This window comes from Lycorma delicatula, chromosome 2 (genome assembly GCF_047948215.1).
Source record: "Lycorma delicatula isolate Av1 chromosome 2, ASM4794821v1, whole genome shotgun sequence".
Taxonomy (NCBI): Eukaryota; Metazoa; Arthropoda; class Insecta; order Hemiptera; family Fulgoridae; genus Lycorma; species Lycorma delicatula.
Window position 1 is genome coordinate 64,707,214 of NC_134456.1, and position 72,089 is coordinate 64,779,302.

General features: G+C 30.3%; 1 protein-coding gene across 2 annotated transcripts; it reads right to left on the bottom strand.

Annotated features, from left to right (window-relative positions):
• Positions 1 to 5,860: 5,860 nt before the first annotated feature.
• On the bottom strand, positions 5,861 to 57,671 carry LOC142318872 (arylsulfatase B-like). 2 transcript variants are annotated; one of them, XM_075355456.1, is made up of 11 exons: positions 57,553 to 57,671; positions 44,444 to 44,646; positions 40,162 to 40,321; positions 36,734 to 36,960; positions 33,030 to 33,276; positions 31,051 to 31,208; positions 25,870 to 26,012; positions 22,478 to 22,635; positions 16,249 to 16,391; positions 13,782 to 13,921; positions 5,861 to 6,088 (listed from the first exon to the last, which is right to left on the bottom strand). In XM_075355456.1, exons 2-11 carry the CDS (start codon positions 44,591 to 44,593, stop codon positions 5,920 to 5,922), a joined length of 1,695 nt encoding a protein of 564 aa, XP_075211571.1. In that variant the 5' UTR covers positions 44,594 to 44,646; positions 57,553 to 57,671; the 3' UTR covers positions 5,861 to 5,919. The 2 variants fall into 2 exon arrangements, with proteins under 2 accessions (XP_075211571.1, XP_075211572.1); XM_075355457.1 differs by lacking the exon at positions 57,553 to 57,671 and adding an exon at positions 54,544 to 54,561.
• Positions 57,672 to 72,089: the final 14,418 nt, after the last annotated feature.

Consider the following 72,089-nt stretch of genomic DNA (forward strand, 5'->3'; position numbering starts at 1 on the left):
TATCTTAATATTCTTTTCCTTTCTGCTTTTCCTATGTCCATATTCACAACTATAAGTGCTACTACTTTCTACAATAATAAATTCAAGAATCTCTTTCTAATTCATAGATATATATTTGACTCGCAGGTTTTATTTTTTTCATAAAAGCTGCCTTTTCTTGTTCCAGTCTGCTTTTGATTTCTACTTCATTTTGGACTTCTTTTTAATTTTGCTTCATAAGTAGTAAGATTCTATGAGTTTGTTTATTATATTCTGTTTTAATGTTTAATTTATTATCCTCCTTTCTGTCATATTTCATTATTTTTATTTTACTCTTATTTATCCTTAGCTTGAATTTCTCCCCTAGCAGTAATAAATCCATGCCATTCAGGCTTTACTCACCTTGGTTTTTGCCCAAAAAAAATTGTGAATTTTAACATCATTTTTTCCTCCTCAATTTTCATCTTTAATTCCTGAATTGTGTCTTCTAATTTCCAGAGTTGTTTAGTCCCCCAGAACTTTACAAATTTTGTCCATTTCTTTGGCATGAATACTTTTCAAAACATGCTTACAATGTTAACCAATGTAACTTTATCGGTCATTCTACCAGAAGTGCTTGTTCACTCGCTCCTTTTTGAATCAGGACTCATCTGAGCCCTTTTTGAATCAGGAGCCTCATCTTCTATTCTTATAACACGCTACCTGATTTTTGCTTAGTTTATATATGTTTTATTTCCCTATATTTCAATCCAATTTTCTTAAAAATATTAAACATTTTGTTCAATTCTGTATTATCAAATGCCTTCTCAATCTCTAAATATAATGCAGATGGCATTTTTTATTTAAGCCTGTCTTCTAAAGTTAGCCTGATCGCCAGAATGGCCTCTCTTGAACCCATACTCTTTCTCAAAATGAACTGTCTTCAAGTACATTTTCTAACACACATTCTATTTACCTTAAACTACCCAAGTAAGCATTTTCAATGAATGACACGTTGAATTGATGGAACAATTCTGAAATCAATTTCTATGTAAGTTTACAGCAGGCATTCATCTGCAATCATAGCTTGATGAATTCATGAATTTGTTTCATACAAAAACTAACTATGTAAAGCTGACAGAAGAAAGTAATTTCATTAACAATAACCTTGATCAATGGACTGAATTAAAATAAAATAACAGTGAATCATTAGAAAGAGAGCTATGAAATTGGAATCATATTAAATTATTAAATAATGCACTGCTTTATATTACATAGCTAAATTCAATGTGAGCTGGCAGACACATTTGTGTTACTGAAAATTCAAACAAGATAAGAGAAAAATAAAATTATTGTTTTTTATGTACATGAAATTTGTTTCAGTCATCAGTATTGTAAAATTAGCTCCCAAATGTATCTTCAAGTTATATGTTTTAAAACTATTCGTTTTAACTTCGTATTTTCATTTTTTATATTCTCTCATACTTTTCAAAACATGGTCGTAGCATTAACCGAATAGGTTAGTCTATCGGTCATTCTGCCATTTTTATAGATCAATGAAACACTTTCTCATAAATGGAAGAACTAAAGATTTTTAAAATTATATTTATAAGTGGAAATTGAATTATTGTATTTTATCACTATTATAACCTCAAAAAATATGTTAACTAATAATGAGTAGTATTGTGTTACTAGTAATGGAAGTCAATGTTGAATTGAACAGTTGTAGCTTGAAGAATCTGTCCAGAATTGTTTTGTAGTTATTCTTTTCCTTTCTATAATAGTTACTTGATAACATTTGTTTCATCTGAACTGGTTTTAAATCCAGTGCATGGCTAGAAAATCATCATCTATTATTTAATTTAATCTTAATATATCAATGTATACCAAATGGTAGAAACGTTTTTGCTTACAAATTTGAAATTGGAACAGAGTTTAACTTCATTTTGAAGTTAAAAAAAAATATAAAACTAATTTTATAACATATTAATAATATTAATGAATTTCTACTCAACAACAACAGTAGTTTGATTTATGATACCTTTGTTGTCACACCTTCATTATTCTATAAAAATAAGTATAGTATGATAAAGTGTTATAATATCAAAAGAATGGGATGTAGATGCAATTTTCTGGGCTTCATAGTAAGATTCCTTGAGAACAATGTTTTTAACTTCAGAACCATTTACACTGGAAAATGTGCCTTAAAGTACTGATGTTCTATAATTTTATTTTCTGTGGCTGTAAACAACACTATAAAATTTATTAAAAACCACCTTCATGTGTTCATTATATGTAAATGATTTAACAGCCTACATCCATCGGCAGCTGCAAAACGTTTGCTTCAAAACTTCATTTATGACGAGTCATAAGGTGAAATTATCTAAATTAACAAAAAAATCTCAGTGTCACTCTACATAAATGTAGGTCTGCTTTATGAATGCATTGCCTGAATTAAACGTTCTTAACTTAAGAACTTACTTCCTTTAACTTACTTCCTCTTAACTGGTCCTGAGCTAGGCTTACTAAAAAAATTGAAGAGTGAAATTAGTTCTTGATGTCTCCTTCACTTGTGAAATATACAATTCCAAATCAGCATGCTAAATCCTTCAGAATGTAAATGATAAATTATTGGATCTCTACAAGTGACTCCATCATATTCTTTACCATAAGGACTGTATAGTGAATATTACTTTCAGAGAAGGTGTCTTTGACTTGTGCATTTTATACAACAGGTGCTTTATGTATATCCCAGTCATAAGAAACACTGGGACAAGCAATGTAAAACATCAGCTCAAGGGGATATTTTCTATCGAGAAACAGTACAATACATACTGCCTTTTTTCAGTAGGGAAATACTAAAAAAACAAACTGTAACTGTGATTCTTTTTTTCTTTGATAAATTACAAACTAAATAATTAATAATGTGATAAATTGCATACTAAAATTTTAGGTTAAACAATTATTTTTTTTATTTTTTGACAATAAGAATATTTTAATACTTTTTATTTCTTTTTGGAAAATTACTGAGATTTATTTCTATTATATCAAACAAATTACACACTATAATTGTTTTTACCTCATAATTTGTTTACTTCAGTTTAATAATAATTATACCTAGTATAGAATATTGGAATAAGTCGTATCTTACTTTAATTTTATATGAAGTATTATCATGGGATCCCGCATCCTTATTCATGATTGAAATAATTTCATTTTTCTGTACAGGTAGTTTATTAATTAGAATTTAAATATAACAACTGTACAAAGGGATAATATGAATCTTAAAAAGTTAAATTTCAGTAAAATAATATATATATATATAGTCTAGTGCAGGGTGCAATCCTATGTAATTGAAAATATTTTCAAAATACTAGTTTTTAGCTATGTTAAGTTAATATAATTTTTACTTTCTCTTCTTTTAATTCTAAGAACTTTACCAGAGATCTCTGTTTCATGAATAAATATGACATTTTTATATCAGTGACTGAGAGGGTAAAACATACCTCTATATTTGTATTTTTTAAATATGCTTTTAATTCATCATATTTAATTTCATACAGTCTGATGAAGCAGATACCTCTACAGAAGCACTTAAGTAAAAATTTACAGAAGAAAAAGTAAAAATAATATTAACCAATAAATAGGTGCAAAGCAGAAGTTTTTTATGAATTTCAAAACATAAAAAATTCCATTAATTCAACCATTGACACAGGACTGAATAATTAAAACTTTGTTTCCTTTTTAAAATAGATTAAATGTTAAAGGAGTAATTTTTTTTTTTAATTTTTAAAACTTACATGTCACATAATTGAATAATCCAGAAAGGGTTGCATTCTGTTCCACTTTTCCATATCTTCCTCTAACATTTATTCTTATTTATTTATATATACCAGGTTACAGAATAATACGGTGACATGATGTCAACAGTATTCTGCAGAGATGCCAAGGTATCTGTATGAAGTCTGGCGTGTAATTGTAAATGTAGTGATAAATGTGTAGTCTTGAACAGACTCAGGCCGACCACTCTTGAGGTGTATGATTAATTGAAACCCAACCACCAAAGAACACCGGTATTCACAATCTAGCATTCAAATCAATATAAAAGTAACTGCCTTTACAAGAACTTGAACTTTAGAACTCTTGACTTCAAAAATCAGCTGATTTTGAGATGATGAGTTTAACCACTAGACTAACCCAGCGGATTTAATATAATCTGTCATATACCTTAATGAAGTCTGCAAAAACACATTAGCATGTTTTACTGTACTCCTATTTCATAATAAAAGTAAATATTTAAATCAGGTCTGTCATTGATCTTCCTTTTTTGAAAACCCACCCATACGTGCAAATCAAATAATTGGTGTAAGTGGGGTTAATTTCAACTCAGTTATGAAAGCACCAAATAACTTTGTCCATCTTATCCATTTTTGAGTAATAGCAAGTAATGTATTAGCATCTGCTCTGTCGTTCTTACTTGCATTTTTTAAAATGCTGCATATAATTACTCACCACATAATTTGTGACCTTGTTATTAATCCTAATTACAGTATAGAAAGTGGTATAAGATTAATCTGGTGCAAATCCCATATCAGTAGCACAATTTAATGGGAAGTTATACATTTTTATTCTTTATGGAATTATAAATATATATAATCAACTTTATCAAAATTGTTAATCTTTATTATTAATAGTTTAATTTTATGTTTTTTATTATTACACTTCTAACCATCCAAAATATCATCAGTAGGATTATAATGAACAATATGCCTTATTCTGTTTCACTTTCTAGCGAATGTCCAGGATAACTCTTAAAAGAACTAATTCTTATTTTAAAAAAGAAAAAACAATCAATTGGGAATTTAAGGTATGCTGACAGATTAAATTTCATGTGCAAAATTCTTACATACTCAGGAAAGCAAAAATATTTTCTACAAGCCTAAAAACTTTTGGAATATAACTCCTTGTGCATCTCAAATTTTGAGTTCATGCTTGCTCCAATTTTTTGATGGAAAATCTTTTACAGAACTAGGATAAGTTTGCAATTAAAGACTTGGATGCTATAGTAAGTTATAGCAAACAAAGTTAATATGATGATTCACACTGCTAGTTTGTTCAGTCTTTTGTGATTAATTTTCTATTAACAATGAATGACCACTAAATATTGAAAAAAGGTTTTGTTAATAGTAACTAGAGGAAGTCGTAGTAGTAGATATAAAAAGGTAATATCAATAGTAACAGAAAAGGTAATAATGCATGACATACCATTTAGAGACTCTCAATAACAGAAGAAAGGTAAAAAAAATTAATTTTATTTTTTTTAATGTAGTTTACGACAAACATAAAATAAAAATGGTAAAATGGAAAATGATATTTTCTTTTCTTTCCATCCATCTGTAATATCTTCTTTTTCTCACATTTCCATACCCAATCTGAAAACTTGTTCGGTAACAATCACCTATACTGATTTTAGAGCCTCTGCTATTAAATCAGAGAGCTTTTTGTATTTTTCATTTGTTACTTCCTTTAGTGTTGGTCTTGAAAGTAGTAGTTTATGATTTGTAGTTTGCATACTTTTCCTAATGTTTTAATACTCCATTAGAAAAGTTAAAAAAATAATGTTCGTACCATTCTTATTGATATTGTTCCACAGAACAATAGCCACACCACTCATCAACGCCTCTGTTCTGTCCTTCATACAATACATGTGTATGCAAGGTTAAGAAGATTAAAATCATGAATGGATACCTTTTTAATGAAGCAGATTTTCAGCATACTAACAAAACAACACTAAATAGTTACTAAATTTTTAACTTCTTACCATAAACAAATTCTAAGTAATGATATTACATCAAGAAAGTAATGGAAATGAAAACAGGAATAGATAGGAATAACAAAATAATCATGCTGCATTAATAATATTTGTACTTTGTTAATAAATATAAACTATCAATGTTTTTGTTACACTGAAACATCATTATTCACCACACCATAATCTCCAAAATTAGTCCAAAGATAGTCCCAGAATTTAGGATCCCCTCTACTATCAACAGGCATATTTCCTGGAGGTACTGCCGTTTTATTAAATTTCTTTACTATACTTGAAAGATGAGATAATATGTTTGGAAATCTGTGAACCAACACCATAGCATATAAATTGTGCACTGTAGTACACATAAGTTTTCTTATATTTCAAAATTAGAATGAAGAGATTAAAATAAGTTTATATCCAAATTATATTTTATCAGTCGAAATTATGAATATTAATTGCAGTGATGCTTTCCAAAGTATCTTAATATATAAATCAGAATGGCCACTGTTTGAATATGTGTACTGACTTTCATTTAAAAGACAGCAACCAGTAGACTAATGAAACAAATTTTTTAACCATTTCATTTACTGAACTCCGAGAAAGATTTAAAGAAAAAATTTATGAAGACAACTTTATCATTGGAAAAGCAGAATGGCCTAAACAGAGAAATCATGTAATATTTTTTAGTTTAATTTTCACAAAGTAATAGTTTGAGTCAATGGCTAAATGATGCTCTATACCTCATACAAAGTGTGGGTTATCTTCTGAATGCATCTATCAATAGCCATCTAAAGAATTATAATTCTCTATACCTTACACACATACTCATAGTTCCCATAAATGAAACTTATAAAAAAGACTGAAATTTTTTCTATTTTTCCATTCATCAAAAACAGTTAAAACTGTTCCTGAGATATGAACAATTTAGTAGAAAATATTTTATTACATATTTGTTGGTAAATGAGAACTTAATATCTTAATAAATCTTAAAAAGACTTAATAAAGTCACAGATATAACAAATTAAATTATATAAACCTTAATAGATGTACTTCAAAAGAGGACCTCTTTTTTCATGTCAAATAAAGAATATTTTTAGATTATATGAGAAAGATTTAGGGTTAATTTATTAATAAAATTTCTTCTTACACAAATTTGAATCAATATAATTTATAGATGAACATAAATTATTCTGTGCATTTTTAGGAGTTAATAAAAAGTGAGCAAAGTAATGCAATGTAGTGTGTGTTGATTTTTTTCAAACATTAGTGTCAGTACTAGAATTACTGATGACCTTTTATGAACATGCTGACACAATATAACAATAGGAGGGATCGTCAGTTGAGCAATGGCTACCATGCAGGAAAAAGCAAAGTGCATAGTATGGTTTCATGAAAGCACATCTGTTATTACTGTTCATAGAAATTTTCATTTACAGTCCAGCCATGTTCCTTCTAATAAAGACTCAAATAAACTTTTGGTATCAACAATTTAAGGACAGAGGGAGTGTATTACACAAAAAAGGTGCTGGGAGACCTCCTGTCTCTGAGGAAGTCATGAATCAAGAAAGACAAACCTTTCAGAGAAGCCCAGGCAAATCAACTCTTTGTGTTAGAACTGGGAATACCACAATCGACAATTGTGAAGGTTCTACATTAGCACCTAAAACTTTATGCATATAAAATTCAGTTGGTGATGCATTTGAATAATAAACCATGCTGTTACAATTTTACTGTGGATATTCTTGATAAAATAAATGAAGATAATGTATTTGTAGAAAAAGTAATCTTCTCAGATGAAGCTTCCATGTTTCTGGTCACTTTAACCATCATAATTATCAGACTTGAGGTAGCGAGAATCCTAATGCCGTTCAACAAATACAATGTGATAGCCTGAAGATTAACATTTGACGTGCATTGACTGCTTATGAAGTGATCAGACATTTTTCTTCACCAAGCCAACAGTTTACTGAACGCTAGTTGTTTAGAAATGTTACAAGAGTAAACAGTACCACAAATTGAACATCGATCAGCAACCCAACATTGTTGGAAATAAATATTGGTTGTAAGTAAGATGGTGCACCACCACACTGCAATTTAGGGATATCTCTAAAGTAAAGACTCCTGGGAAATTTCTCTCCTTAAGGTAGGCGAACCTGTGTCATTCATGGCCACGCTAGAAATCTACACACTGCATTGTTGTCTGTAAGTTGTCGTGTTGTAGTATCTTTGATTACGTGCGAGTTATTACGTTATAAAATGAATAGGGAAATCGATTTTGCCGCCGACTGTGAAATACGTGGAGTCATACGTTTTTTAAACCATCAAAGCATTAAGCCGTTATAGTCATAGGCAGTTGGTTGCTTGTGTATAGTGATAATATAATGAATGAAAGGAACGTCCGGAAAATGGTGTGAAAGATTTAGAAACAACAAAATTAATGTGCATGATGAAGAACGTTCGGGGAGGCCGTCGATAATCACTGAGGACTTGTTGAAACGCGTCAATGATGAAATCAGGAAAGATCGTCGCTCAACGATTTCTGACCTGGCCCTTCTTTTTCCTGAGTTTTCAAGAGCTGTTGTTGGTCACATTGTTCATGACCATTTAGGCTTCAGAAAAGTTTGTGCACGTTGGGTGCCGCACGTCTTAACGGAACGTCACAAAAAAAATCCGAATGGGATCTGCTTTCGAATTTTTGATGCGTTACACAAAAAAAAGGTGATGAGTGCCTTAATTCAATTGCTACCGACGATGAAACATGGATTTCGTATTACACGCCACAGAGAAAACGGCAGTCAAGAGAATGATGTCATCCTCAATCACCAACCATACCGACAAAGGTCAAGCCACAGCCATTTGGACGCAAACTGATGGCCACAGTCTTTTGAGATTGGTTTGGCATACTGCTGATTGATTTCATGCCACGTGGAACGACTATAAATGCAGAAGCCTACTGCGAAACTCCACCTAAGTTACGGCCATTCAAAATCGGCGACGTGGGCGGCTGACCGACGGCGTCATCCTGCTGCACGATAATGCACGTCTACATGTTGTGGGTCTGACACATGATTTACTGAGAACATTTAGATGGGAAATTTACGATCACCCACCATATAGTCCGAACTTAGCTCCTTCTGATTATCATTTTTTTGGGAAATTGAAAGAATTTTTGAATGGTAAGCAATTTGCGCTTGAGCATGAACTTAAAATGCTGTTAATCAGTGGCTAAGTGGACTGGCAGCAGAAGAGTACGACGAGGGTATATTGAAACAGGTGTATCGCCATGATAAATGTCTTAATTCATGTGGTGATTATAAAGAGAAGTAGTATAAGGTATGCAGTTTAAGAGAAATAAAAAATATTTATAAGGTTTTCAGAATAAATTTTTTTACAAAAAAATGGTCTTTACTTTAGAGATAACCTCTCATACATGTTAGGGAGTACCTACATGAGCAATTTGCTCAACGTTGAATTGGCCGTGATGAACCAATTTCTTGGCCATCTCGATCCCCCGATGTTACACTACTAGATTTCTTTCTTTGGGGGTTTGTAAAAGATAGGATATACACAACAAAGGTTGTCAACATCAATGAATTAAAAAGAATGGAATGTGTAATTAATGGAATAATTCCAGATATTCTTCGTAATGTATGGTATGAAATCGCATATCATCTAGACATTTTATGTGTCACAGAATGTTTGATGTTTGTAAGTAACAATTTGAAGTCTGCAAGAAAAACATACACTTCATGCTAGCCATTTCTTTCATGGCTGTCTTTAGAAAATATTTACGTAAGTCACATCAACAAATAAATATTTAGGTCACACCTTTTTAAGTGATCAATGGATTCACAGAGGTTGTATTTCTTAAATAACCTCAGGGACTTTCCATGCCATGCTTCTTTCTTCATTAGATCTGTTTTTTATAATACTTAATGGTATTTACACCACACATATATTCATATACATTTTATAATCATGTTATACTTTTAAAACATTTCTTTTTTTTCAGCTGATTATTATTTTCATACAAACATAATAAACAATAATATTTGTTTATTTTAAATTAAACTGTTAATTTTATAAGAACAGTTTTTTTATGCAGTTCAGGCTTTATTTTTAGACTAACCGTATTTTTTTGGGTCCAACCCAGGACATATTTCTGAAATTACTTAATAGTCATAACAGTTTACGGAAACATGAAACTTTATTTATTCAGTTGTAGTTTTCACTAGACATGACTTTTTCAGAAATGGTTTGTTTGTTTTAATTACATCATAAAATTCACAAAAAGAAAGTTCTGAATTACTTTTAACATTTAGCAGATGTTTAACAGTAGATACTGAAAGTCTACCCCTTTCTGCAGACCAAATGCTCCCCGTAATTGAAAAAACTCTCTCAACTGGAGTAGATGTCCCTAGCAAAGACATTGCAAAATCAACCATTTTAGAAATATTGCAACATAAAATATCAATCTTCTGAAACATCTTAAAAATTACTTTCCACACTTCTCTTCAATAGTATCTGGTACTTTTTCAGAACTTGAACAACAACCTACCGTTTGGTTTTGAATTACCTGGTTTAAAAATGTACGTTCATCAATATTTATGGAATCTTTTATAATTTCATTAACAACATATACACTCTCTTCTAAATCAGACCAGACAATTTCAGTTCATAAATTTATCCACTGAAACTTACTAACTTTATTAAAACTACTTTCTTTTTCCTGTTTAGCCTCCGGTAACTACCGTTTAGATAATTTTTCAGAGGATGAATGAGGATGATATGTATGAGTGTAAATGAAGTGTAGTCTTGTACATTCTCAGTTCGACCATTCTTGAGATGTGTGGTTAATTGAAACCCAACCACCAAAGAACACCGGTATCCACGATCTAGTATTCAAATCCGTGTAAAAATAACTGGCTTTACTAGGACTTGAACGCTGTAACTCTCGACTCCCAAATCAGCTGATTTGGGAAGACGCGTTAACCACTAGACCAACCCGGTGGGTTAACTTTATTAAAACTGGTTCTTCACAACTCTTTGGATACTAGAATTATAAAAATTGTCTATGCTTGAGAAGAATTTTTGTTCCTGAACATCATTATTTTCTTTTAGAGTGCATAGCAATTCTTTGGCAGAAGATGGCATGAATTTGTGGGTTTTCTTTTCCTGAAGTTGATAAATTAATTTGGAATATGTCTGAAATGCTTCTGTTGCTGTGATACAATTAGCTTCCAATTTCAGAAATACATTATTAAATAACTGTAGAGTACCATATAAAAATTTTGAAAACAGTTCACTTTCTAAATTTTCAAAAATCAAATAATAATTTTGGGCATTTGTCACAAGATAAGTATGATTTTAGGCCATCAGAAATGGAAACAATTCTTTTTATTGCAGATAACAAATTAAGGAACCTTGAGCTGCTATGAGATAATACTTTTTTTTATAATCTGTTTCCACAAATTCACAGAACTCTTTAAGTTTTGTCACTCTTATTATATATGTGAAAATACTTATAAATTTTTATAACAATAACTTCTATGTCCAGAGGTAGAGAATCACATGCTGTTCATACTAAATTGTGTACAATGTGGGCTGAACATAGGTTTATCTAAACTACTTTGAACTTTTCTGAACACATTTTCATTCCCCTTTCTCTTCGCACTATCAAAATTACTTTAATGTTATTGTTATCAGAAGTAATAACAAACCAACTTATCTTCAAGTTTGTATTTTTTCACACACTGCAAAAGACACTGAGTTAATATTTGAGCAGTATCACCTGACACCTCATTGAAATTAAAAGTTTAAGTTGAATTCATTTTTCCAAACTGAAATATCTTACAACAATCGGAACACGTTTTATTTCACTTCTGTTTTAAGATATCCATCATTATTGTTACATAATTAATGTTTCCCAAAGAATGCAACACATTATCAAATATAAATGGCAAAATAACTTTACCAATAATTGCCTCGGTTTTGGTTCTAGCAGATGAAAATTTTGGGTCATATAACTTTCTAACCAGTTTAGATGTGCAGTCTGATGTTTTGAAACCGAGTTCACGTCTAGCAGTGTGGTATGAAAATGTAGCTTCTTTAGCAGCACACTCCAGATCACTGTTATTGTTATTCCCATCTTTGGCTTTAAAAAAATCTCTTATGTTTGCTGAAGCAGTAGCATTAACAGCACTCCTATGTTTAGCTGTTTCCTCATTGTCTTCAACATCACCCTTTCATTTATGTGCAACAGAAAATTCTCCAGTACATAGTGTGCAATAAATATGTTCATTGTTACTGTCATTACACAATTTTGAAAATTTGTATGCTTGTTGCAGGTTAACATTAAACACACATTTTCTTTTGCCCATTGCTAAACAATGAGACAAAAATTCAATAGATATAAAATGATCAGAAACGTGTAGACAAGTTACTTCACACATGAAAACAACATTAACTCAGAATGTTCAATCATCACCCGAAAAAGAAAAAGAAACATTCTGAGCCAGTTACTGGATTAGATGTATTTGATAAAGGTGTGGTTAGGCAAACTGTAAAAGAATTCTACTGAAAGATAGGGGAGCTGCCAACAGTTAACAAACTGTAAAGAATTGAAAATTAAAATTAATTTTAACGACAATGAAACTAGTTTAAGAAGAATCTTGAAAGAATTAGGTTTTAAGTTATGCAAAACAGAAAATGAAAGGAAAATTTTAGCTGAAAAACATGATATTAGACAGAAAAGAATTTCATATTTGCAGGCTATCAATGATTTTAGAAAATGTAACTGCGCAATCATATACATATGAATCCTATGTTTCATCATCTCATTCAACAGCAAAATCATGGGCTGATGACAGCAGTGCAGGACTTTATTTATCAATAAATAAAGGTGAACACTTGACTATAATTCACACTGGAGGTGAAATGGGCTTTATTCCAAACACAATGTTAACTGGAACAACCAAATCTAAAAGTGCCGATTACTATGATAGCATGTCCGCTAAAAATTATTTGAAATGGGCTGAAGAAAAATTAATTAAAAAAACTAATTAAGTTGAACAAAAGTAATAGAAAACGTTAGCAATTTGATGAATTACTTGAAAGAAGTTGTTGGCATCAAGTTCTGTGGCTTCCACCTTACCATCCTGATTTAAATCCAATCGAGATAGTATGGTCAGAGGTAAAACAACATGTTGCTAGCCACAACAGAACATTTAAGATATCAGAAGTACAGAAACTGTGTGAAGATAAAACTAATTTGATGAACGACAAACACTGGAAACCTTATTGTGAAAAGGTTAAAAAAATCAAAGGTAATTATTGAGCCAAGAATTGATTCTCTCACAGAATCTTTCATTGTCTCTTTATGTAGTAACAGTATAATAGTGACAATTACACTGAAGAGAGTAATGACAGTAAAGAGAGCATTCTAGCTGAGGAATTGAATGAATAATTAATTTTCCAGTAAGTAATTAAAGTTACAGTAATCATCATGTATTCCGATATTTACCGTGTAATTAATAATAGATAATATTTTGTCATCCATTATTACATATTATAATGTACAGTACAGAATTAGCCAACTGTATTTCATTTCAAAATTGTTGCAATCATTTTTAAAAATAGAACAATTATTTGGTAAGGTGATTACTAAGAGCAAGGAACATGTTTTTACATTGGATAGTAATCATCACCACTCCCCAAGCTTGCTGTTACTTGATGGCGATGGCGACTATATATGTCTTTACTTTCAAGGGGTGAATTACAATCACATTATTCACTTAGACATCAGCTGTCTTAATTATAAATTTTACATAATTTTAACATTTTTTTTAATACATTGATGGTTCAAATCATTTATTTAGTATTTTTAACTTGCTCAAAAGAATAATTAACTCTTTAAAACTGATAATAATATTTGCAATATTATATATATTATATATAATATTACTTAATTTTGCATAATACTCTCAATTATTATAATAAAAATACACATTACCTATTAGCCAAATTATTAGTTTCACAAGGATCTTCTCTTATGTTGAACAGGCAAGGACTCTCCAGTGGATTGCAATGTGTATGAAGCTCTGAATTTTTCTTTGAACAATTTATTGTAGCCTCTGATCTTGTTTCCAGTATCTTTAAAAAATCATACATTTATGTGAGAAAAAGTACTGAATTTCTTATGAAATAATAATGATACCATATTTCATTGTAACAACTGAGAAACAAGTCCTGAGTAAATGGTCCACAATCACAGAGACCTAACGAGTAGGTCTGAAGGGGTGTATAGATTCATAAGGTCATCTTATGAAGATAAAAAATTTCTGAATGATTAATCTGCTAAGAAGTATGCTAATAAACAATAAGTGTCTTGAAAAACTGAAACATATGTACAGTACCATAAATTATATTATTAAAATACATTGTACTAACGTGCAGGACAATGAGTTTTGTTTATATAGTATTAGTTAAAATAGTAAATAGTTAACTACAAAGCAAAATTTTGAAGTTAAGATAGACTTCACTTTTGAATAACTATCATAGTATTATAATTTAATAATTTTCTGATTATTCTGAATTACTCAACAGAGATTAACATAATTAGATTAACATTTTTATATCATTAAGTTTTTCATTAGATTGTTACAGTTAATAAGACTGAAAAAAATTTCATTTGTTTAAAGCAGGAAACCAGTAACTTTACTTTTGCGGTCAGAACAAGTTTCAGAAGAGAAATACATTTTACATTACCCTAATGAAAGCAAATAGAGAATTCTCTGGTCAAATTACAGTTTGATATTTGTTATTTCTATCCCTGAAGTGATACTAAAAGATGTGAATTGAAAGAGATGGCAAAGGTAAATATATAGGAATAAGATAAAGGTTGGCATAATACTTTTGAGGATAATGGTCATTCTCTATTCAGCAGAAAGTGAGTTCAGACTGAAGACTATCAAGTTTAAAAGGCTAAAACTCTTTTAAGAATGTATGTATAAATTATTTGAGCCAGTGACTAATGACAACTATAGGAAATGTCAGGCTTACAAACATATAATCATGTATTAATTACCAAAACAATTTTTTAAAAAAATATTAATTTAAAAATATATTTCTACATGTAACATAGAGTTTACATTTGCCAACCATCTCATAGATACAAATTCACTAACATGGCCATAACTTTGATGTTCTACACAAACAAAAAAGAGCCATAGCTTAATTCACATGGACATTATGAAATGTATATACATACAAGGATATACAACAATAATAAACTAAATGAATAGGTACAATTAAAATCTGACATACTTTTTTATCGCAGTCTAAATATGTGTCTTATCTAATTACAAAACATAAAATTATCAGCAGTAACAACAGCTGATGCTAGTAATAGTCTTTGATAATACTGGAAAAATTTTGAAGTACAATTTTCAAATTGTTTATTACCAAAATTTGCTTCAAGATGTTGTTGCTAAAATTTAAATTCTTTAATTAATATCATTGCCAACTATCACAGAAAACCTTAGCAAATGGTAAGTTATATTTTATTACTCTATCAGGTGACGTTTGTTAATATTATTGATAATCAACAAAGTGGTTTCTATCTTTAAAAAATGTTTTTCAAATAAATATAAATTGAAAATTCAGTGACCAATACTTTTTATCTGTAAAATCACAAAGCATATAAAGCAAAAGCAGATTTCTATTCAAAACTTTAATATAAATGTATACAATTTTTTAATAGACATTTATGACTTTAAATTCATATATGCTGTTATCTTCTCATTTAGTATTGTTACTAATCCCTTAGTTGGTTATGCAAGTTATTCTTGTTATTATGAGTAGTAATGATCTCTTTTCAGATGAAAGTACAAACGTTTTCAAACATACCATCAACAGAAAAGTTAATTAATCAAACTGACATTAAAAACAACAATACTTATTCTTAGTTTATTGTGCATTAATGCTTATACTAATCTTTTTTTACTATACTAGATAGCTACTAATCTAGATAAATCTTCTTTTTTTTTTTTACTGTAATTGTCAGTATTTAAAATAACGGCTCATATTTCATCAAATCAATAAAAATTAGGTAGAGAAGCTAAAAGAGATTCTTGAGAAAAGTCAGTTCTATGTTATCTAAACCAGTTCTATAAAATCCGCAAAGACATTGTTATGAGTAAAAGTGTATCAAGCACTGCATATATCTTTATCTGAAGATATCATTCTAAATGAAATAAATTATAATATTATTTCAAAATAAATTAATTTTACTTTCACCACAAAAAAAAAATCAAGCACTATAAAATATTTTTTATTTATTTATAGAGAATTGCATAACTTAGCTAGCACTTCATAAATAATAAAATTTATAATAAATTTTACTGACCATCAAAACCTAATAAATACACTTAATAAAAACTAAACCTAATAAATACAACATAAACGTAAATAGTTATTACCAGTTCTGAGCTGTCCAGAGGTCTATCAATCTCTTTCATTACAATTCCAACAAAGCTATCCTTAACTAGCTCAATTTTATAAGGTTCATCTGATCTACCAGATGGCCCATACCATCCATCCCACTGGCCATTATAATTTGTACCTAAGCAGAAACATACAAAAAAAATTTTCAATATAAGATAGATGGATAGCATAATAATAACTTGTTAAATTACATAACATCATATTTTTACACTCCAATTTTTTATTGCTGCCTCAGTAATTTCTTTTCAGTTCTTTTACAGAATACAAAGTCTGTTCGTTTTGGTTTCCTTCTTGGAGGAAGGAAACCGCCATGTAATATTTTAAACTTAATCTACCACGAAGTAAAATATAAAGGAGTTTATAAAACAAAAAATACAGTATTCTGAATCCAGGTACAAAAAGTGTTTGAAATTAAGAAGTTTTAAATCTCAAAACAATCCCTCTGTTTATTAGGTTATAGTAATTCTGATACAATTTTAATAATCTGCAAAATGCCATTTCTTCTTTACTCACAGTTGACTACATATATGATAAATTACTTTTTTTTTGATTGGTTTAAAACATTACAAAAAAATTTAATTGAATAGAATTTAATAATGAAGAAAATCAACAACACCAGATTATTTTTAAGTAAGAATAAATATGCTTGATGACAGTAGGATAACCATAGGATGTTTTTGCTGTTTATATTGCCTTTACTATAACCTGATATCCGTATCCCATGAAATGTAACAGTGCTATTCATATGAATTAGATGCAAGTCAAACTAATGAAAAATTCTTTTGTTAGTCCTACTTTCTTTGACATGCTGGATCAGCAAACATATACAGTGCCTCATTTTATGAAATACTGTAATAATTTTCAAGACTTAATGAGATTAATTAATTTTTGTGCTCATATTAATCTCAACAAAAATGATATTTGTACTAAGGGATATCATTTCTTAAATTTTACTGTCTTATATTTTATTTTGACTAAGTCTATACAAAACATATAAAAGAAACTGTAAAAAAAGTTGTGAAAGACAATTTATTCAAAAGAAATATTTTTTTTTAAAATTAAAATCACAGTAAAAAACTGTTCTCAATGAACAAAATTACAATAAATCACAAGCATCATTAAAACAAATATATACTATGTAAATAATAAATTTAAATGGAAAGAGTAAATTAAAGAAAAAATAATTATTATTACAAAGCAAATCATGATATCTGAAACAAAGAATATTGCTATTACAAGTGTCACTCAGATAAAAACATTTCAGTTGTCAATTTCCTATCATAAAAATGAACCCAACATTCATTACAAAGTGAATTATCTGATAAGCTCCATAAATGGGCAAGTATTACTTATTTATTCTGAGGTGACCAAGTAATCTTTAATCCTAATTTAATACAACAAAAAAAAAGACTTAAAACCATACAAAAAGGTTAAGATACTTATTAAAATATTATGTAACTAATTAGTAAAACTTCTAAAGAGTATTTCAAGAACAAAATAATTTAAAATAGTCATTTTTAAATTATAAAATGATTATCACTCTAGAAAAACATATATATATATTTTTTAAATATTAAGCAAACTTTTTATTAAACAGGAAAACTGAATTGAGCTCCAGCACATACAAGGGTCTGTTGTCTAATGTAATTTCATAATAATGTCTCTAATATAAATTCTGTTACTTATTAGATACACAAAAAAAAACAGTAGTTATACTAGTGTTATAATGGAGAGATATTTCACAAATTTATCAGATTGTGCTATTATAACAAAAAATCTGATGTGAACATTACATGACTTCCTTGTACGTCTATTAAATTACATATACATATTTTTTCCTGAATTCATTTAAACTTATTTCATTTGAAAGTGAGATACAATGCCTTAATTCTTTAATAAAGTGGACAGTTACACAACTGCTGAAATATTAGTTTTTATCAACATAAAATATTTATACATTTATTAACTGTAACAATCTTACTGAAATATTAGGATAGAGTAAAAGTCCCTTTATTACTTGTATTACTAGAGCAGTATTATTTGTATCTTCATGAGTTGCTGATTAAGAAAAGTTTCAGATTTCTGGTGTGTCGTATAAATAAAAGTTAATAATAACACTGATAGACAAAAATAATTTTGTTAATGTTTTTCTTAGTGTGATAGATACAATTTTTTGAATTGCTTTTTTGCACATTACACATCTGTAAATACAATTTTTCTATCACCCTTAGTTTTAAATAAATTAAAAAATTAAGAGAAAATATAGTTAAAATCTGTAAAATTTATAATTTTGCATGGCCATACCTGTGCTACAATGATTTCACTGATGCTTTTCTTTTATAAATAGCCTCAGGGTCATCCCAAATTTATGTCCAATAGTAATCGGCTAGCATGTTAGTATTACATTTTCCTTTATAGCGGCTTTCCATCACCGAAATGTCTTGGTGGAAACATACACAGCGTTCATCATTTATGTATTCGAGGTTGTCCGGGAAAAAAACCAGATGTGAATGGAGGAAATGTATTTTCAAAGACAAATTACATCCCATACTCTGTATGAAGTAAGAAATTGATTAACAATATCGTGGTAATTGTCGGATTTTTGTTTGCCGAGAAACTTTTTGCAGATGCCTTAAAATGAAGCCCAAGCTGCCCTTTCTACATTACTTAACATTGAGTTAAATACATCATCTTTGACCAACTCTCTTATTTGAGGACCTATAAATATTCCTTCTTTAATTTTTCCTTCACTTACGTTCGGAAATTTCTGCCTGATGTACAAAAATCCAGGACTATCCATCTTCATTGCTTTTACAAAAATTTTCATTAGTCCAAGCTTGATATGGAGAGGGGGTAAAAACATTTTTTTGGGTTCAACTAAGGGCTCATGAATAATATTTTTCCTGTTTAGAATTAAGCTGTCTTGTTTCTTCCACTCTTTGGTAACATAATATTTATCCCTAGCTCAGCTGTCCCATTCGCAAAGAAAATACATGTACTTAGTATAACCTAACTGCATGCTTAAAAAAATAGCTATAATTTCAAATCACCACATATATTCCAGCTATGTATTTTATAATTTATTTTTTCAGGAACATCTTTCATCACATTATATGTCTCTTTGAAATTCATACCATAAGCATTGGTATTTGTTATCGTTGTGTAGTAGAACCACTTTTAAACTACATGTGGACAAATCTATGAAAAGGTGCCAGTCCTCAGGTTTATGAACTTGTCCTAAGCGCAACAAAAGCTCATCAATATTTGTGCAAAAAACTAAATTATTTTCATCAGTAAAGTACTGAGAAAATGAGTTTATGTCGACTTCAAAATGTTTGTATTTTTTTGAAGTAAATTCCAAACTTGCAGTCTTGATCCTAGCAGTTCAGCTTCATTTTTTGACAAATTTATATCCCTAGCCAAGTCATTTAATTCACCTTGTGATTAAGATGTGGCTAATTGGAAGATAATTCAAAATCAAAATCATTGTTGTCATCTTCAGTATTGCCTGATTCTTCATCGCTGCTTTCAAAACATACATTCACAGGTGGCTCAGGAACTGGAATAATTTTACTGTGAGGTACAGGCCTGATTGCAGATTCCAATGAAGTATATTTTACAGTATGTTTAGATTTTTTAGAAATTCCAGACACACTTGTTAAACAAAAGTAACAATTGGTTACATGATTCTTTGGTTCACGCCAAACCATAGGTACACCAAATGGCAAAGCCTTACATGTACCTTTCAGCCATCCTCTTAAATATAGAGAACAATTAGTGCATACTATATGAGGAGACTATGTTTTTTATCCTGATCACCAATTTTATACTGAAATTATACACTTAATTATGCTTTTTTAATTAAAAGGTGTAATGTTTTTTTCTATTTGATTTTACAGTAAACCCACCAATTACATAACAAAAGGCATCCACATCATTTACACAATTTCAAGACATTGCACTGTTAACAAACCTAAGACAGTAATAAGACTGAACAAAATTAATTAATTTCTAAATCCAGTGCTCAATAGAAACAACACAGCTGTATTTTCAGCTACATGTTTTGATCTGCACAGACATGATTAATCTTTTCCATGAAGGCTCACTCTTCATTATTAGATATGATGTCATAATATATGGCTATGATATGATTTAATTCTTTTCTAGTATTGTTTATTTATCGCTTACAAATTATGTTAACAAAGTTAAACAATAAAAAATGAGCTAACAAAATGCAATATGGAGCTTAAAATGCTAACTATAGATTGAAAAATTAAAAAATCCTTTAATTAAAATTTAAAACTTTTTCAAAAATGATGGGTGATAAAAAGACCCTGAGTTCATATTCATTTTCAGCATAAAAAACAGATTAAAATCATGTATCGCTTGTCAGGAAACAAAAATTATGTTTATCAATGTAATTAAACTATTCCGTTTAGTGAACTCCTGTATACTGGTTACAAATGTTAATTTCAACCTTACAATGTAAAATATTCAGTTTTTATTATTTGATTATTTGATGAAAAATAAAAAATAAACAATTATACAAGAAAAAGAAAAATAACATAAAGAAATATATCTCAAAAAAAACAAGAAGATGAATATGAAGAGGAAGAAAATGTTAAGGAAAAGGGAAGGATAAAAAGTTAAGAGAAGATGATAAATATGAATAGGAAGAAATTGTTAAAACTAAAGAAAAAATAAAAACATTAACTGAAGATGATAAATATAAAGAGGAAGAATTGTTAAAACCAAAGAAAGAATAAAAAGATTAAGAGAAGATGATAAATTGACAAATGTAAAGAGGAAGAATTGTTAAAACCAAAGAAAGAATAAAAATATTAAGAGAAGATGATAAATACAAAGTGGAAGAAAAGATTAAGGCCAAGGAAAGAAAAAAAGATTAAGAGAGCATAATTAATATAAAGAGAGAGAGAAAATTTGAAAACTAGAGTACGTGTTCACAAATTAAGATCAGAAGAATTATATCAAACCAAAGAGCGATTAAATGATTGGCAACAAAAAACAGATAAATGAAATGATGATCAACTCCGGCCTAAGGAGAATATCATTCGACAACAGAGAAGTAATGAACTAAAAGATAAGAATTTTTTTGCAATTTGTTAAAGATCGGACAAGTATGCCTAGTGTATATGTTGTTCTTGTGAGGTTTACTATTCAGTCACTCTGTAATTAACTTTAATGTAGATAAAATTAAACAGAAATTCCAGAATAATTAAATAAAATTACACTAGAAAATTCAAAAATAATACAATTCTAAACTATAATTTTCAAATAATATTAATCAGATCTATCTATTACATATCCACATATGTCTATTACATATACACATATGTAATAATGTCTATTTAATTACATATACACATTTTTAAAAGAACATAAAATTTTATTTCACTAATAATTTCTGTTTTATTATTTTTTTTATTGTATTGAATAATTATTATTTATTGTAAAAGTTTTTTTTTACAATACAGGTTAATAATTATTAATAAATCAATATATTTAAATTAAAAAAAAGACAAAAGTTAAAAAAAATAAATCAAGTCTGATTCGAACAAATGTGTCTTCCCTTGTAAGATCCAAATATATGATTAATTAAAATTTTATTTGACTATAACTGTGGAACCAATGAAAATAAGTACCACTTATCATACATCGTTGAAAAGCTCTCAATGAGGGCTTATTAGTGCAGTTAAGAAAAAGTCCAAAATCCAAATCTTTTTTTTGGATTTTGGGCCTTTTGTTTCAGTTGATTGCAATCAAAAGAAGAGGTGCATAACTACATGTTACAATAGTCCTGAATCCAAAATTTCAACATCCTACGGCTAATCGTTTTTGAGTTATGAGATATACATATGTACAGATGTCATACCGAAACTAGTCAAAATGAATTCAGGGATAGTCAAAATGGATATTCCTGTTGAAATCTGAAAACCAAAAATTTTGCGATCACAATACTTCCTTTACTTCATACAATGAAGTAAAAACCAGTAGGAACAACTTTGAGTTTCATGAATTTCTTTAGCTGTTGTTGTCTATTCATCTTTGAATGTAGGATGAATATTTAAAAATTGCTTTGTGGAAAGAGCGTCTGTACATGTACATATGCACACACATTAATCATGCACATAAGTGCATGCTTGTGCACCAAACAAAATGTTTAATATTAAAATATACACTAACCATTAATATATTTCCAATCACCAACTGTAAGGGCTGCATTACCATGTATGTCATCAATATTATGTAAAACTTCTGTTCTGTTTGATGGTTCACCATATAAAAATGATGGCCATTGATTGAAACCATCAATTTTGTCTAACAGATTATCATCATTGTTCCTTTAAAACACAAAAATTAATCAGTTAGATGCAAAGTAAAAATTAATATTTTTATTTCAGGTTTTAAGTATTATGTGATAATAAACAATCAATTTTAAAACAATGATGACAAACTCAAAATAATTATATCGGCTATCATTTAAAAATATTGAGAATGTTGTAATTTATTAATACTATGCTGTTAGCAGTAATTAAAACAGTACTACTTCTATGAATTATTATCCATCCCAGTCAACAATGAACAATGTAAAGTCTTCCAAAGGTTTTTTGAAAAAATAAAACATTCATAAAGTTTTGTGTTTTATTTATCAGACCCATTAAAATGCAAGAAATATATATTTAAAAGATAATAATAATGAAAAGAACTGATATATTTTGTAGATAATTTTCTTCTTATAATAGTAATAATGACAGTGATAAAATATTTTATTGAACACACACAACTTTGCTAATAACTTAATAATAAGAGAGAAATTAGATAAAAAATTATTTAAATAAAATCCAACTGACAGTACTACCCATGATCAACTAAATGACTGAAAGAAATTGAGAAAGGAAACAGAAATTTAAGTTTAAAATTTGAATAATAATTAATTTAAGAGAAATATTAAAAAGCCAACAAAATAAAAATTAAGACAATAATAACACACTGAGATAAGTATTTTCAACAAATTGGCTATAAAATTAAAACTCAAAATAATTTAATTCTTTAATTAAAATGTATCTACACTTCCTTCCAAACTTGCAATAGATTCATTTTTAACCTAATAAATCTTAAAATTCTTTTTCAAAAATATTTATACACCTCAATTCTGATGGAATTGGACATACAGCTATGAAATGAGCAATATCCTGTTCTTATTCCACATTACAAAGAGATAAAGCATTAAGTTGATGGTAAAAGAATATTTACTCATTTGAGTCAGTTATGTTCTTAGCTTAAAAAAAAACATTTTAAGAGAAAAATAGTGATTACTTTTTATATAATTCCCACATTCATTTAATTCTAATAAATCATCAATTGATATGTTAAAAAAAATCTTTTGATGATTTATATGTTGCAAAAAACTACTTTTCTTGAATTACTTCCTCCAGAAACAATTTTGGATATTGATGGGAAGGCAGGTACCCTTTTAAATATGCATAGAATTCAGTTTTGGAAAAATTTAATGGCAGTAGTTAAAATCATAGTAAAATGAATAATTTACGATTGTTAGTGAGCAAATTAAAAACCATTTTATGAAAAAGCCAAAACATTTCTGTGTACTTTCATACTTTCTGCTCTCCCACACTAGTGGGGCAATATTTAAAAGTTACTCATCAAAGTAAAAGATTATAAGTGGTAAAAATTATTGTTTCTAAAACTAGGCCTCAAATTTTCTTAAATGTTATAGGGAGTCGACCCAGATTTCAAGGCTTTCTAGCAGCAAGCTAATGAGACTCTTATAAATAGGTATTTCTCAACAGATTATACTTGGTATATATTGACCCCTTCTTATATACTGTAAACACAATGGAACTTATAAAAATTTCTGGAACAGAGCTTGTTTAAATTCAATTATAAGCTCTCACCAATTTCTGTTTAAAAGTATCAGGAAAGTAGTTAAAGACCTTGTGAATCCTAGCATTGCTAGCAACTAAACCTTTACAAGAATCTTACCAAGTCCCACCTCATAATAGGCCCATCTATTTTATATGTCTTAATGAAAATTCACTTTAGATACAAGAGTCTATAATATTTGGCACACTTATTACTTATAACTGCTCTTTCTCTTTTACATGTTTCTCTTCTTAATTTTCTTCAATCTCAAGATCACCCAAATAACTGTTATTCAGGTTATAATTTTAAATTTATCACTCTTAAATTTATCTTACACCTGATTTCTGTAAATAACCCCTCATTATGAGCAGTACCCTATATTTTTCTCTTAGTTTACTTTTCATATTCTGTGGACACAAAAATTATCCTGCTCTTAACTTTATTAGAATTCTACAAAATCATCATTTTTTCAAACTAGACAAAATAGCCAGCACAACCAGTAGTTTCCTGTCAGAAATTCCACCCAATTTTCTTACATAATTAATTTCAGTTTCCCTTAATTCTAATTTGATCCTATTACAAAAACCTAAAATGTTGGCTTTTATCTATTCATAATTTTCTTCTTTAGGAAGAATGTAAGCCTCGTATAAAAATGTTGATTCATTTAGTATGATGGGCTAGATAATTTACAACTAATAGACAAATAACAATAAGTCTGCATATAGTAATTGCCATGTTTGTTTTCAGTAACTTAATTAAAATAGTAAATAACTGACTAGATGACAATTCAGTGAAATTAGATCTAAATTAACATTTTTAAAACAATTCCAATTATAATTTAATGCGTAGCTGTTAATACTACACTATAAGATGAATTTATTATAACAGCTGTAGTTGAAACCAGTCCTGCACAGTAAGAATAAGGAGACAAAATATGCTTACCAATTAAAAGGGTTTCCTACCCCTTTTAATGTCCTACATCTTTAGGGATTTTAAATTACCTAAATGCTTTTAAATGCCTTATTGGGTTCTAAACACCAATATGTATACCAACTGACAATATCATCAATAAAGCAATTGCATATTAGCTGTAAAGAAATTTTCTGAAAGCATATTTCTAAATCAAGTACCTATTTTGAAAGTGAGTCATTAAATTCATTATTTTATAAAGAAAAATCAAAAGCAAGGTTTTCAAATAACCAAATTCTCACTATTAATTCAAAACTAATAACTTGAAAAATGAACATAACAATTATGAAACCTGCAAAGAATAATTTTCTTGAAACAGGAAAAAGATCCTTATTATTAATTACACCTCAAAATTTTATCTCAATAGAAGATAAGTTTTAAATTTCATTCAAGTTATTTAATATTCTTTTTGTAGTCTGGTTACACACACGCTCATGTGTCCAGTAGCTCACACGCTATTATGTGAGTATGTGCATGCACATACTCACACAATAAAAAAAATTTAATATATTTACTATATAATAATAGTTATCTCTCTTTTATATTTAAATATAAATTTACATATTATTTTTTCTTTCTTTATAAATATTTATTCTCTGTTTTTATAAAAATATTTAGTTTTGTTACTACTTTTAAATAATAATAAAATTATTGTTCTAAAATTTTGTCACAACTAAAAAATAATGTTCTTGTCATAATAAAACAAAGGAGTCAATCATATTTACCACAAATCATTGTTAGCAGCTGATAACAATGTTGGTAACCAATCAGTTATATGCATCAACTCTGAAGACACACCTGATATTGTTTTATTACTCCATATTAAACCAACACCTCTAACACCACCTTCCCATAATGTGTTCTTTACCTATTAACACACATAACATAGACAAACTAAAAGAAAAGAATATCTCAACTTTCACAAACATCTATTAATAACAATACATATCCTCATAGATTTGCTTCATTATGTATTTTAATATATTTACACAACTGACACGTGTACCACTTGGCATCTGCTAGTTAACAAACTAAAGTCTTACACAATTCTTATTATCATTTGAGTGGATATTATACATTGAAATTTAGAAAACATAACTGATATGAGACCAAGAACAGTGAAAATAATGGGTTGCAGTCAGAGAACTTGCTCCAAAGAAAGTGAAAACAGTTTCACTACCAGGAAAAGTCATTGTCTTTTGTAGATATATGCTACATAATCTTCATTGATCTATTTGAGAAGGGTGAAACAATAACTGAGTAGTATTGTTCATCTTTGCTGTATTGTAATGTCTAAATAAGAAATGAAGAAAATCACATATGGCATAAAAGAACATTCTTTTTTTGTCAAGGATAACACTAGGATTAGCTTTATTCAGCTGTTAGGATTAAAATTTTGCCACTCGTTTGCTTGAGCCATCCACACAATTGCTAGGGCAGTTCCCTATTTTTATCCATAGAGTAGGCACTTACACCAAGCCCCAGACATTATAAAAATAACCAAGATAATGCACCAGTTTGTTTTCTGTGATTTCAAGAGAAAAATTGTTGAAATTTTGCTAGAAAATTCTTCCATAACATGCCAGACTTAGCACCTTCACACTATTATTTATTACAAAATATGAAAAAGTGGCTTGTTGAAAAGAAATTTACTTGAAATTATGAAGTTATTGGTGAAAAATCTGCCTATTTTTAAGATTTGGATAAATCATACTATAAAGCTGGAATCGAAAAACTTGAGTATCATTGAACTAAGTGTATAGACTTGAAACAATCTAAGTTTATAGATTATGTTGAGAAAAAAAAAGATTTTCCAGAAAAATTGTCTTCTTTATTTTTGTATGAACTTATCAAATTCCACAAGTAGTTGCACAGTAGTTCTACCTGGGGTATCTGAAGTAGTGCTGGCATTGCTAATAGTGCTAGTACAGTCATAATACAGGAGTAGTAATGGAGGGGATTAGTGTACAATGATGTAATGTCGTAGATAGCAAGAAGCTAGTTGCCAGTCCAGCAGTCCATTCCTTTCTGTTCAACTGAGTTTTCTAGATTTAGATGAATAATGATTAGTTTGAGAATTCATACATCCCACTTATTAATTTCATTTATAGTTGGAAAAAAGAGACATCATCAGTTAAAAAGTATGATCAATGGCTAGATATAATCATCTCCACTGTCTTATTTACTGGAACCAGTGCATGAGAGAAAAATTAATATCAATGTTAAAGACAAAAAAATGATTCTTTCAAAAAATTAGTGGGATTATTTTATAATGGAGGTCAATGAAAGTGTATTTACAAAGTATTAAAATAATAATTGATATGTTCTTTTACAACAGTGAATAGTCAGTGAATTTTACAGATATACAAAAAAGTTATTTTTGCAAATTATTCCTCACAAGTGTTTCATTGCAATAATAGACAACATCAAAATCAACAATCAGGAGAGGTTAACATTTATTCTTATTCTTAGCAAGTACAGTTAAACCAGACTTGAAACATTTCAAATTTTACCATATGTATATTGATTGTTGGGAATTACAAAATGGTGGAATAAACAAACAAGCAACAACTGAGGAACCACTTGGATTCATGTTTAGAGGATTTCCAAAACTGGTATTATGTTATAGACAATAGAAATCCTTCATGGTATTATAAAAAAATTATGGTTGCCATCAGGCAACTAATAGCATAAGTAAATGTCAAATGAAACAATCATTTGTTTTTCTTGAACACTGGAAAATCATACAGTTTACTTAGACAGAATAACTAAATAGCCCTCCCCATTTAAACATAAGTATCATTATTTCATATATTTATTATTTTTATTTTGTATTATAAACTTAACCACTTCCATTATTTTTGTATATAGTTAATTTTATAGTTTCTACAGCTGCTAGAATTAAGGTTTTGCCATAATTTTCCTTGAACCATCCACACAATTTCTAGGACAGTTCCTTATATTTATTCATGGAGTAGGGCACCTATACCAAGCCTATTCAGACATTATACGAATGTACTGAATAAAATATTTCTATACCATTACATGCTTACAATAATCACGCTCACAAATCAATATGCTTATTATGCTTCACATTATCATTTCACTAAGTACATAAACAATCATAAATCACCTGTAGTATTTTTTTAAAAATAAATTGGGAATAACTATCTCATTCTTCCCTAGTTTATTCTACCAATCATGGTTATTCCCCTTTCCCTAGTCTCACTGTTTGAAATTGGTTATAAATGGCTTTCTCTTATGATTTATTTATTTTTTCTTTATTTCTTGCATTCAAAAAATTTGGACATTCCATATAGTATAAGATGGTCATTATTTTCAACCACTTATGTTTTGCAATTTAACTTGGTTACATTATAACAATTGTTAGAAGATTAATATTCAATTCATGTTTACCATTTTAAGAAAAATATGTGTAAGCAGTCTGGATATTAGTTATTAGCCTAAAGTATTCTGGATAAACCTAATGCTATACTTAAATAAATAACAATTTGATGCAACCTAAGAAGTGACAACAGCCAGGAAGCTGGTGTATGTTATTAATCCGAGCGGTATACAGAGTATTGTGTAGAAACTGACCCGTAGTGACTGTTAACACATTTGTTAGATCACTGAAAAAGAAAATACTCTGCAGTTTACAGACTCCAGTAACATAATTCCAGTTTCATAAAAAAATGATTATGGGGAACCAAAATATGCAGCATGTTGTAATAAACTTACTTGAAAATGATAGCAATAATATGTATCAAGTAAAAAGCTTGAAATGAGCTATGATTTATCATGTATTGTACATTCTTTTTAATAAATCTTAGGAAATTTAATTATCAGGAGTTAGTTTCTTATGAATATTCCAGAAATTTCCAAATATCCCATGCAGCTTTCAAGATTCCGAGTCCTTAGGCAGCTACCTCCTTTATTCATGACATGTGAGTGAAGTGAAGTCTTGTACAGACTCAGACAGACCATAGCTATCCCACCGGGTTAGTCTAGTGGTGAAATCATCGCAAATCAACTGATTTTGAAGTCGAGAGTTCTAAGGTTCAAATCCTAGTAAAGTCAGTTACTTTTAAACAGATTTGAATACTAGATTGTGGATACTGGTATTCTTTGGTGGTTGGGTTTCAATTAACCACACATCTCAAAATAGGTCGACCTGAGTGTACAAGACTACATTTCATTTACATTCATACGTATCATCCCTATTCATCCTCTGAAGTAATACCTTACAGTGGTTCTGGAGGCTAAAAAGAAAAAGAGAGAGGCTGATCATACTTGAGACCTGTGGTTAATTGAAACCCAATTATCAAAGAACACCAGTATCCAGTATTTAAATCCAAATAAAAGTAACTACCTTTATTAGGATTTGAACCTGAGAACTCTCAACTTTCAGATCAGTTAATTTATGGCAAGTTTTACCACTAGACTAACCCCTAGCAGGTTATTGTCAAGAGTGGGATTATTATACTTCAAAACACTGAAGTAATTTGAAAGATAGTTAAAAGGTATTTCATCAGAAAAAATTTACATACTAGTGTAGCTCTGCACCAGTATCAAATAACTAAAATTTATTGTTTTAAAGGACTAACATTTTATATAGGAATTAAAAGGACTTTTTTTACATGTTATTTCCGTATACCAAAATTTATCTTTATATTTATAAGTACATATATATAGAAGTTAACTTCTAAATTTATTGTTTTATAAAATTGCTATAATTTGACTGAATTAAATGTTTTGCTTATATTGCTAATATTAAAGTAAACACATTTTTGTTTTAATTTTAACGCAGTCTGTCATTTTAATGCAACTACTGTTACAAAAAAAAAAAACTAACCTTGAAGATGTGAGGAAAATAATTTTTTTTCATTTTAAAATACCTTTAGTTGAAATATAACAAACATATGTATATACTGAAATCATATTTTTATAAATTTTGAAATAGGAAATGTAAACTATTAATATCTGAATTACGAAAACTAAATTGTGTTACGAAGTATCATATAATAATGTTTGGTTAGTAGTTACAACTTGATTAAACTTATAACAATCTGAAGTTCTGTGAGTGTATTTTAATAATTTTGGAAAAAATGTTAAGTGCCTAACAATGTGAGAGTTTAATACTCAACACACCTGAACAGAAAAAAGTACATAAAGAAAAGAAATTTAAAACCATTGTGGTAAGTGTTCAAATAAAATGAACTTTTTGAACATAATTTCTTAATTTAAAACATCTACCAGCAATAATTGCTGCTGAATTCACAGTGTGAAAATAATAATAATACTATTGATAAATGAAAGCTGTCTGTTCATAACCTAAAACATTCTAACAAACTTTCTATCATATTTTCTTGGCTATTTACTCCTTTATACTTTTAATACTATTTTTTTTTTTTTTTTTTTATTTAGCGAATTTTTTATCCTTCAACCAAGATATATGAAATAGGTCTTGTTTTATAAAATTAGATCAAACCATTAATTCTTTCTAATAAATTTTTTTAATACTTATAACCAATAAACTATATACAGTCTGTAAACTACAGACTGGTTATCAAAATTCTAATTTTTTTTCTTTCTTATAAGGTTGTGTTCTTGTCCTGAATCAGTCTAGAATTCTTAATTTGTTTTTTTCTTAATTTTGTACTGGAGAAAGATAAAAAAGAGTTAGGAGTTTATTTAATTGCTACTTGCTCAAAATACAAATTTCATTCTATACATGATTTTTAGACCTTATCTGTGTATGAAAATTATATTTTGTTATTAAAATTTTAATTTTTATTTATACAACTTTTCAAACTTAAATAATTCAGTAATTGGTGGATGTATTTTCATCACACTCACTCACAATGTCAAGAAGTTTATAAAAATTAACAGATTTAATAACATACCCCTCTAAGAGGCCAGTTAGATGCGGCATTAAGATTAAACCCAGCTGCAGGTCCTCCATTATCAGTTGTGAATACAATAACACTATTGTTTAACATCTGATGTGATTGTAAAGCATGGACAACATGACCAACCGATTCATCCAGCTTGGCCAACATTACTAAAATAAGGTAAAAGAAAGATAAATAACAATGGTATAAATCATGAAGATAATTTAGAAAATAATTTCTGTATATTAAAACATAGTAATAATTACAAATATTAATAAAAAATAATAATCAGAATACTGTACATAAGAAGGACAGGTCACTAACCATGAAATGTGGAAACTGAATTCCTGCTTTAAAATTGTTATAAGTTATTATAGCTGTAATTTTGTTGATCCTATATTTTAATTTGTTAGATTTATACCTAAAGTTAGTACTTTACACCTAAAGTACTTTAATATTCATTGTAAAAAAATTACAAAAAAGGGCAGTTATTTATTATGAAAACATGATACTCAAACAATTTTAATTAAATAATTAGCAAGTGGAGTAATCACTTTTACTCAGTTTCAAAAACTAATAATAAAATCTACAACTTTAGGAAGTATTTGAAGAATATAGTTCTATTATGAACTGTTCAAGATCAGGTAGGCTTACATCTGCAACTGAAAATAAAATAAGAGGCTATCATACTAAATACAAAAAGGCTTGCTTTTGAACAAGAAATTTCAAGACATTTACTTCAAAAAACTTAACATAAGGAAAACTTTTCCTTACAGTTCTGAGACCTGTTTTATTCAATTTTTCATGTCAAAAACCATAAGGAATCAGTCATTCTGCCCCTTAATTAGGATCCTAAAAATGTCAGTATGATATAATTTCACTGGGTAGCTGAAATCCAAGCAAAATCTTAAGTCGTAACTTACAAACGAAGCATTTTAGGACATATGTTTATAGTAACTTTTTCCATTATTTTCATGAGTAGAATAGGTTATGAAAGTCACTGGAGAACTTAGTGATACATTCTGCATATACATACATATACTAATATGTATATACTGAAAATTAATTCATTAAATACTGACCACTGTGCTAATAAAATTTAATATTAACAGAAATATAAACGACCAAAACACAATAGGTAAGTTAAATTTACCTAATTAATTCCAAAAATCAATTTTCATGGGATCCTGCATCTTCAGTTGTTATTAAATTCTATAATTATATTAATACATTATTTATTATCTGTTCATTTATTGAAATTTCAAAATATTCAAAGAACAAATTAACAAATCTTAAATAAATATGTTTTAATACACTACCTAACTTATCTATTATATATATATATATATATATATATATATATATATATATATATATATTACAAACATCTAACTGATCACTTCTTTCTAATTTTATTAATCAGAAATAAAAAGTTATGTTTAAAAAACATTACATACAGACAGAGTTTGTAGTTATTTCTTCGCAGTTATTACCTTAGTAGTTATTTCTGTTAATAATAGATCTAAAGTATAGCAAAGAGCTTTGCAATTTGTTATCTGTGTTTATATATTTCTGTAAATAGATAAATAAATTAGGAACAGAAGTATGACATTGGCTTCATTCAGAAGAATGACCAGCCTCATTTAAGAAGCAGCTGGCTATCACCCAGAAGGTAAGAACATGATATCATTGATGGAACAAGGGTAGCTCACCCAACTTCCATGGTATTTATCCCAGGATCCAAGGAAGAAAGAATAAGGAAACAGAAGGGAATAAACAACCCACAGAATTGCTGAATTTGATCAAGAATGCTCAAGGTAGTTTACAATTTTTCCCAAGCCAAGCAAAGAAATATCCTTATTACAAACCATCATTCTTAAATTTTAAAACAAAACATACTATAATAATAAGAATAATATTTTTTTATTGTAAAATAAATAAAAATAAAAAATGATTGTTTTCATTTTACAGTTCATATTAATCTATTTCACCTGAAAATTTTCTACGATGAAAATCAGTGATATTACTTTCAGCAGCAATATTGTCAGGCCCAGGCAATGGATTGTATGGATTTGCAGAATGTACAGCTGCGTGAGCTAAATACAAGAAGAGAGGTTCAGAGGTGTTGTGATCCTTAATAATACGAACAGCTTCTTCTGTGAATATATCTGTAGAATATTTACCATGTAAGTCCCATGCTGGTTCCATACCTCTACGCATATCTAAACCCCACATTTCCTAAAACAAAAACAAATAATAAATAAGATATCAATAAAAATTATATGTATCAAAGAATACTTTTTTAAACATTACTGAACCACAGCCACATAACAGCAATATTTCCCTTTTGTTTTCCATGGATGAGGATTTGTGTCACAAACTTTCTCCTTCAAGAGGATATGATAAACATCCAGAAAACATGCAGACAGCAGACCTTTGTTGAAACTTGATTCTCTTCTGTGAAAGCTTTGTGAACACTGTCACAATCACATGATTATAAAACATGTGACATTTTTCTCATCTTGTTAAAATTATAGTTCTTGTACTCACCATTAGTATGAATGTTTAGAATTATTTTAAAATCTTGAGGTGTACCTCAGTATTAAAAGTTACTCAAAAAATAGTTTGCTGTATAATACAATTACCACAAACAGTACATTATACCCAGATTTCCCGTTTCAAATGATTGCTCAAGTAGTCGTATTGATGATTTTGTACAGTTGTAATGATATATGTTATGTTTAGAGACATATGTTATCACTCATAAAATATATAATGTGTTTAATTCACTATCAGTGATTTTGTTGAGAAGCCAGTGACAGTAATTCATCAATAACACATCAAAAAGCACGTCAAAAATTGGAGAAACTCCACCACCACAGTTATTACCACATAGAACACTGAAATTACTGCAGCTAGTATAAAGTAGCTCCTACATAAATAAAAAGAACAAACATATTTATGTAATAACAAAAAATCTATTAAATGTAGCATATCATTACTTATTATAACCCAAAATCTCTGCACATTGACTTACTCTTTAGCAAAGTAAACTAAAAAATTATATTTATAATCCACAATAAACAATTTGTACATCCAAAAATGTTCATTAAAATACAAACCACACAGTTACTTGAGTTAATAAAAATACCAATAATGACTTCCCCAATTCCTATTTTGAACATATTAATTTCAAAAGTAAAAATTTCCATAACATACAAAAACTGTCACAATATTAACACAGATAATATATTACATATGAATACTAATTAAAAACTTACATAAATGATGTAAATGACAAAAAATTAATACACTAGAAACATGAAAATACAAAAACATCCCTGATAGTTTTACTATATATTTAACACTATTTCCATCTACTCTTTCCCTCTCTAAAAAATCAAGCCTCTTCTGCTTCAGTTCTTTTTCCTTGTCTTCTGATACAACAGAGCATTAAAAATGTCCACACCAGAGCTGATGTAAGTGATAGTAAGAGCATTTTATTAAGATTGTACCTCAGCATATTGAAATAAAAGTTTTCATTTTTAGAAAACAATAAAATATTACAACTCATTTTCTAAATACCTAGAAATATGATTCAAGAAGTTCTTTTCAGGGGTTTATTTATTTCGTTTCTCAATGATATTATCAATACTATCTATATTATCATCTATGTATTAAGAAAGTAACCATAAATAATAATTTTTAGTTTTTGTTATTTTTTTAAGAAGTAGCCTAATTTATGTATAATGTGATTACTACAAATTAAGAGAAATGTAATTACTAAAAAAAATAATTAAAAATATTCCACAGGAAAAGCAACTTATGAACTGTTTTGTAAGCATTTAAAAAGTATATTTTCAATAAAATAAAGTTACAGCACAAGAAGTTTAAAATTATGGTAAGTTTAAATTTATGAACATCTTCAACATTGTTGCTAAAAATTGAAGAAATTTAGAAGTCTTAATCAGGGTGAACATCTCCCATTTTAATTTACTCTTTCACATAAAAGGTTCTCAGAACTAGACTCATTCTCTATTCAACCAACATGAAAACATGGAATAGAATCTGTACAAATTTAGTAATGTAAAAGAGAAAACAATTTTCATCAAATTTTTTAAATACTAAAAACAAAATGTTTAGATACTAAATAACATATTATTTAGCTTTATAGCCATTTGAAAAATTTAGTGGTAATGGAAAAATATTAAAAGAAAGTATCACAAAAAAATCAGTTACACAAATACAGAACATTCAAAAAGTATCTATAAACATGTTATGCATTAGTGCAATAATATGTAACATCAACACCCTGAAAGGTAGTCGACATCCTTAATACTGTACACACCTACCACATTTCTTCTTGTTCTAGAAGATACTCACAAGTTGTCAATGTGGAATGTTCTTGGTGTAATCATGAATAACTGTTTGAAGTTTCTAGAGGCAGTAGGGGTTTGCTCAATAAGCATTACTTTTTTCATGACCCCAGAAGTAAAAATCCAGTGGGCTTAAGACTCTAGAACAAGGTGTCCAAAAACCCTTAGAAATAATTAAATTTCCAAAAACATCTTGCTCTAACTTCAAGGAATGCCAAGCTGTATGCGCAGTCATACCATCTGGTTGAATCCAAGCATTATTTATTTTATATTCAGTTAGCTTTTCCATGAACTAGTGAATGATTTCACAATAACCAACTGAATTTATCATTTTTTCATAGAATATCAGATCAAATATTCTTCTCCTGGATATTATAATCTTCTTTTCATATACAGAAATTTCATGTGTAGCAAGCATGTAGGTTGTTGGCAAACCATGAACGCAAGTTCTGAGCGTGCACATACCCTGATAAATGAAACCATGCCTCATCAGTTTAGAGAACGCAGACCAAAATATCATCAAACTTGTCTGCTACAAACTGTTGAAACCATTTCCAGTATTGAATTCACTTTCCACAGTCTGTGATCAATAACTTTTGAACCGTTTTCACTTTTTAAGGGATGAGACAGCTTCTTACAAACTGCCTTGTGTGCAGTTGCAGTACCAGTGTTTTTCTGTCAGGCCAACTTTCTTATGGACTTTTTGGGGCTATTTTACATAGCAGGGTTTTTCTTCATAGAGTGTTGCTGGTCTATCCTTCATTCATAGTCCTTAATCAATTCTGTCTTCCTAAATCTCTTGATTATCACCCTTATAATATGTTGATTAGGAACCAGCACAAATGAAAATCTAACAGAAAACTCAAACTTGTCTTTCACTGTCTGTGTGTACTCACCATGCTTGGAAAAGAAGTATTAAATGAGAAATACTTGCTGTTCTAAAGTTGACACCATCCTGAGCACAGAAAGGCACAGTTCTCACTGGTTCAAAGTGGATGAACACTCAATGAACAACAAAGAACCAGACACTCCTCACCTCAAGATCACCAGCCTGACTGGCTCATGGAATTAAATTGCACACAACACAGAATTACAAACCTTTGTAGAGAACATTAGTCACAGTGCACAGAATACAATCCCTCAACATATTATCATGTTTATAGAGGTGTATATTTACTTTCGAATGCACTGTATTTTACATATCTTTTACCAAAATATTAATATGCAATACCTGCATACAAATTTATAACTTAACATAAAAATGAATTATAGAAACACAAAAATAATTTGTGTAATAATCATTAAAAGCATAATCATACCGTTTCACAAGCAGTGTGATCATTATAATCTTGATGTCCAGTCCAATAACCAAGATGAGAATCAAAACCTCGGTAGAGTGGTGTGTATTCTTTCTTGTATGAACCAAGATGCCACTTTCCAACAATATGATTTTTATATCCAAGCTCTTTCAAATATTCTGGTAATAATTTTTCAGACAGAGGTAAGCCACGTGGTTCTGCACCATATAAAACGCCATGCTGCATACCTACAAACAGAAAATATGTAAACAAAGGTTAAATAAAAATATACTCCCTGGCCATGTTACCAGCTGTTCTGAATTGTGGCTCTAACTGAAACAAATGCATTTATCTTATGAAAAAAAGATAACCAGAGGTTTAAAAGTGTTTTGACTTAAATAAAAAATATCATTTTCAGGTTAATTCACTTCAGCTAGTCATTAAAACTTTAATAATTTTGTATAAGCTTCATCATAGCTTATTATCAACAACCCTGATGAATTGTTATTTTGTTGTAAGCACACACTTAAAAGTGTTCTAGATCTGATAATGATGTACTAACACAGCTAAATTTACTTACAGAGATAGAGATAACCAGATAGAAGTAGTGATCCAAATAATATATGGTATAAAAGTAGTTTTCTCAATATCAGTAACAAACTATCTCAACACAACTTTAAACTTTGCTGCTACACCATGAAAGCAATTCCATAATAGACATTTATTTAGGTAATACCAAAACATTATAGTACAATAATTCTGTTTTACCTATGTCCCAAGTTATTATTTGCTAGGGATCTATAGCAAGATGTGAAGTAGTAGAGAAAACTTTTTATATATCATGATAGCATGAAGTAATATGCATTAATGGTGTATTAAGGGTTCACATAAATTATCAAAACTACATTATCAGTTACAGAAGCATAAGCATGTAGTAAATGCAAAGAAACTCATATGAATAATTAAGGAAAACAGGAGTTTGAAGAAGGATAATATTATGGGGAAATTGTTCTGGAAAGATTTCCATACCTGGGAGATCCATAAAAGTTTTCTTCCTCCATGGCAACATATTTTATTTCAATTTGACTCAACAGCTGTTATGTGAAACTGCAATCACTTTTTTTTACAAATAAATGGCCTTCAGTTTCTTCCAACTTAAATAGGTCTGAACATTATGAGTTCCAAGTATGTAATTGAAACTCTGAAACTGCAGAACAATTAACAATGCTGTTAATCACAATATATTCTTACTAAGACTTCTGGAACAGGTGCTGAAAAATTAATTATTTGACACTGCTTTGTTCAAGTGTTTTGAAATATCTAGTTAGCAATATGAAGTACATGTGCTTATGTTACTGACACTCACATATGTAATTAATAAGTTTTAGCTGGCAAATACATTACTGTTACTCAGAATTCTGTACGTAACTTAACGGCATTGCCAAAATACTACATATTCCATACTATTACTAATGTGTCCCATATTAAGATGCAAAGAAACAGAATGCAACAAGAGATCAAAAGATTTCACTAAATAGTTAATTTTGTTTTTCTTATTTTAAATCTTTTATTATTAATGATGTTTGTTACAGTAACCTTTCATTTTGTTTTAAATAAATTATTCCATGTATTGGACTGCTGGCAGATAAACAAAATGCAGTCTTCCAATAAAACTGAAAGGAACATTACTGGCTTATGAGATGTTGAAAACCAAGATAAATGAATAGAAGTCAATAAGTTGTCTCTTCTCTCATCTTGTTTTACCACTTCATAACATAAAAGTGAAACCAGATATTATTTTAAAATAAAATCAGATGGGATTTAACCATAATTTAACCATTTTCATAAATTATTTCCAGTAAAATATTGATGATTAATGAACAAATTTGTTGGTGAAATAACTTGCATACCCTAGGTAAACAGGACCAATCATGTGTGTATAATTTTATTATTAAAATCTATGCCAATGGACCAAAATTGAATAATAAAATAGTCAATTTCTAACATTTTTGGAGACCTGATACCCCACCTAAACTTTTTCTAGATATTCCTTGGGAATGCTTTCCAGTAATCCAGAAAAAGGGAGAATTAGTCAGAGTGCTTTTTTATGAATTGTCCTACCCCTCTTCTCGTTCACAGAGTTGAATGAACAAAGTCTTACTACAAAGTCTTCATTGTAGTATCTTAATCCTTAAGATATAAAATGAACTTGCCTAGTTTAAATTTTCTAGACTTCTAGCATTGGCATCCTTTTCAATCCCTACTTTTTTCAATCCCTTAAGGGTAATTAATCAAAATCCTTAATTTTCCTAGATACATGCAGGTAGTAGCTTTGCCAAATTAAACTTTCTACTCACCCAATAAATATGATAACTAATAATGAGTGAGTCATTGACGGCTTCATATTTATATAATCGTATGATAAAATGTCATCAGTTTCTTGTTTTTTAATAAAAATTATTGCATGATGTAGCTGACTGTTAACCTGCATTTACAAATTTGTGATTTTAAACATTTTTTCTATTTCTGATTGCGACATTAGGTTTAAAGGTTGTCTTTTAATTTTGTTCATTAGCAGCTTACTAACATAAGCTTTTTATTTAAGGTAGACGTATTCGATTTCTGAAAGTTAATAATCTTACATGTTCCATTGTGACTCTGTTAATGTAAATTGTGGCTCCATCCTATTAGAACCAGCCATCCCAAACTTCATCTACAAAATTCAGAACAAAAAGATTTAATCATTTGTCGATATCAATTCCTATTCACAATTCTTTAGCATAGTTTACTTTTAAAAAAATACGATCTAATGACTTTTTTTTAAAGAAACAGCAAGCCCACATCATAACTTTTTCTGGATGCAAACAGTGAGTGTGTATACTTTTTGGATTGGCAGTATTAAATAAAAGTGAAATTTTTTTGTTGACAAAGCTATTAATGTGAACAGACAATGTGAACTGGGCTTTTCTTTTTCTGTTTAGGATACTTCAGAGAATGAATAAGGATGACGTGTATGAATGTAAATGAAGTGTAGTCTTGTACATTTTCAGATGACCATTACTGGGATGTATGGTTAATTGAAACCCAACCACCAAAGTACACCAGTATCCACAATCTATTATTCAAATCCATATAAAGGCCTTTACTAGGATTTGAACTTAGAACTCTCGACTTTGAAATCACCTGATTTGTGATGATGAGTTCACCACTACATTACATTCTACATTACTGACTCAATATAATAATAATCCTTGATGATCTTAGCCTGGCTGGTCTTCTGGAATCTTTTGTCTTTGTTGTCCATGATGAAGCTATAGTCAGTTAGTTACCTTTTATACAAAGCAATGTCTTATGTAACCCAGATAACCTCAGGGCTAACCAGTCTAAATGCAAGCTGTTAACAGAAAATATTTTTAAAAGACAGTACAGAAAATATTCAAATATTTTACCTGTATGGATAGGATATTTTCCAGTCATTAATGCACTTCTTGAAGGAGTACAAATAGGAGTTACATAGTAATTATTTAGTATAAGTCCTGAATATGCTAGAGCATCAATATTGGGCGTTGGTATTTGATTTGAACCATGAAAACCAACGTCATTCCAGCCCTGAAAATTACATAACATTTTTTTAATAGATTAATACTTAAATTAACAAACTGGCAAACAAGTTGATATTGAAATCAGAATGCTGGTTTTTAAATTATTGATTTTCTGATCCAGTATTTAACTCCTGGGAAGGGTCTAATATTTTATCTCTCATCTCATCTTATTTTGAAAAAATGTATGTAGAAAACCAAGTTCTGTTAATTAAAAATAAGAAATAAGTTAGAATATTTCTTTTTAGATTTTATAAAAGTTTGCATATTTCTATCAAAAAGAACACAAATTAATACTCATATCGATTTTTGGGTCAGTGCTTCAGAATTTTTCAAATTTTCCAGGTCCTTGGAAGCAAAACATCTTTTTTTTGAAAACAGTAGTATGAAAACTGCAAATTTTTTCAAGTTTTGTTGGGTGAAGGAAATAAGGGAAGATCAAAATGGTCAAGAGCATCTGAACTTGTTTGATATAATTAACTATTTTATTTGTCCCTGAAAGTGGAATGCATTATTAAAAATTGTTGCAACAGTCCAATATTCTAATTTTTCCACCTGTTTTTACTTTATTTCTACTACCTTCAACATGCAAAAAAATATATTTCAGTAAAGAATCAAAAACAGATGAAATGGCATGTGAAAAAGTTCCAGATCAATTGATACAGAAGCCAGCGTGCTAATCACTAAACTAGCTGGTCTGCCAACTAGTATGTCAATTAAGGGGTTGTTTAGGTATCCCCAGACACATCATTAATAGCAGTTTACATTCTTATCAAACCTGTTGATGACTCCTGAATTCAAATAATCAGGTGGTAGGATTCGCTAGATGTATAGCTAGTTTCTTTGAATAAAATTGTATTTTTTATTCATAAAATAAGATTGTTAAAAAATAAGTAAATAAAACCTTTCATTCTGATTAGTACATAATAATACATTGCATAATGTAACTCCCCCAGCATTTACCTGGATTGACCAAGGGAAATTATGATAAAACCTTGTTCTGAGCAAATTCACAAAATGCACAGTTAATTATACAATATAAAAATAGATTGATTAAAGTCAATATTAATTATTTAAAATATAGACCCATGAAATAATGTTAAGATAGCTTCAGGAATTTATTAAAAATAAAAAATAACTACAAAATAATTCACAATTCAGAAGACATCAACAAAAATTATTTCAACACATATTTAGTACTTCAACATTTATATACTGTTATCAATTACCTATTTAGTACTTCAAAACGTATTAGTACTCTTAGTACTGTGCGATACTGAATACACACATTTATATACGTGTTATTAACGGGATACAGAAAATTCATGGTTCCTAACATATTTTTATTAGTATTATTTAAAAATTCAGTAATATTTTAAAATTGCTGAAGTAATATTCTTTCTGTAAAAGAAAATTCTTCAATTGTATTTTAGATTAATTGGTGGATGATTTTTTAAATGGTTTGGTCATTCATTAAAAGTGATAACAGAAACATATGCCTGCTTTTTAGTAAAGATTGCACATTCACAAATATAAAAACAAGAATAAGTTAACATTTTTAATTCTCTAAATATTGATGTACATGATTCATATATTTATGAACACCAAACAATGATTCAATATATTTGATAGTTTTATTATCAAATCAATTTTCACTTTTGATAAATGCCAGCATAGTGCTAAATTTATTATTTTAAATAGATATTAGATTATCAATAACTTTCAAATAATTTTGGAATTTTTCAGTACAAACTGTATTTAGACGTATCATAAAGATTTCTTTGGTTGAACTTGACTTTAAAATTCCTTTAGTAATCCATGCAGTGTTCCTTTTTGTGTTTGAAACTGTTATTTTTTATTTAAAAGCAAGCTAGAAAGAAAGCCTTCTGAAAAGCATTAAAAATAATTGTTAAATTTTTCATAAAAACTAATTTTGTTATTATTTTCTCAACTAGTTTCTAACAATAAGGTTCTCAGATCTCTAGTTGAATTTTTATAGATTACCATTTCAAATTAATAAAAATGAACCGTTAACTTAGTGAATGTTTTCCATTAATAAATGGTCCTATTTCAATTTGACAATTATGAACAAATGTGTACTAAGTAAGGAAAATTGATAAATTTGTATAAATGCTGTCAATGCACCTGGTCAAAATACTGGCAATTCTAGAATGTTAATGATATTATTATGAAGAGGTTTCAAAGGGATAAACATGGAAGCTCGATGGGGAAATGACCAAATTCTTATATAGCCTGTGTCATTCAGAAAGAAAGTAATCTTTTAAAGAATGAAAGAAAGATAAAAATTAGTTTAGAAATTCCTAAAATTAGACTTACTCCAGAAAAAAAACCAAACAAACTGTGTGTCTTTTCATGATATAGATTCATAATAACTCTACTATAACATAAAGGTATTTTATTACTGTTTTAGTCCATCACCAGTCATCTAAAAGAGGCCCCCATCACTCAGTAGTGTTTACTAAATGCATATTTTTGTTATAATGCATATGATGGTGTGAGATGGGTAAAATAATGTGGATGATTTTGGTACCACTGGACTTTGAGTGGGTGTTTTTTGCCTGCATATTTGAGTATTGTCAGTCTATGTCGAACATTGGTTTTTGATTGGCTTTTGGCATAATCATGTGTTGTTTGTTAAATGCGATTAACTGTTGAAGAACATGTATTCATGATGGAAACTTAGAGATAAAGTTTCATGTTGTGTGTCGGCAAAAGTGAAAAGTGTTATTCAGAAGTTAGTTAAAAGATTTTGTGAAACAGCTTCGGTGTTAGGCCAGAAACATGCCCAGCACAGGTCAATTTTAACAATGCAGGTCATACATTTCATTAAAGCAGCAGTTACAAGATCTCTTCATAAATCTTTTTGGAGACTAAGCCTGGAAAAAAACAAACATTTCACTAGGATCAACCCAAACTGCAGTGAGGAGAATGCTGAAACATTATCTGTATTGAATGCAGGTTTTCCAAGACCTAACTTATTTTTTATATAAATACTTTCATAAATTACAGGAAAATAATTATGTTTTTAAGTAAAACTGATTCTTCTTTCAGATAAAATTAAAAAATTTTGTGGTAAAAAATAATCACATGATTCGCATACCATAAAGCTTAGTTACCAAGCTGGTGAAATGATTAGCACACTGGCTTCTTAATCATCTGGTATTAGGAGAATTTCATGCTAACATTGTTTCATTTACCATTTCATTCAGCTTGGTTGTTAAAACATGTGTAGAAACAGGCCCAGGTAAAATGATAAAAATAAATACAAAATTATATCTTTTAAAACCACTAAATCTCTGTTTTTCAACTAATCACCTTGTTCTGCTAAAAAAAAAAAAAAAATAGCTAAAAATAATCTATATGTAGCTGTATTATAAAGTTTGGACATCCAACTAGCTATAAATTCCCGTTAATAAAAACTTGTATGAAAGTACCAATTTTTTTAAATTTGAATTGCCTGTTTTTGTATTTTTTAAATACAAACTTTTTGTATTTTTCTTACAAAGTAATTTGTTAAATTTACATAAAAAATACAAATGCATAATCAGAAAGTAAGTATTTTGACTTTTAAAATTTAACCAGTAAGATTTTTTTACACTTTTACTCTATGAAAAAGTTCTTTAAAATTTATAGATTGTCAGAACAATAGATTTTGTAGAAATTAATTGTGTTTAAACAATTGATTTTGAAAAAACTTTTGAATCTTTTCATTACCTGAAATTCTTAAGATGGGTATATAAACTATACCTTATATCAATACCTGTTTAAAATTTGAAAATTATGAACACTTATGCTATTATGGTGAAATTTTACAGGTTTACATTTTTGCATCGTCCAAGCTTTAAAAGAACACATTTTTAAATAGTAGACATTTTTCTATTTAATCCTAAATAAAAGAAATAAGTCATAAACTCTCAATCTCATCTCTGAGGTTTCAATTTTAAAGAATACTAAATGGACAGACAATACAGATTAACAAAATTATTCATGTTTGATAAACATAACAAAAATACATTTTTAAATTAACATTTAATTTTTTTTAATTTGGTTAAGAAACATCACTGACAGAACAATGTTATAAATACTAATTAATGTGCTTACTGTCACATACCAGATCATCTGCTATGATAAAAATAATATGAGGACGAGAAGATGGTGGAGCAGGTTGTTCGGCATCAACAACCAATAACGAACTCTGGAAAACTGTTATCATAACCAGTAAACTGACTCTAGTCATCAAGATGAAGTCTACCAATGTCATACTGCAACCACTGTGGTACAACTTTTAATCTTAATATAGAATCGACCAACAATCTGAAAAAAATTACATATTCATTATTTTTTCCAAAACACAGTACTAAATAAAAAGTGAGGCAGAATAGATTAGACAATTTACCCCAAAAACACACATTGGTAGATGGTGGAGTGTTTTAATGTTGATTTCTGCATCAGTCCAAAGTCTTCACCGCAGTGAGCATAGTTTGCTATTGAATCTTCTTTTTGTGTTTCTTTTTTTTTTTAAATAATGATTAACTACTGTAAACGTAAGTTTAGTGACTTTTTGTAGACTTTTGTAAGTCTAAACGTAAGTTTAGACGTTTAGGAAGAAATGGAAGAGTCCCAACAAGCCAAACAATTTTAAATCAGATAAGAAAATTTAGGTTGACTCTTCTGCATTGCCAAAGAAGAGTTCTGGCCATCCACGAATAGTTCGCACCCCAGAGAATATAGAGAAGCTGAGATGGGAGTTGAAGAATAGTACACGATGTTCTGCTAGACGACGTTCCGTATTATTATGCAGGTCAGATAGGAGTGTTAGGCTGTTGTTACAAACTGACTTGTATTTTCATCCATTTAAAATTCAAATGGTTCAAAAATTACTGCCTGCAGATTTGCATCAGCGAATAGAATTTTGCACTAAGTGCATATAAATAATCGACGTACCACTACCATTTTAATCCAGCTTAATAGTGTCAGATGTCAATAAACTTTTATATAAGAAGATGTTATAAACAAACTTTCAGATATTGGACATAGAAAATCCCGAAAAGGTACCACATTGAATGTCATTGATTATAGGTAAAAAAAAAACTTTTAATTTTAACATTTACAAGCACAATTTGTAAGCCAACCCATTTTTAAAAATAAAAATTATTCTATTTTTAAACATAAGTTAAAGTTTTAAATGCAAAATTACATTAAATTTAGAAAAAATTAAAACTACCTTCAAAGAATAGTCTTAAAAATTTTTCAAATAATGATACCTTTCTATACTTTTAATTTCTCATTTTAATTCCCTTTTTTACAGTGGGGGTCTACTTATTTATTTTAATTCTATTTTTCAGAAAAAAGAAAGTGAGAAATAATTTATAAAATAAATAAATGCACACATAAAATAATTCAGTTTAACGACTAATAAAAAGTACCGAATCGTGTACCGAAGATAGCCCAGCTATAATTTAATCTTTCTCCTAATAAAACTCAATAATTTACACATTTAATGGAAATATCACTCAAAATTGTGTTTTTATATTTCATCTTTTACGTTTCGTTCTTAACGAAAAAAATTATCCAAATATCCTGATTTGTATCTATTATTCTCGGTTCACATAAGTAACGTCTTATCAAAACTAACCCTGATTTAAAATTAAGCTGGCAAAAATATAAATATTTACAACCCTCTCTCTTCTTGTAGAAAAATGAAAGTAATTACTTTTCCGTGTTTTTATTACTTTTTAAATATTTAATCTTATTTATTTGTGACATTTACTAGCTTAGAATTTATCAACAACAAAAGAAGTTTAAACCGATAAAAATTAAAGAACAAAATTGAACCACTTGCGTAGAAATTTGTTTTAAAAACTTTTTGCTCTTTTGACAGAAAATTATTTGACTTAATTTTCTTTCCGATGATGCGTTTTATCAGATTAAAAAGTAAAAAAATAACACTATCAAACAAACAATTAAAAATGATTGAAACAACTTTCACAGAATTTTTTTTTTAATTTTGGCTAGGATCTCTTTCAGTAATAGGAAGACTGTATTGAAAGTAACAACAATTTCATTCTAAAATATTTTAGTACAAATATGATGTATGTTCCTTTTTTTATTAAAACTATATAAATTAGCCTATTTCGCCAATTAATCGCCATCGATAACGTCGACGCATTTATCTGTCTTAACGATTCACCGGCTTCGAAGTACCCTTGTCATACACCATTGTCACAACTCCATTTAATCATCATTTCGAATCGTCATCACTCGTGAACTACGGCACCCAAAAAAGGTCTTCAAACTTTTGATCGGTGTTAATAGTTTAGAGCTGTTCGGACTGCTCGGTGGCCGACCATAAACGTTTAACACAAATGTTCCCAGCAAACGACGTGATATACCTAAAGAATGTAGAAAAAATATTCTGTAACAACTGTCCATTGTTGTGCAGTCGTTTAATAACAAGTCGTTTGTCAGCCAACATGAGGCCGATTTTGGATAACATTGCACAATTTTTGAAGTGTTTCACTTCACATTTGTGCAACGATCCTTGTTTCTTGTGACATGAATTCAATCAACAGGATATAAAATCTCTCCCAAAAGATGATGATGCAGGATGGGTGAGTACCCTCCTGCACATTTTTAAAACTTTACAACTCACACATAAATAACCAAAGGTAGGCCTCAGCAAGTGGTGACCTAGAGCAAATGTTGTCAATATACCGTTAGATTTTGTGTCAAGCAGTGTGATGACACATGAGAAATTTTTTATCTTTTGATACTTTCAAAAAGTCCTAGTTTATTTAGCTTTGTAATATGTTCTGTGCATTTATTTAGATAATTAAATTTTAATCAGTTGATATCGGCCGTACGATAATTAAAAAAGACTAATTGAAAACGAATCCCGAAAATTATAAATGTAATTTGGACTATAATACATCATCTCGATCACAAAAAATTCAATTATCTTGGGATATAAGATACACAAACGGATTTAATTACATTATTTTACATCAAGATGCATTTACAATGTATTGAAAAAACCTTATAGAAAAGAGCTATTGTTGAAATTAATCCCAGCTTTTAGATCTTACGAATTTTCATAATCAGTGCTGTAGATTTGCTTTATTTTTAAGTGATTTAAGGTATACTTAAGTCACAATGTAATATCTCTTTTAAAGACTGATGATGTGTTTCCTCATAATTATATTAACAAAAACACATAGTTAGTAGAATATTATTATGTAAATTAATTCGTTACAGTATCATTAAAAAAGAGTATTTTGTTGTAGAAATTAAAATTTTAAAACTTTACGTTAGTTATTCAGAATTCATAAGTAACTTTTTTATGTTACCGATATGTTAATGCATACCTTACTCGTTAACTGATTCCTGATTAGTATACTCATAAGTTATTTTGTAGAAATAAGTCCTTAAATGACATTTAAGGACAAAAAAAAAATAACTCGGAAAAAAATTGTCATTTATTTTTAAAAAAATTATAGCAACCCCCTCTATAACTCAACCTTAAGTATTCCTGATTGCAAAACCTACCGGTATTCGGTTCCGGGTTAAGGTCAGGTATCTTATGGTGACATTGAACGAACGCTGAGACATCTAGTGTGATTGAACTTGTTCCAAGGCCATTTGATATATATATATATATATATATATATATATATATATATATATGTGTGTGTGTGTGTGTGTGTGTGTGTGTGTGTTCACACAATTTATTTTTAAGTCAAATACCCTATTTTGCAATACATCAACGATCTTCTTCCTATAAAATTGCTTATAAAATTTGAAATAAATTATAGGTAAAAATAGAGGTAGGTAAATTGAGAGATACAAGTTATATCAACTGTTACGAGGTTTCTATTAAAGGCTTTTAATAAAACTTTTATTATGGAACAGAAAGTGAATTACTGCACTATTTAAAAATGAGTCTAATAGAGGTTCCATTACCAAAAGGATATTTGAAATTTAGATTAAAAAATTAATTCCAGAAAAACAAAGAAAAGTGTTCTTAAGTTTCTGTTTTGAAAAAAAAAATAAAATCATGCATGTTTTTTTATTTGTTTGCATATGAACTTTGTAACAATTATTTTATGTTTCTTGCGATATAGATTTGATTTCAATCACTTTTATACTTTTTGTCTCTTTGTTCAAAACAATCGATCAGATTTTATTATTACGATTATAACTTGAACCCTAAACGATCTTCTCTCTGAAAAGCAATTACCGGGGCCTGATCCCTGCAGGTCCAGACAAATGGAAAAATTCTTAGAATTTGTGACTAATATATTTTTCTTTGACCGGACAGTACTTCCCACTCCAGGAACGAAAACGTTAATATTATTAACAAATAAACATTTTGGTATTCTACAGACAATTACATAATTAAACCTCTGGCGACTAGTCCCTCATCTTACTTTTTATAACAGAAATCTTTTTTTTTCTTAACCTCCGGAACCACCGTTAGGTATTGCTTTAGAGTATTTGATGAATGATTTGTAACAAGTGAAAATGCCATGCCTGACCGAGAAATCATCTTGGGAAAAGTGGACGTTACTGTTCACAGATTTAGTTTGTTTTGGATCTCGGTAGAGCAGGACAGATGCACGATTACTCATTATGCAGCTGTCAATGCTATACTAATTTTAATAGCAGTTTAATTTGATGGAATATCCACACTAAGATTAATTTATGCTCGCTTTTACTTTTTAATTTTCGATTTTTCCATCGTACGGTGGATACCAACTAATTATTTGGCATTTACGGATGATCGACATAAAAAAGTATTTTACGGTTTATGTTAAGATATTTTCAAACTTAAAATAATTATAGAAAAGATCTCAAAAAAAATTAGATTTTTAAAAAAATAATTTGCTACCTCTACTTGGTATAAGATTTTTTATCTTTTTGTTCGTGTATTCAACCCTTACAGAATGTTCAAATCATACTTTTCTTAACACTCGGTTAAATCTATAATCTTACATTGTCGAAAAAAACAAATATTTAAAAAATTAAACCGAAATTTTTTTTATTAAAATTTATCAGATGTATAAATAAACATTTATGATGTGATAGACTGCACTATACGCAACACCCGTGGGGAGGCGGTTACAACAGACAGTAATAATGATTACAGAAATAATAAAAATAAGGACTATGAGGAAAAGAAAACATACGTAGAAGAGAATGCAAAATTTCATCACTTTATAAGTTTAACTTTTTTTTAAGTACCTAATCTTATTTCTTTGTGATATTACGAATACTTTTTAATTAATTATTGTAGACGACCTTGTAATTTATAAAAGTAAAATTATTTTTAAATAATTTTAACCTCGTATTATTTATCAATTTCCGACAACGGGATAAATAAACAATAATTACGTTTATAAAAGATGAATACTGACTACATTGTCCCTTATTTATTTATTATCATAACGTTTTATAATTTAGCATAATTAATTGTAAATTACAATAATATTTCAAATAATCAGTTGAAATAATTCTTAAATAATATACAGAAAATAATACCTTCAGCAATAAGATTATTTTATAAAAATAAAACAACGGTGATGGTTGATTGAATCTGTCCATTACCCAATAAATTTTATCTTATAAAGGCCGTAAGTGCAAGGTCATTCAATACAGAATTGAGTCTACAGTTATGGACGTACTCATATCCGTGATAGTAAAGATACGTGTACGTTTGTGCTTTACAAAAAAGTCACAGAAAAAGAACGGTGGGCTTAAGAAATTTAAACGGCATGCTATTTATGAATTCGTGGAGTAATAAAGAACTGGTGTGTACGTACATAAAGACAGCTGTTCTGACCATGGCAGTAGAAATTTTACTTCAAGTTGAAGGCCGAATGTCATTATTCAGTTTTAATAAGAACACAAAATTCAGGTGAATCCTTCCATTGTTGATTAAGAAAGCAACTCGCTCAGATTTTATAACCTTATTCTAGGCCATGTAAACTATGTCCAATTTAGAATAAATTTCATCAATCCGGAAAATTAGAATTTTCTTTTACTACGAGTGTTTTATATTTGCAACAAATCATTTCTGCTATTTTCTTTTTGAATCTCGACGTTTCAGTATTTTTTCCAAAAAGACTTTTCTTGATCCAAACGTAGTAATTAAAAAAAAATCGCAATTGGATTCACAAATGTACATAAATGAAATTTTTAATAATAAATCCGTTTTAAAATAAACTTTATTAACCATTAAAAAAGTTAATTTTTTAAATACATTTAAAATTCTGTATCTGAAAAATAAGATATAATAAAAGAAGACTGACTGGGAAATAAAATTTATATATATATATATATGAAATAGTATTCTTAAAATTATTCTTACCTTATATTGTAAAGGACCTAGTTTTGAATGCAGGAATATCTTTACCCTTTATATTTCAGTTAATTACTGTATGGAAAATATTTATGCAACATGAAAAATGATTAATTAAAAACAAATAAATATATATGTACGAGGAATATCTCTAAAGTAAAGACCGCTGGGAAACTTCTCTCCTTAAAGTTGGCGATCCTGTGTCGTTCATGGCCACGCTAGAAATCTACACACTGCATTGTTGTCTGTAAGTTGTCGCGTTATAGTATCTGATTACGTATGAGTTATTACATTATAAAATGAATAAGAAAATCGATGTTGCTGCCGACTGTGAAATACGTAGAGTCATACATTTTTTAAACCATCATAACATTAAGCCAGCTGAAATTTATTGGCAGTCGGTTGCTGTATATGATAATGTGATGAATGAAAGAAACGTCCGGAAAATAGTGTAAAAGGTTTGGAAATAACAAAATTAACGTGCATGATGAAGAATGTTCGGGGAGGCTGTCGATAATCACCAAGGACTTGTTGAAACAATCGCTCAACAATTTCCGACCTGGCCCTTCTTTTTCCTGATGTTTCAAGAGCTACTATTGGTCGCATTGTTCATGACCATTTAGGCTTCAGAAAAGTTTCCGCACGTATAAACGGAACGACACAAAAAAATCCGAATGGGATCTGCTTTGGGATTTTTGATGCGCTACACAGAAAAAGGTGATGAGTTCCTTAACTCAATTGTTACCGGCGATGAAACGTGGATTTCATATTACACCAGAGAGAAAACAACAGTCAAGTGAATGGCGTCATCCTCAATCATCAACCAGACCGACAAAGGTCAAGCCACAGCCATTTGGACGCAAACTGATGGCCACAGTCTTTTGGGATCGGTTTGGCATACTGCTGATTGATTTCATGTCACGTAGAACGACTATTAATGCAGAAGCCTACTGCGAAACTCTACCTAAGTTACGGCGCGCCATTCAAAATAAGCGACGTGGGCGGCTGACCGACGGCGTCGTCCTGCTGAACGACAATGCACGTCTATATGTTGTTGGTCCGACACGTAATTTACTCATCAATTTTACACTCATCATAATAATTTGTACTAAGTAATTTTTTTTTTATTCTCCTTCGATTTCCCCGCCCCTTGGAGCCGGATCCGCGACTAAACATAAGTTCAACTCCAAGGGGTACCATCGCGTCAAACTACTACCTCGGAAGCGCACAAGGCCCCGCCCAGGCAGCCGGGACTCGGTCTTTCTTTCTTGTTTGCCATGGCTCAAATGAGGGGATCCAAAGGGTTTCACTCACCGGGACTCCGGTCTTAACGTTTGCATCTAATGAGAAACCCCAAAGGGATCCCCCACCGGGACTACGGTCTTACTTTCCCCCTAACGGCATCGCAAGAGAGTCCCCACCCAATCATCGAAGATGAGATGCCGGAGCCTTCCAACCCTCCCGGATGAGGCTGTCCCTTACAGATACCACAGCGTATCAGTGCACTTATTCATGGCGCTGGTGCAGGTGAGACCACCTTACATCCTTGTTGTTCTGCATCCTCGACCCCCCGGGTGCATGTCCGTGCGATCTACATGACAGACAGCACCCCGCTGTCTGTCATGTCCTGTCAAACAGGAACCCCTCCTGTTTGCAGTCCCTTCTTATGTGGCTGGTCTTATGTGGTCTGGGCTAAGACAAAACTTGGCCTTATGCCCTGTACCCCAACACCGAAAGCAAAGGTCATCTGAGGCACGTCGAGTTACCCGGCAGGCCACCCACCCAATGCGGATACGCCTATCGGATAGTAGTTTCTCCGCAATAAGAGATGGCACTGCCAAAGTGACCACCTGTGTTGACCCGTAAGCCGGCCGCATAGACAAAATTTTCACGGACACTGATTCCCCAATGATCTTACGGAGCTCCTTCATGAACTCATCCCTCGTTGTAAGTACGTCTAAGTTCTTGACTACAACATGAGTCCTCCTGCCACCCTTCCCAGTTAATGCCGCAGTGGTACCCTCGACCTTCTCCACAATGTCTCTGCTGAGTTTTTCTGCAACACCTCTGTCAGCACACAACCGGAGATGCAAGACCTCTCACTGACCCCGCCTTGCGGATAGAACTCTTGTCTCTCGTGGCGACACCACACCCTTTACAGAACGGAGGAGATCCGCATAGGTCTTTCCCTCTGGTTTAACTACAACCGTGGTGGTCAGTGAACCTGGCGGTGTCTTCTTGCCTTTAGATGGCTGCGCTGATGTTAAACTAAAGAGGTAAACAAAGTACTTCATCTTCATCCGACTGGACAAGTACTCTACATCCGTAAGATCTGCCCGGCTCACCCCGAATATCCAGAAAACAGACCGGGTGATCTCCTACCTCCTTCAACACACGTTGTTGACCTTCAACACACTGATCTGCATAAAACCGAAGCCACTTCACGATCACCAACCGCCGTATCAGTCACTACAGTGTAGTCCGTCTGGTCACGATCAATTGTACCCAGCTGTCTTCCACAGATAAATCACGAGCAGAAAACTGCACAGCCAGAACCTGACCACCTTCAGCCTTCCAAGTCCCGGATCCACCAGGGCCTTGCGATAAATCGGCACACATCGGGAATGATCGACACCAGCTTCCACATCTAAAATCCACGCGGACCCCAATCCCTCCACCAAATCAGTAATGTCCTATACTAATGTAGAAAATTGGAAAACGTCTTCCGACCAGCCCTCCAAGACCAGTTGCTCAATATCTGCGTCCGCTACCAGACTGTCAACCGCCCGGCGAAGCTCATCAAGTGTCCAGGACACGGAACACTCCAAACCCCCGACCGGGGTCTATGACGCACATCGTTGATTATATGGTACGTTTGAGTAGCCTTCTCCATTATCGGGTAGAAAGTCCCGCCTGTGATTCCTGAGGTACCGCATACAAAACATCCTCAAAAAAAAGTTCAACATACAAGCACTGCTATCCACTTGATAAAAAGCATTCTTTTATTTCTACCTTGGTATTTGTGTGTTGCTTAACCAAATTGTTTAACTCCTTAACGTCACGCAAGAGAATCATCAGATTATGTTGAAAGCATTTCTTCCGTCACGAAAGCATTTTTGCGGGTCATACATTCTTGCGACTGTCAAGATTGACAGTCTTCCGCCGCCGCTGAGTCGACTTATTCCCCGCCTTCTTCCCAGAATACCTGGAGATTAAACGATCCGCATGCCGTGACTCTTTCACATCCATGTCAGCGAAACTCTCAGCTCCACTGCTATCAGAGATAACTTCCCGTATTTGGACATGGGAACCTCCTCTCCCAGCAGATCGACTCTCCACAACTTGGGAAAACGTCTCCCGGTTGGGTCATTTTCTTGGACCGATGCGGGTCAGCCATGATGACAACAGTAAAATTTTTCTAAGTACAAATGTAAATATTGCAGCACTGTCGGAGAGAAAAAACTTTTCAAGATTTTCTTCCGCTTAAACAGCTGATGATTATATGAAAATATTCCAAAGTCCAACTAAATAAAATTATTCGACTAAGCAGATTCTAGTAGACGAATATAAACAACAAGATTAATAAATAAAAAAACAGCTGTGGTTACCAATAAATAATCAATAGAAACCGTAGGTAGAACATTAAATATAAACAAAAAACCACTTATTTAAATAAATTAAAGTCACAAAACATTAATTAAACACAATAAAAATTAACAAAACAAAAATGAAACTTGACGCAATAAAAATCACGAAAAGTGAATAACACGCTCGGCTAAGTTTAGCCTAACACAACAAAACAAACTATAATAAAAAACACTAAAATTAAATAATAACTGAACAAAACTACTAACAACAACGAAAAACAAACAGTACAACGTAAAAACAACTAAACTAGAACAGTAAATCGCGATGATAGTCACAAATGCACAGAGCATGAAAAACGCAACTGCATCCAACCACAGCTGGACACCAACTCTATAAAGTTATCATTGGTTGATTGGTTGTAGTGTGTTTAACTTTTATAAACAGCCTCTTCGCATTCATATTTCTATACTAAAATGAATGCACGTAATCTTATCCAAACACGTAATTATAAATAATCAAAACAATTTTATTCTTGTAAACTAATTATTTTCTAAAATATTATAAATTTAAAAAAAACCAAACCGGGTCAAGTTAAAAAAAAAATTATGTTAACCAAAACGAACAAACAACATAAATAAAAAAACAGTATCTATAGAGTGTAGCAACAAGGATGTATGTTATCCTATTTTGAATTGTGTGGATAATAATTTATTAAAAAACTATGGGAAGACATTTAAGGCTTCCGTTTTATATATTAAATGTTAAATTAAAGAAAATAGTTCTAACATTATAATTAATTGTAAATATTCGGGAATTATTTATTTTATAAAAATAACAATTATTTTCTTTTAATTTTTTTTAAGTATTATTTTTCTTATTTTTTCGTACTACTCGTACATTCTATTTTCCAACTAACCAAATTTTATGACCGTATATTGTTCGGATGGAGATATAACTCCAATAACAAAATTCATATATTCGTAATTAAAGAAAAATAAAATAGGTGACTTAAAAATGAATATACGTGTTGTTTGACTGTCAGATGATATTTTTCAAACAGATTACAACAGAACTTAACTTGTATCATTACTCGAAACTAAAAAATAATTGTGAATTTTTGGGGTAGAAAATTGGCCAAAAAGTTTAAACCAGTATTAAAAAAATCGATGACTGTACACCTCACAGATTTCGAATAGCTTTTCCAAGTATCATACTTTTCATACAACGTTTCAGTTTGAAATATGAACTTGAGCTAAATGACCACATTAACCACTTGACCGTAAACCTTTACACAACGGTAAGGATGTTACAAGACATACAAGCTATACATTCTGGACCTTAGTACTCTATAATGTAATTATACCAGCTGAGTTTCGTGCATTAATCAATCCATTCCCTTGCTCTCTGTTTCTGTTTTCACTTTCTTTTTTTTTTTTTGCTTTTTTTCTGATTAATCTGCGTTTTTATGATACTTTGTATAACTAACTATTGTTGTTTTCTACTATACTACTGATAGAACAGTTCTTCAAAACTACTTTATATAGGTAATAAGTTCTACCCTCAGAAGTTTATATAGAACTAGTGTATAACTTTTGAGGAATTTCAATGGGGATTCCTTTTTAATGTCTAGCTATGTAATATAATTTACTTAAGATTCCTACAAAAATGTAACCGATTGTAAATAAAAATTTGAAACAAAAAAATATTCCTCGCTTTTTACATTTAATGGATTTTTACTGTAACAAGAAATAGAGGTTATTTCTTCTACCCCTTTAACGTTATTTTATGAGAGTAGTAGAGGTTTGAGGGTAGCAGAACCGTCAGTGATATGCTAAACTAGGACATTTAATACTATTTTTGTAAATATTAATTTAAATAAAGGGATAGAGACTATTTCAAACACTAGTTTAATAAATCCAACCAAAAATTTACATATTCTGTATTAAATTTAATCATCGACGGAATTAATATGTCAAATTATCGCATCATTACGCTACTAAACAAGCAACTGAGTAAATAAATACAGATAACTTGTATTAAAGTGCTTCAGATGTTGGTCTTATTAATTTTAATTATATTTAGTAGCTACTAAGACTTTTAAAAAAAAGAAGACGAATGTATGATAAACAAATATAATACATTTGCAGCAAATAATAATATTTGGTAATGTTCTATTCAGCAATCTCAAACGCACGGGTCAATAATCGCGCCTGCGCACATATGCACACATACATATAAATCATAGTAACACGTATGAGACCGTCAGTCAGTGTTATAAGAGAAACATGTAAATAAGACGTGATTTGAAAAGAAAGCATTACGTTCACAGCATTTTGACTTAATAATTACGGCAAAAAAGTTAAATGGTGATTTTACTCCCGTCACTCTTCTAGTAAAAACCTATACGTTTAATTTCAGTACTGAATTACTTTTTCAAAAATGTAAGAAAAATAAAAATAAAATATGCTTCATTTCACCATTTTTTAACTTTCAACTCGACATATGCCCTTGTGAAATATCACCAAAGATCTAAAAAATACATCTTATTAAATGAATAACTTTTTCTTTTTTTTTCATTATCCTCTATCAGTTTGGGTGTTTCTTGGACAAATGAATTTCAGTTATTGGCCATTTTCCATGTAACAAATATTTCAATCAGGAATTTAAAAAAGATAATCGGCTCATCATTCTCTTGCGAGTTACTTGCATCGCCGGCTTTGGCGTAAAATATTTAACCATATTTTTATTTATAAAAATCATACAAACCTAATTGTAATAATGTTTTTTTAATTACTATTAGTTTCTTTTTTAACTTCTGAAAATAGCTATTCCTGACCGAAATAGCTATTTCTTGAAAAATGATCTGTAATTAGGAAACCCGCCCGTACTAGAAGAGGTAATGAGAAAAGACAGTAATTATGGAGTTGAACTGGAAGAATTTTTATAACTGCTTTTGTTTCGTTTTTTTTTTTTGCAGTTTCACGTGGAATTAAATTCGAGTTATATTAAGATGTAGTCAAAAAGAGTGTTTTATTTAGTTTTTCTTCGGGTTTTTTTTTTAGTTTTCAGTAATGAAACGTAACTACGTAATCAAAAAAGAAATGTAGAATTAAAATAGCGCAACCCTTATTTTTAATCATTATTATGATGCGATTCAAAATGGCTACAGACTCATCGGCAAAGATATAACGAACCGAATACGGCTCATGTGCATGCACAAGATTTTTTTAAAAGTATTACACGATTATAACAAATCAAAGCATACGTATACTTACAGACACAGCCTGAAATAAGAGGAGCGAGGCACGACCCTCACTGTTCACTGATAACATACGCTTCTTAGAACCTTTACTTTAGTCTGTCAGCCTACTACTGCACTACTGAATATATGGACGTAGTACCATGTATTAGAATCTTACCGCCCCCGACACGTAAACAGTTATACCAACTTAACAATAAAGATTGCTAAGCTCATATTTTACATCGACTTTTTTTTGATCCGACCAAACAAGTTCTGAAATACTCGCCGTTACAAGGAAAATAACTGTCGAAATTATTTCTTTACGTATGCTAATTAAATACTCCGATAAAAGTAGTATGGAATAATGAAAATTAAATTTAAATAACAAGACTCGAGTACTACTTGTGTGACTCGTATTTCAGTCTAGATTTAATTCCAAAATAAAAACTATTTTTTGATTTCAAAATAATTTGAATTATCTGGTATAATTTACATAGTTACATGGATCTTTAATAGCCATAAAAGGTTATATGTACGTATTTTAATCGATTCGAAGCCTACGTTAATGAATAGAGTGTTAAGGTATTTTAGAGATCAACAGATATAAATTGTAAATTGGATTAAAATTGTATATGAATGTGTAAGTACTAAAAGTTACGGTATTAACTGATAATAGCATTAATAATGTAAATCTGTTTTTTTTTTTTATTATGTATTCCAGTTCTTTATTCCGATTTTATACTGGTAAATGAATTATTGATACTGCCAGCATAAAAAGTAGGATGAGGTTATCATCTTCGAGAAAATCGTACCTATGACCGTCTAATTATTAGCGTATTTTATTGTAGTACTATTGGTGTCTTAATTAATCTGCAACTAATTAGGTTTACAGATTAGACCTTTAGGATTATTTAAACTCTTATTATTTAAATTTTTGGGGAAAAAATTAAGCTATATTAACAAAAAACACCCAAATTTTCTTAATAAAAATAGTTATGTTTTATAAAATTACTAATTTAATTAGTTTGACTTATTCTCATTCCTTTCTAATCCGCTTTAGTAATTTATTTTAAAGTTATGTAGCTTATTATTTTTAAACGTGTAATATTGCACACTTCCGATTCAAAGAATGTTACGGTTCTTAAATTTTTCGAAACATCTCTTTTGAGTAGCTACCACCCGTAGAACCGATCAAGGGATTATCTTATCTTCGGAATATTTTAGAGGACGTCATCATAGAATGAAAAAAATGCGGAAAGTTTCCTCTGAAAATGTACCTATATTTTTCAGATTTTCAGCCTTAGCTCTCATAAAATAATTTTAAGTTTCTATCGATTAACGTATATTAACTATCAATTAATTTGTTCCCTCGACAACTGCCTTAAAAGATTATCCATTGGAAAGTCTGCTGACAACTTTCAGGAACGTTCTCCATTTAATCTCTCCGCAGACATTTATCCGTTGTAGTAAAATAGGTAGCAGCTAGTACCTTAGCGAATAGCTCCCTCGGTATCTTTACCGAAGAAGGCAAATATTTACATGCACTTATTCAACTAAGCAAAATGAACATGTGAGATTTATCAATATTTTAAATTACCATTCTTCGGTGAAGTAACTGTTTCTTGAACGATAGTCGATATCGAAAAATTAGGCGAGGAAACTCAAAATAGAAAAGATGAATCGTGCAATTAATTACAGCAAGTAAAAATATTTCTAATACTTAACACTAATTATTAAAATATTTAAAATATTACTATTATTGTTAAAATTACAAAAATAATTTAATATTTTTCAGTCTTTATTTCGAATAAAATTACATAAGTTTTACCGTCTACACTACCTACATTCGGTTAACGTTTAATATTTATTTAATTACTTTAGATATGATAAATACAATCTTACCAACTAAAGAATTATTATCGTTAAACTATTGTTAAATTAGTATTTATTTAGCCCACTGTGCTGGTCTAGTAGTTAACTCGTCGCAAATCAGTTGTTTAACAGCTGCATTTCGAAGCCAAAGGTTCTCAGGTTCAAATCCTAGTAAAAGCTAGTTGTTTTTACATGTATTTGAATACTAGACAGAGCATACCGCTGTACATTGCTGGTTGGAGTTCAATTAACCACACGTTTAGGAATGGTCGGCCTGAGCCTATACAAGAAACACCTCATTTACATGTCATAATATAATCCTCTTCTCATTGGGCCATAGGGGAGGGTTATTTATTGTTCATTAGTTGAACAGATTGCAACCTATACATTAGGAAAATTAAAAAAAAATTAATATTGTTATTTATACGTCATTTTTTATTCTAGTAAAAAGTAAATTCTCCACTATTTGCCATAATAATGAAATAAATGCAATAAGTATTATTATTTGCCATAATTATAATATAAATACATTTTGTGTGAATTATAAATAGTCAGTGATATTTAAAAAAAAATACTTGAAAATATTTATGTATTGCGATATTAACTGTAATATAATAATAATAATAACATAATTAATATGTTATTAATAATATAACATTATAGATAATATAATAATAATATATTAATTATAGAGTCCCTGTTATCCGAACCCGACTTGTATAGATTCGGGTTACCTGAAATGACCGAAAAAAATATTTTATCTATCTTTAACGATGAAAAAAATTATTTTAAATAACGTTATTCCAGAACAGGATACGAAAAAATATTTATTTCTATCGTATGAAAAAAAACTTTAGGTACAACTTGGATTAGTAATATATTCTATCAAACTCCACTCCAAGCAACGGAATGGCAAGCAGAACGTTTACATGACATTTAACGATAACGAGATGTCACTTCGTTACACCATCCTTCCTGACAGCTTATCCTTCCTGTTCCACTACAAATCATGTTACTAATAATTAGTTAAAGTTATTTTAATATACAATAATTTTGCTTTCGTTTCCGGTCATTTGTAGCCTATTTAGTTTAATATGTAAATATATATGTGATAAAGTTTAATGGAGAGATATTTTTGGATTTTGGTCTCGGTATTTCAACGGTTTCAGATTTAAAATTAAAAAAAAAACACTCGAATAGCATACTACTGAAACATCAAACAGAAAAACCACGAAACCGTCCGAATACGATTTTTTTGGCTCACGCAACACGGAAAAGTTAAGGATCTCCGTCATTTAGAATTATAATTCTGGCAAAACCTAAATTGCTTGCAGAAATGTTCGGTGACGAATTAAGCCGGTTCTGAATGGTTAGGTAAAAGAAAAATCGGATTCGAGATTCAGCAGCTAAATATTTCTGAAAAAAAGTTAGATTTTCTCCACAAATGCAGATAAACTTTTCAAAACTGAATTTAAAAAAGTGGTAAATTACTAAATAAGGGAGTATATTTTTAATGCTAATGAAGGCAAAATTTAAGCTAAAAAATTTCCTAAAAATTTAGTAAAAAATTTCATAAAATGATCAAGGACATAATAACTGTGTTAGAAAGCAGTAACGCTTCGTGAACATTTTCCAATAATATTTATCGGTAAAAACACTTCAGGAACGTTTTCCTATAATATTTATCGGCAAAAAAAAATCCTCGAGGATTAAAAAATACTGACGGTTTATTATGTAAATCAAGCTAGTGTGTTGCTGTCAATGATTTATTTAAAATATGGTTCTACGAAATATTTGTACCCGAAGTCAAAAACGTTTTGACTGATCTGGGAACCTGGAAATCGCTTTTATTTATTAATTAACACATTCACAGAATTTAACAATTATTGTTATTCGTGTGAAATTCTTCCCGTTTATTCTCAGTAGTCTATTACAACCAATTACCAAATTTTTTTTCTAGTTTAAAAGACATTATTGAGAGTTGTTACGGTGCTTTAATTTTATATGAATGTCGTTAAGAAAAAACGTCCCAGAACTTTCAAAACTGAAAGCTGTAAAAAAAATGTATTTTCTAGTACTCTCGATACTGGCAAAAGATTACTGCTGCGACTTTTGATATCAAAAACGATTTGTTTGATGGAATATCGAGTGAAGATGCCATTTAATTCAGAAAAAAATTCTCAGTAACATAAAATTTGAAATTCCAAGGTGCAAGAACGAAGGTGATAAAAAAGTAAAGAAACGGTTAGTTTCTAACAATGAAGAACAGAAGTGCACTAATCAAGTGAATACCATATTATAAACAGAAGAAAGAAAAGTTGATCAGTTGTACATGAAAACGATCCAGGTCAGACAGCTGACAGGACGACAGAAAGACAGTTGAAGAGCCATTCTAAGGAGAATGCTTTAGATGTAGGCTATTCTTTAAAAAAATATATTTTAAAATTTAGCCGTGCTTTAAATGTTAACGCGTTGAAATTTCTTTTACTTACATTTATTCTCATTTCAGGTTTCGTTATGGTTGGCTGAAGGAAGTAATAGATCATCGCCTTCTGATAAATTTTATGATTAAAATAATGACAGCGGAAGACGGAGAAAAACAAAAATGTTGAAAATGAGAAGATTAAAATTTATATTTTTTAAATTAATAAGTTTTTCTATATAGTATTTAGAGTAAGACTAACTACAACTACTTAGGCAAAAAAATGTCCTTGAAATGTGCGATTATTATAGACAAATCATGTCCTTGAAATGTACGCTTAAACTTTTCTGCATAAAATATGTTGTTTTTAATGAATTCACGTTCTGTGGCTTATAATTAATTTAATTCGGGTTATCTGAAAGTCCGCCCCCCATTATTTCAGTAATTAGGAATCTATTGAATTTATTTCTTTATTATTATTTTTGTAAATATTTTCTATAATTTCTAGTTCGTAATTAAACTGGTATCATGGTGTTTTATTAAGAAGAGAAGACGCTATCCAAGTCGTTTTAATGCAAAATTTACTGTTCATTTATCATACTAAAGCCAAACAATTATTTTTGTTTTCATTTTCAAATATCCTCCGCAGCATAATAATGGTTGCTAAATTATATAATTTTATTATTCTGCTTATCCATAAGAAGTAACTAATTAAATTGTTCAACAACCTTTCCTGAAGGAAATAAATATTTTTTAAAAGAAAAAGGAAGAATAGTTACTAGAAAATCACTAGACCAATAGATAATTCAACTCAGCAGATTTCCTCTGCTGAGTTGAAGCAGTATAGACGGAGTGGCGTAGAGGAAACGCATGTTTTTCAAACTGCTAGTACTCAGCGGCGAGCGGTGGTATTGACCTTCGACGACCTCTGGCGGACAGCTCAGACTACCCAGTTTCAGTCGCTATGGAGTGTTGGATCGTAGAAGATCGTGTGTTTGCTGTCGAACAGATGTTTATAAACAATGATTCTGCGATTACGGTTCCACGTCTTTTCCGTCGAAATTTTAATGTCGAGGTGCAATTCCAGATTGAAACATCATACTACGATGGATTGAGGCGTTTAGAAGTACTGGATCTGTGAGAAGAAAAAACCACCTGGCCTTCACTGATCAGTTCCAGCTCCGGAAAACGTAGAAAGTGAGAAGGTCTGTTCTTGCTAGTCGGAAACGAACCGCTAGGCGACAGGCTGTAGGGCTGGGTATGTCACGTCATTCGCTTCATCGCATCTCACACGGTAATCTCAAATTTCGCCCGTACAAAATAACGATTGTCCAGCAACTAACTGAAAGGGATTTTGTGCAACGCAAAAAATCCACAAAAATTATGCCACAAAATTTTTGGCATAATGAACGCCAATCTTACGGAAGATGCAAACGCCCTAATAATGATGAGTGACGAAGCCCATTTCCATCTGGATGGCTACGTTAATGTACAGAACTGTCAGTATTGGGCGTCGGAGAACCCACATGAACTACACCAAAAACCTCTCTGCAGCTCAAAAGTATCAGTATGGTACGGTTTCTCCAAGATAGGGATTGCTGGTCTTTACTTTTGTGAAGAGGGGGTAACTGCAGTTACAGTGACATCAGCGCGCTATATCGACATGCTAAACAACTTCCTGCATCTAGAACTGGAAAGACATCGGGTAAACGTGAGAAAAATGTGGTTCGAACAGGATGGTGCCACAGCTCACACGGCGAGAACATCGATTGAAGTGGTTCGGAAAATGTTTCCTGGACATGTCATTTCACGATTCGGCGACGTTTCTTGGCCCCCACGCACTCCCGATCGATCGATTTGTAATTTCTTTTTGTGGGGCTACCTGAAATCAAGATCGTCGTGAACACACACAAACCTAAAAATTTTCATTCGTCAAGAAATTGAAGCTGTGTCGAATGAAATGTTGGAGAAAGCCGTACAGAGCTTTGAGGAGAGGCTCCGAATTTGCGTCCGTCAACTTACTGACATTATTTTCTGTAATAATGATAATTTCTGTAATAATTAAAGTATGTTGATTTCAAAAATGCAATAAAAATACTATTATTTAATGTAAAACCTTTTTTCTATAATTAAAACAACCGAAATTATTCAGTAGTAAAAAACATGCGTCTTCTATGCTCTACCCTTTAAAACAGATCGATCATAACAGAAATGGCTACATTAATGTTGCATTACGCCTATCCATCACAGTCTTTTTTTTACAGCTATGGTAAACGTAAAGCAAAACTGATAAAAAAAGGTGCACCAGAGTTACTTTCTGTAACGAAAAGAATTTCGGGGGATGAGCTTAACGTGCTGATTTGCAACTATGTATTTCGCTAGGCAAAGAAGGAAACGAGGAATCGTTACACTCCTTACTTCCACTTGTAATCATAGCGTAGGGAAGAAGGATTAAATTATAAGATTAGATTTGATTTAATTAATTGATTTTTAATTTTTGATTAGATTTACTTTTTTTTTCTTGTTACTCTGAAAATGGTTGTATTTTTGATCCCTTACTACCATTACAACTATGTCATTTAACATAGCCTATACAGAAACGTTAACTTTTTTTGCGCTTCACATAAGCATGAAATCGAACAATTTTTAAAAATAGTCGAAAAGGGTATTTTTCGTATCTTTTCGTCTTTTCCTAGAAATACATAATGTCTCATAAGTTTCCGTACATATAATACATAAAAATAAATAAAAATGGATTTCATATAAAAAAATTTTATTTCTCCTATGATAATAAAAAAATCTTAACGACATATAAGATATATTTTTATAACAAGCACTGATTGTTTGATTTAAGTATAACTAAATATACAATATACGCGATAAATAAGAAATGTTAACGGTTTGCATAAAGTACCGTAAAATAATTGTCTAGAAACACACCTTAATTTTCGTGTAGATATGTACGAATAAATATAGCTGCGCACATTCCTCACACTCCCGGACTAAAGTCGGATTTGTAGCAAACGTAAACACAACCGTCCCGCGAAATGTCATTGTATTTTATGCCGGTCTGACATTTCTGGATAAAAACTAACACGCACAAACATTCTATTATAACGCAATCTAACTTAAATGTACCGTTACGCATCCTATAACTGATATTTTATCATATAGTAATGTGAAAGTGATGCATTCAAGAAACCATATGTATGCGCAGAAATAATTAAACATTTTAAAAGTAATATTTATTTAAAAAATAATAGTTATATATATATATATATATATATATAAATATAATACATAATTGTATAACATGTATATATACATGTATACAATTGTTTTATGGAAAGTTACTAAAAAAAAAAATCTTCCCCATATAAACCAGGCATTTCAAACCAATTCAGATTGAAATGATTGAACAGTAAATTTTTGCTGTCTTATCCGTGAAGATCGTTGATGAAATTTAATTAAAATTATAAACGTTTTTTAAAAAATTAACCGACCCAATACGGTACGTAAAATAGAGTGTTTAAAGATTTCTTGTAAAATTTTCAGTCCGTTCTTGCTGTCACTTACTATTAATTTTCCAGCCCGGCATCAACTGATTTTACTTCATCAAATAAATATAAATCATAAAACTACCTTCAATGAAAACAATAAACACATTACTGATATTCTTAACATACATAAAACGGGTACACGTCTTAATGTGCAAACATTAAGAAATATGTATAATCACTCAAAACTGTAACGACAACTAAATGAAAAAGACATTTAAATCCAGTACATTCCATCCAGACATTTAAATCAATACTTTCTGATCACATTCTTAGTACTTGTCTCTCTATATATTATTTGATGCCAGAATGAGAACAGTATTACCAGAATATACATTACTGAAAATTGACACAAAAGCAACTAAAAAAAGTAATGGCGTCGGATTTAAAATCCTATATTTGGTAAATTTGGTTTTATTTTTCATTTAAAAAGTTTTATAATTTAAAATTATAAATTTTTTTATAATGAATCTGTAACGGTAACAATGGTGTTCCTTCGCAGCCAAATTTTTTGAGAATGCGTTGAATCGCGATTTATAAAAGGGCGATTATCTTTTCTGGTTTTATAGATAATATTTTTATTTATAGTAACATCAACAACAAAAAAAGTCATTAGTGACGTAACAAGATCTGTGTGAATATACCGGTAAACGTGTAGTTTTTAACAGACTCAGACCGACCATTCCTAAAGACGTATGGTTAATTGAAACCTAACCACCAAAGAACACCAGTATCCAAGATCTAGTATCCAAATCCGTATAAATCGGTTTGATTTTATAGGGCTATGTTAACGGTAGCGGTATTGAACTTCAATTTTTGAAAAAATTGTGCTTTTTTTTTTTTTTTGTCTTCAGTCATTTGACTGGTTTGATGCAGCTCTCCAAGATTCCCTATCTAGTGCTAGTCGTTTCATTTCAGTATACCCTCTACATCCTACATCCCCAACAATTTGTTTTACATACTCCAAACGTGGCCTGCCAACACAATTTTTCCCTTCTACCTGTCCTTCCAATATTAAAGCGACTATTCCAGGATGCCTTAGTATGTGGCCTATAAGTCTGTCTCTTCTTTTAACTATATTTTTCCAAATGCTTCTTTCTTCATCTATTTGCCGCAATACCTCTTCATTTGTCACTTTATCCACCGGTCTGATTTTTAACATTCTCCTATAGCACCACATTTCAAAAGCTTCTAATCTTTTCTTCTCAGATACTCCGATCGTCCAAGTTTCACTTCCATATAAAGCGAAACTCCAAACATACACTTTCAAAAATCTTTTCCTGAGATTTAAATTAATTTTTGATGTAAACAAATTATATTTCTTACTGAAGGCTCGTTTAGCTTGTGCTATTCGGCATTTTATATCGCTCCTGCTTCGTCCATCTTTAGTAATTTTACTTCCCAAATAACAAAATTCTTCTACCTCCATAATCTTTTCTCCTCCTATTTTCACATTCAGTGGTCCATCTTTGTTATTTCTACTACATTTCATTACTTTTGTTTTGTTCTTGTTTATTTTCATGCGATAGTTCTTGCGTAGGACTTCATCTATGCCGTTCATTGTTTCTTCTAAATCCTTTTTACTCTCGGCTAGAATTACTATATCATCAGCAAATCGTAGCATCTTTATCTTTTCACCTTGTACTGTTACTCCGAATCTAAATTGTTCTTTAACATTAACTGCTAGTTCCATGTAAAGATTAAGAAGTAACGGAGATAGGGAACATCCTTGTCGGACTCCCTTTCTTATTAGGGCTTCTTTCTTATGTTCTTCAATTGTTATTGTTGCTGTTTGGTTCCTGTACATGTTAGCAATTGTTCTTCTATCTCTGTATTTGAACCCTAATTTTTTTTAAATGCTGAACATTTTATTCCAATCTACGTTATCGAAAGCCTTTTCTAGGTCTATAAACGCCAAGTATGTTGGTTTGTTTTTCTTTAATCTTCCTTCTACTATTAATCTGAGGCCTAAAATTGCTTCCCTTGTCCCTATACTTTTCCTGAAACCAAATTGGTCTTCTCCTAACACTTCTTCCACTCCTCTCAATTCTTCTGTATAAAATTCTAGTTAAGATTTTTGATGCATGACTAGTTAAACTAATTGTTCTATATTCTTCACATTTATCTGCCCCTGCTTTCTTTGGTATCATAACTATAACACTTTTTTTGAAGTCTGACGGAAATTCCCCTTTTTCATAAATATTACACACCAGTTTGTATAATCTATCAATCGCTTCCTCACCTGCACTGCGCAGTAATTCTACAGGTATTCCGTCTATTCCAGGAGCCTTTCTGCCATTTAGATCTTTTAATGCTCTCTTAAATTCAGATCTCAGTATTGTTTCTCCCATTTCATCCTCCTCAACTTCCTCTTCTTCCTCTATAACACCATTTTCTAATTCATTTCCTCCGTATAACTCTTCAATATATTCCACCCATCTATCGACTTTACCTTTCGTATTATATATTGGTGTACCATCTTTGTTTAACACATTATTAGATTTTAATTTATGTACCCCAAAATTTTCCTTAACTTTCCTGTATGCTCCGTCTATTTTACCAATATTCATTTCTCTTTCCACTTCTGAACACTTTTCTTTAATCCACTCTTCTTTCGCCAGTTTGCACTTCCTATTTATAGCATTTCTTAATTGCCGATAGTTCCTTTTACTTTCTTCATCATTAGCATTCTTATATTTTCTACGTTCATCCATCAGCTGCAATATATCGTCTGAAACCCAAGGTTTTCTACCAGTTCTCTTTATTCCGCCTAAGTTTGCTTCTGCTGATTTAAGAATTTCCTTTTTAACATTCTCCCATTCTTCTTCTACATTTTCTACCTTATCTTTTTTACTCAGACCTCTTGCGATGTCCTCCTCGAAAATCTTCTTTACCTTCTCTTCATCAAAATTGTGCTAAGATTTGAAAATTATCAAATATACAATAATAATTATCAGTCAACAGCGAGTGATTTTTTACTGTTGTTGTTCTACGATAATCTATCGTGTCAGCAGTCCTTGTAATGTGTAAAATTCTACTGAACAATATAAAAAAACGGACTTCAGATCCAAGAGGGCCCTCTCCATCGATCAAAGTTAAACTATAATCGTTAACGAACTATCTCACCCTTGATTTTTTTAATAAGACAACTGCCATACCAACTGAGATATAACCAGTATAATTTTACTGATGGTTACGTTTTTAAATTAAAGTTTCATCCCTTGTATAAATATCTAAAACATTATCTCGCTGAGATATTCTGAGTGTATTTTACTATTAAGGAAAATAATAGTTTCATAGAAATATTTTATCTGAAAAAATGTAAGTTTTTCAACTGCTGTTATACGAGGTCTGTAAATAAAGTAATGAGACCGGTTCAGAAAAACATTTTATTTACAATCCAATTATACATAGATTCTATCACCTTTGAAATGGTTCCTTTGGGAAGCCATACAACGCTTCAAACGGTTTTCCCACTCTTCATAGCAGTGTTGGAACTCAGAAACCGGAATATCCTTCAGATGGTCGGTTACATTTTTTTTATGTTTTCTACCGTTCCAAATTGGTAATCTTTGAGGTGTTTTTTTTAAAGTCGGGAACAGGAAAAAGTCGCGGGGACTCAAGTCAGATGAATAAGGTGGTTGAGGAACTACAGGAATATTTTTCTTTGCCAAAAACTCATTAATTGACGTGGTGTGTTTGAAGTGTGCTACTCCTTGCTCTGGCGTTCTGTTTATGGATGGTACTCAAATATCCAAGATTCATTACCAGTAATAACATTTTTTAGAAAATCAGGATCAATTTCAATTCGCCCTAGAAGATCGCGGCACACTCCCACCCTCTTGTTTTTCTGTTCAACAGTGAGGTTTTTTGGAACTACTTTTGCACAAACTTTTTTCATGTCCATTTCGTTTGTCAAAATTTGATGGACTGTGGAACGGTTCAAATTCAATTGTTCTACAATCATTCTGACAGTTAATCGCCGGTCGTACCGTATCAAGTCTCTTATTCGCTCAACATTGTTATCAGTTTTTAACGTTAACGGTCTTCCAGAACGTGGATCGTCCGCAAATGATTCCCGGCCATCTGAAAATGCTTTAAACCACCTAAAAACTTCGGCTTGTGACAGAGCGTCATCTCCATACGCCCTTTTTAATTTTCCAACAGTTTCAGTAGCACTCTTACAGAGTTTAACACACAACTTGATTGCACAACGTTACTCATAATTAGTACCACTCATTGTAACGCAAAACAAAAACTTGTTTCACTAAACGTTTGTTTACGTCTCACATGGCAACAATAGACTAAAAATGTTAATACCTAATGTAAATCAGCTGTTCGTATAACCATATGTTTACTAGTAACTTTACAATGTTGCCACTTTGACGGCCAAAAAAAAACTGGTCTCATTACTTTATTTACAGACCTGGTAGAACTACAAACGGTGCTGACGTGTTCCTTTAACCGGTCAATAAAAAGATTTTACAGCTAAGCTAAAAGTCAGTGTTTTATGTTAATATCAAAATATTTTTGGTTGTTTGTGTAAACTGTTAATTATATCCAAGGAGATCTTAATACGCGTAGTTTTCACAAACAGTTACTTCATTCATCGGTTTAAATAGTAAGAAACGATGATTATGGTTACTCAAGTGAACATAGTAGATTAATTTAATGGACAATGGTAATAATATAATCGACTGAGATGGAAAGACACTTTGAAGATACGCTTCATTAAAAAGGTAGTAGAGAATGTGAACAAAGAATTTGTAATCAAAATACTTTCACTTTTCAACTGTTTTGATTTGTTCATCGATTGAATCAATTTAACACAATTACTGATACAAAAAATAATAATACCGTCCATTGTTCGCTGCATAGCTATAAAAACTTTGTATTAGAATTTTTCATCATTATTAAGGACGTAGGTATTCAATCAACTTAATGTGAAGGTCTGTAAACCCGACAGCTTTTAATTTATTAATCAAGTGAGCATGCATAATAATCTTCCATAAAATATTTAATTTTTTTATGATTACATTTTTATTTCTTTTAAATATTAGAACACTTTATGTACCGAATAATTTTTTTTTTTTTAAGTTTTTTAATTATAATTAAAATTTAATTTAACTTTTCTTGATGATGGAGAAAGACGCAGATTCCTGAAATTTTTTTGATATCAGGATAATTAATATCAATATCCGATAAATTTCCTCTAGATTCTTACAGTATTTTTATATCATAATTTATTTGCCTCCTTAAAAAAAAAGAGGAAGTTCTCAGTTTGATCCGTATGATTGTTTTTTGTTTGTTCAAGCCTTTGCTTCAACCAAACGCACAGATTCCGATGACTAATTTGTATTTTATTTTTTTTAAGAAAGTTCCTTCAGCGTCCTGTCTAAATTTTCTTTCAAGTAATTAAAATGAAAATACTTTTAATTTAAAAATTATATCATATAAAAACATAAGAAGGTTTTTTTAGTGGTGAAATCATCGGTTAGTGTTGGATTTTAAGGCATGATGACATATTTCCTGAAGGCATACTAATACTTGTTTCTAGGTATTCTAGGCATTCTAATACTCGTTTCATACTAATACTAATTTCTAGACGAAACTTTATGAAAACTAAAATACATACTTCAATTTAAACTAAACATACATAGTCCATAGCTACAGAGCTCATCCTTAGTATCAGTCTCTTTCTTTTATTTTTACTTAAGACGCAGGTTTCAACCTTACGCAATTCTTGTCAATATCGTTTTTCATATGGGCACTTTTTTGTAAACCTACCCACACTTTTAAATAAAAGTAAAACTGAAACGTTTAGTTTAAACAAAAAAAAATCATATGAAGCAAATTTTACATGCTTCATATTTTTAGTTTAGGTCATTCCGTTTCACTGTTATACAAGTACTTCATGAAGTTGCCTTTAAGGAGTGATGTGGAGGTTAAAAAACTGTTTCTTTACACATTCATGACAGCACATTACACATTCTTGAGTAGCAGTTTAATTTTTAAACGCTAAATATAGAGAAGTGAATATCACTTAAATCAATTGGCTAAACATATTTTAAGGTAATTTGATAGTTTTCCTGTGCTTTTTTTTAGCTGTTCTGGGCGAAAAACGCTTTCGCGTTATCATCGCCCGGAAACGATATATCTGTTTGTAATAAAATAAGATATATCACATTAATCTAAATTAAAGTAATAAAATTACCATCTGCTTTACGGCAAGTGGCATGAATAGCTAAACACATTACAGTAATTTGAATACTTGAATATAAACGACACAATGGATCTCACAGACAACAGGGTGTCTGGAGTACACGTCATTAATCGCCTGTAAAACACTCATGGAATCTGAGCTAACAAGAACATGTCGAAATTTCGGCCTAATTATATGTAAGGCCTTATTAATGGATATACAGCTCTGCAACGAAGATACTAGTGATGCTGGGCCAAATATGTATGTTCGGTTACCAACCACAAAACCACAACAGAATTAACGTTTAAACGTTAATTCTGTTGGAGCCGTCTAGAACAGTCCGTAAAAACTGTTTATAATACTATAAAATTATAATACTATTAAATAGTATTATAATACTATAATATTTCATTATTAATAATACTATAAAATTTATAGTATCTTTCAGGGCAGTTTCATTTATATCATCGTACTGTCCTGAGTGCATGAGATATAAGTTGCAGGTAGACAATATTCCG

Excerpts from the sequence above, each read along its gene's own strand:
- LOC142318872 (XM_075355456.1), bottom strand. The coding sequence starts at position 44,593 with ATGACATTGGTAGACTTCATCTTGATGACTAGAGTCAGTTTACTGGTT. Across the intron at positions 33,277-36,733 it reads ATCACACTGCTTGTGAAACG|GAAATGTGGGGTTTAGATAT; the intron begins GTATGATTATGC and ends TTTTTGTTTTAG. Across the intron at positions 6,089-13,781 it reads ACTAATAATTTGGCTAATAG|ATTTCCAAACATATTATCTC; the intron begins GTAATGTGTATT and ends GTTGGTTCACAG.